Consider the following 72,089-nt stretch of genomic DNA (forward strand, 5'->3'; position numbering starts at 1 on the left):
CGATTCTTCAGTAGAATTTGTAAGGATTCCTAACTGCTCGTTTCTTGCGTTGTTTTCATTCTCAATGTTATTACATTCAATTTATATTCTTGTAGAGAGACTTTTCCCACACCTGGTTTCATTTGGCTACACTATACCATTTGAGCAAAATACAATTTATTGGATTATAAATATAATAGCAATGCAGAGCATGCATGTGAAAAAAGGCTGAATTGTTATAGTTTTGTTCACACAGCACAGATACATATGCTAGTGCTACATATTGCACTGTAGTTTAATATGATTGTTGTGATGCAATGCATTTGTAAGTGACTTTGTTATGGTCCAAAGGTACAGTATGACAGGAGATAATGTCGGCCCTAAGCTATATTCATATTTTCAAATGTGATCCTTTGAAAAAAGTTTGGACACCCCTGGCTTGGAAGATATGCATGTGTACAAACATGAACACACACACACGCACGCACGCACGCACGCACGCACGCACGCACGCACGCACGCACGCACACACACACACACACACACACACACACACACACACACACACACACACACACACACACACACACACACACACACACACACACACACACACACACACACACACACAAAAGCTGTTCAAGAACCCCAGGTTTCACAAGGCATTTAGTCAGCTCTCTGTGATGACAGTACTGTCAAGCCTGAGGCGCTGAGTCAGTTGGAGCAATAGGCTATATGCATATATATAATGAAATTGGGCCTCTCTGTGCTCAACATTGTAACAGGCCTTTTACCACTATAGACTACTATAACGAAAAAACATCACATGGATGCACCTGGGACGTATCATCAGTGTTGTAGCATCATACCCCATTAACAAGACAGTTAATAATGGAAAATTATATTACTGAGCATTGGAACACACATTGTATTTAATACATTAATGTCCATAATGATTTCACGTACTATATTAAGAATCTCAGTTTATCAGTTTCTAGAGCATCATAGAGTTAAAATATATTATAACTACAAAAAGTGCTCCTCGGAGCACAGGTCTTCGCCAGGTCAGGTACGTTATTCTGGCCTCCTGGTGGCGCTATAATAGGCCAATGTGAAAAGGGTGGCAACCGTGCCATTTATTCTTGCATTGACACTGCATTCATGATTTGAGGCATTTTGTTCCAAAAATGTGTTTTGCTAAATTAGACCTGCTGGTGGCGCTATAACAGGCCAATGTGAGAAGGGTGGCATTTCTTCCTCGGCCTAGTGGGAATGTGCGTGTGAAATTTCACGGAAATCCCAAGCTGTGTGTATACTTTGAGGCTTTTTGTTCAAAACGGACCAATCCTGCAAACTTTGGAAGCCAACCTTAGGCAATGAGGATGGAATATGGGAAATCGGACAGATCCGTGTTGATCACATGACTATAGTGATACTGTGTACCGGTTTTCATGACGTTTGGATAAAATTTGTAGGAGTAATATTTAAAAATGGGTTTTGCACAAATCGGCCTCCTGGTGGCGCTATAACAGGCCCATGTGAAAGATTTGGGGCAGAGGTTCTGAATTGGCATCCAGGGAGTGTGTGTGCACAGTTTCGGAGCGACCGGGCCAACGGTGCCGGAGATTAGCTGGTGACAGACGGACACACACACACACACACACACACACGGACGGACGGACAAGGGGTAAAACATACTCTCTCGCCAGGCCTTTGGCCTGGCGGAGACAATAATAAACATATAATATAAGGGACAGAGCCCTCTATGTCTCGTGCGTCAGACTGCAGATGGACTCTTCAGATATCTTCCCAAATCTCGCGAGAGTGTGTTGCTGGGATAGAGAAAAGTCTATAACAAAGTAGATTTTCTCCTCATTTGTGTCTCTAAAAAAAGCAATTTTAGCATGAAAATCTTGTATATATTGTGTGTCTTGTGACGATCGGGTCCAATATTTAGTTAAGTGACCATGGAGCTAAAGAATGGTTCAGAAGCTGTGTTCACGTTCACTCGTCCATTGGAAATCAATAGACTCCAACCTGCTTCCTGTCTCCTAAAAAGGCGTCCACCTACGTCACGCAGATACGGGAAGTAAACCGGAGATGGTGACTCTAGCTATTTTCCTCTTGTGACGTAGGCTCTATGCACAGCAACCATATTGGATGGAAATTGGGCCTCTTCCTTACTTCCTTCACAGGTGTTACCAATGATACTAATGAAGGCTCTGTTCCATTCTGGTCAAACAGAGTCAGGGTGCTGATATTGTGCATGTTGGCTCACTGGAAACACTCTGCTACACCAGTGGGTCTCAAAGTGTGGTCCAGGGACCCTCATGGTTCCTTGAGAGGGTTCCAAATGGCCCCTTAAAATGTGTGTAGAGTGTACACACTCATTTGTACACTCTCAGAGTAATGGGGGTCCTTGAAATTAAAAGGTTATAGAACCACTGTGCTACATGAAATGGAACAAAGCCTTCATTAGTATCATTGGTAAAACCTGTGAAGGAAGTAAGGAAGTATTTCCAATATGGCTGCTGTGCATAGAGCCTATTGTATTAAACTCATTAATCACTGGTTCTCATTGTTAAATCAATGAGTGCTGTATGTGACTGTGTCTGCAGATTTGTCCACTAGAGTGCGCTGTAGGCATTGCTCATGTACTGTGGCGTCTCATGCAAACTATAATATTCACACAGTATCCTAACCATAGAGTTAGGATCCTAACCCTAAACCAGATACATTGAGTCAAACTGTTTTACTTGTTATATTTCATAAGGCTGCAATAGGCAACAAATCCCTCTGCCTTCATACTCTGTATTTTTCCAATGTGTAAATACAATTGAGTAATATTGTATTGCATCATCTTTTACCGAATTAATCATTGTTATAACTATATAAATGATAATAAAATGTCTCTGTTTCTGTACTTTATGTAAAACATTGTGCTGTACACATAGGGATAGAACTAGCTCCATTAAGAACCAGGCGCGTATGGTGGGTTCTAACGTGGACCGGGCCAGATTCTTAATTATTCTTCACAAAATAACTGTTTAAATCGCTTATTTAGTCAGCCTGTGGTCATGTTTCCCGTTCAACCCGGAAAACCCCCCTACGTCCGCTGCCAGTACTGCTCCCGGTTTGGCTACAATGGGAAACATGGCCACAGGCTGACTAAATAAGCGATTTAAACGGTTATTTCGTGCCCCAACCTAAAATATTTTCCACCCAACCAAACCTTAAACATATGTAATCTAATGGAATCTACCATTAGTTTTTGGTTACGATGTATACAAAGGGGTCTTCATCCGGTTACATGTTTTTAAGACATTGCGCAAGAGTTGCGCCCGTAGAGATAACATTACTGATTCCCCTACTGGTCAAATGTTGAATTGCATCTTCTAATGCAAAATATTATGGAACCGGATGAAGACCGAGGCAAATTAAATACTTTCTTCAACTCGTTGGATAGCTTTTATGGTGCGCTAGAACTTAAAGGTTTCATGACGTTCAGTTTTACCACACATTAAAAGTCTTTGTCATGGTCCTTCAAACGTGTATAAAAAGTTTTAACAAAAGATTCCACTCCATTGATCCATGGCAGGTGTTTTTCTCTCACATTTCTAAAGCCTTTTCAACTGCAATGAAAAAATAAATCTTTGTCTGCGGGTGTCGCTGGTGAGGGATTTTGCCTGTCAATCATCGCCTCTGCTCCGCCCCCCCCCCCAAAGGAAAGGATAGGGGAGGGGAGGGGCGAGGAGGAGAGTGGGCGGGATTAATCGACTGTGACCTCACTGCCGAAGGGCCAAGCTCAGATTACTTTTCAGCCTAATTATTCAGAAAACCCCAGACCACAGAAAATCCACTGAATGTTCAAAGTTCAGATTTTTTGGGTGTAATTGAGGTCATAAAACCCCAAAACAAACATAAAAAATAAAAAAAGTGAAAATGAATGTCATAGAACCTTTAAAACATCTGAGAGAGTGGCGGAAATGCTTTACTTTTTGGATACGATGTGCAGAAAGGGGTAAGAAACATGTAAAGTGGAAAATGTGCGACAATGTCTACCGCAGACGGCAGAAACAAACGAGGAACCTCATCTCGGAGCTATACAGCGGAGGGAGAGGTTCCGTAGGGGCTAGGTGACATCCACATAGAACCTCATCTCGGAGCTGTATAGCGGAGTGAGAGGTTCTTAATGGAGCTAAGATAGAACAAGCTATCATGTTCATTTCAGTTTCTGAATTGATTACACAGGACCATATGGAAACAAACCCATAGGGCTAACCCTTAGTAAAATCGTACCACTGTACTATTTGCGAACCTTTAATAATGTATTCAATGAATCAGTCAATCAATCAATCAGTCAATCAATCAATCAATCAATCAATCAATCAATCAATCAATCAATCAATCAATGCGTGCATGAACGTGCATTCAGTGTGTGAGTGACTCCACCATAGAGCTATATAATATGGATTCCACGGACACTCTGGAGTGTCATATGTCATAATAAAGTGTGACTCATGACTTCTGATGTTTTTCGCATTATTGTATATTGTTTGTCCTTAAATGTTTCGATGAATTGAATACACATACATGAACAAGTGCTTTCTTGGGTTTTAATCCTTTTAGCATCCTTTTGTATGAAACTGTACCTCTGTGCTTTTTTTTTTTTTTTTTAGCAAATTGTTAATAAAGTATTCAATCAATCAATCAATCAATCCGCCAGACGGATATTATTTTATTTGCTCAAGTGCGTTGCCTAGAGATATGGTCAATGGCATTTTCTATTAAATAGATCTGTAGGTGGCGCACTTGAGTAAATCAAAGATTTTCCGTCTCGCGGACATATTTTATTTTCTGGCCAAAAGGTGTATTTTACACAAAAGTTGAGGTTCTGAAACGTTTCCCATCGTGGAGAGTAGTCTTTAAGCATAGTAAAACTGCCTTTTTTTTCAGAGAGTAGCGAGATATTTTTCTTCCTTTTTACTAACGTTTAGACCTCCTTAGCCTGGTAAACCCTCCCTCCGGAAATCTAATTTCTATTTGATTCTCCTGGAATCAAATAGAAATTAGATTTCCGGAGGGAGGGTTTACCAGGCTAAGACCTCCTACCTTAGTCGACGATTCCGTCTAAGGGAACAACACTGCTGCTGGCAGAGAACTAGTGTTACCAGATTGTGTACGAGAAATAAGCAAGTAGGTCTATGAAAACAAGCCCAAAAGATGCGACTGATTGATTGATTGATTGAATACTATATAGAGTATTCAATCAATCAATCAATGTGTGACTTAAGTGAATAAAGGCCACATAAGCACTTTTAAATGTATTATGCATCGGCTATTCGAAAATAGCAGACCTACAAGCTCACAACGCGTCGCAGCGTTGTGAGCTTGTAGATCTGCTTTTTTTATTTTTTAACTTGAAAAAAAGTGGGACATTTTGAATATTTTTATATATGCATATATGTTACGTGTGTGTGTGTGTGTGGGGGGGGGGGTCGTTTTCAGATGGGGTAGTAGACTGTACACTGATTTTGGGGTCCGTGATATGAAACTATTTGAGAACCACTGGTTTAAACAATAATACATTTTTGGAAGCAAGCCAAAATAAGCATATACATTTAGAAACAAGCCCAAAAAAAACGCAACGACCAATATTTTTTTACAAGCAACTTTACAGAAAAACAAGCCCTAAGTCGCTTTAATATAATAAGCTGACCTGGCAACCCTGCTGAGAACTCCCTAAAGCTCTGGACCAGCGCTAGTGGCGGTAGTGAGCAGTGAGTTCAAGTAAAACAACCGGAGAAGAAGAGGGCACTGAAGCGCCCCCGTTGCATGGGACTCCCTCTTTCTTTGGTGTTTCGCCCAGGTGGGCGCCGTGGGCTGGTTATATGCCGATCCGATCCCTAAACCCTAATCCTAACCTTAACCTCACTAAAACTATGCCTAAAACCTAACCATAATAACCCTAACCTTAAAGGAGTAGTTCACCCAAACAATGACTTATTTTCTATCAATTACACCCCCCATGAATTCATGGGGTTGAATTCATGAAGATGTTTTAGTTTTTGTTGGATTCCTAAACCAATAATTTGATGACCAGCGTAGGAAACTAAATGGAGACAAAATTTGAGTCTCCTACGGTCCTACTGGATACATTAGCATCTTTCCGCTGGTCATCAAATTGTTGGTTCAGGAATGCGACAAAAACAAAAAAATGTTTCCCTTCATGGGGTGTGTAATTGAGATAAAATAAGTAGTTTTTTGGGTGACCTACTCCTTTAATCTCACTAAAACTATGCCTAAACCCAGTGGTGTGTTCTACCATGTTGCGCTATGTACGTAGTATGCCATCCAAGAATACATTTTTTAAAAGCTTGTGGGGTATCTACGCGCACGAGCATGTGCGTGTGGGATGGAATCGTATACCCTCCAAAAAAACCTATAACACACCATTTGCCTAAACCTAACCCTAACCCAGCTGCGTAGCGTGGAATCTAATGTTGACGAGCCAGGCTCTGTATCCCCCCCCCCCCCGATTTTCTTTTATTAATTAATGAATTAACGACCATACAGCAACATATACAACACACTCTACCATCCTAGTGGTGGAAAACGTAATTTAATTCATGAATCCCAGGATCCATTCCGTTCTCTTTTGGACTCCTCTTGGGATATGATCTGGCAGTAGCTCTCCCCTGTGAAAACAGAAGAGGTGTTTAAAAAATTGAGTGCTCTTCATCAACACAGAGCCACAGGCCTCGGCAATATCCCCGCCAAATTTCTAAAAGACTCAGCCGCCTCCATTGCTCCAATCATTACCCACATAATAAACCTCTCCATCATACAGGGACGGGTCCCTAACGATTTCAAAAAAGCAAGGGTGACCCCTCTGTACAAAAAAGGAAACAAATTAGACCCTGGCAACTACCGCCCTATTTCTATTCTTAGCTCCATCTCGAAAGTCATGGAAAAAATATGAACAGGTCGATAAGTATCTTGCCGAGAAAAATCTAATCTACAAATTCCAATCTGGTTTCAGAACAAACCACTCCACTGACACATGCCTTCTCTATTTGAACGACTCTATCAAACAAGATGTCGACAAGGGCAAATATTGCGGCATGGTCATGCTGGACCTCCAGAAGGCCTTTGACACCGTTAATCACCCAATTTTGATCAATAAACTCAAAGCAATAGGTTTTGATGATACGTCAGTGAACTGGATGAGATCCTACCTGGAAGGGAGGGAGCAAGTGGTGGAAGTAAACGGCACCCAGTCCCCCCCCTCCCTGTGACTTGTGGTGTTCCTCAAGGAAGTATACTAGGACCTTTACTGTTCCTGATATATGTGAATGATATGTCATCAGCTTGCGACTGCAAACTGTTCCTGTTCGCAGATGACTCGGCCCTGCTAGTCTCGGACAGGGACAGGCTGCAGGTTGAGAAAACTCTCAGCTCTGACTCAACAAGATCTGCATCTGGCTCTCTGACAACAAACTTTCATTACACCTGGGTAAAACTGAATCCATCCTCTTTGGGTCCAGTCCTAACCTTAGCAAGGCAGAGAGTTTCACGATCAAAGTGGGTGATGATGTCATCAAAAGAAAGGATGAAATTACCTACCTGGGCTCCATCTTGGAGGCAAACCTCTCAGGTAACAAACACGCCGAAAAAGTGATAAAAAATGTCAACCAAACAACACGCTATTTGTGGAGGATTGATCGTCTAGTCAGTAAGAATACTCTGAAGATTCTTGCAGGGGCCCTCATTCAAGGTCATTATGATTATGCATGCACTTCATGGTATCACAACACCTCCAAGGCCTTAAAAACAAGGCTCCAAACATCCCAAAACAAACTTGTAAGGCTACTTCTTGGCCTCAATCACAAAACCCATCTAACCCCTGCTCATTTTGCTAGGATTGGATGGCTTAGGGTTGAGGACAGAGTACAGCAACTTGCTATGGGCCTGGTCTTCAAGATACACCACAACATTGGGATCCCCCTGTATTTGTCAAAATACTTCCAAAATGTTAATGAAGTCCATGATCATAACACCAGGGGCAGCTCCACAAATCATGTTCAACCCAGATTTGGCTCAACTAAGGGAATGAATTCGTTCTCATGCTATTCATCAAAAATGTGGAATGCCCTACCAAAAGGAGTAAAGGAGTGTAAAACCCTACTCACTTTCAAAACTGCCCTAAAGATACACCTTCAGGAGGCTGCAATTCGAAAATGGCCCCTGTCTAATTAGTCTCAATCTGGGAACCCAAATCCAACTGAAAATGAAAAACAGCGACCTCTGCTGTTTGTTCTATGTCTGTTGGCTCTGGGCGGAAGAAAACGTGACACCAGAGCGCAAGGAAACCGGGGTTTAGAGGTCTGCCTTCAGATTTCACTTCCGGTGGGTGCCACTATGTTTTCATTCCCACTAACAATATTTCTACACGGAACACTAACACCACTTCTCCCAGAGAACATGGATCGTTTTGGTTATAAGCCCACTTGTTTCTATGATGAAAGCAGCCTGATCTCCAGAGAATACCGTAACATTGCACGGAACGAGTGCACTTCATTCCGTGGATAGTCGCCTCGGAACTCCCAAATTGCGTGCATATGTACGGCGAGTCCCACGGTGTGCGTAACCAGTCGCAACACGGAAAAACCCGGAAGCAGAGCAGTCCGCACAATAAAATTTACGATTCTGTGCCTATCGGTACATAACTCAAACGGCGCTGAGTAGGCACAGGCGAATGTCCCACCGTTCAGGACGGCAACTCGTCGCCTTAGCTCCCTCTGTGGTCCTTCACGGGGTGACAATTCGCCTGTGACTGCGCGCCTCCGAAATGGTTTTGTCACAAAGGCAGCGCCGTACCATATGCACGCAATTCGGGAGTTCCGAGGCGGCTATCCACGGAATGAAGTGCACTCGTTCCGTGCAATGTTACGGTAATCTCTGGAGATCGGGTTGGATGAAAGAGTAAGTTAAAATGTGAAATGTGGTTTTGTCTGCTCCGCGGACGCTATTGTTAAATTAGTTTGGGTTTGTTTCGAGGGGGAAAGATCGACGGACATGTGAATCCCGCCCACTACATTTGATTGGGTAAAGCGCGGCCTGCTTCCTGATCTGAATGCGCACACGTTATGACGAACCTCCCCGACAGATTCCAACGCAGTGCAGAATCTGTTCTTGAGAGATTAAATTAGTCTTAACCTACCCCCCCTACCCCCCCCTCTTTCATTTTCCTCTTTTGTATATATATTTTTTCTCTCTTCATACCAGTAACCTGAAAGCTGATTGTATGACATTCTGTATAGTAGTGTGTATATCTGTCTGTCTCTTATATGTCATCATGATTTGTGTGCATGGGGTTCTCATCTTAAACAAGCTGCGTGCTTAATGAGTCTTCCAGTTTAGTAGACCTTGTATTGTGAATTTGTACTTCCATGTACTGTGATTCTCATGTCTTACTAAATAAAAGTACATCAATCAATCAATAGCCTATATGCCTCCTACAGACTACGGTACTTTAAGTCACACTTGGACCATTGATATGCAGGAGTACGCAGCTTTTAGCTTTGTAAAAGGTGCGAATGGGGCAGCCAATGTATCACTGCAGTAACGTGAGCGTCGCGGACGGCGGCTGTGTCTATGGTTGTCGTAGCAGAATATTTTTTTCTGCCGAATCTTGCCCAGGAGTTTGAGCAGCTAGACGGGGCAGGCAGGGTCTGACGCTTCGCCTATGCCCTAACCCTAAACCTCACCCTAACCCTAAACTTAACCTCACACAGGAACTATGCCTATCCCTAACCCTCCTTTGACTCTCACCCCCCCCCCCCCTTTTAGTTGTTTTCCCCGACTCTGTACATAATAGTGTTTTTTGTCTGTATTTTGCGATAATATTGAACTGTTGGTGCTAGTTTATATGTCTATGAATTGAATACCAAGGACCTCAATGGAAACAAGACCGCAAGGACTTTTTTGGACGGACCTTTTAGACAAAGTGTTTTAACAGTACTTGTGCTGTTATTTACATTTCTAATACAATATCCAATTCAATTCAACTCTCACCCTAAACATAACCTCACAGGAACTATGGCTAAATAATACAAGGCTCTGGCTAAACCTAACCTCAAAACCACGCCCACCCGGTCGAAACGCCTGGAAGCAAGAGAGTCCGCCCGTTGCATGCCGGGGAGGATCCAACATGGCGCGCGCCGGGGCTCAGCAGGTCCAGCAGTGACACATTTTAATCAACGCGTGTGAACGAGCTATGAGGTAAAAGAACACAACTAACTAACCCCACTGAACACGTTCATCACCTCATCATCACACTGTGCTGTTTACCTGTCCCTGACCTGCTGTGTGTGTGGGGAAACAGTTTGGAACACACACACATTTGTCTTTTATACACCCTGGGGTTACTGTGACAGCTCTGTTATCATCTCCTGTCACGTTGATCGCACGATCGATCGTTTATCTATCGATCGATCGATCGGTTACCGCTCGATTCGTCGCGAGCGGGTCGGTTGATCAGCGGCGACGGAGTGGACCGAGCTGTCAGTGTGTGTGAAGGTTAGCCTGGTTAGCCGCTATGTGCTAAAGGTTGTGAGCTGATCTGAGGCGACGCCTACAGCTGCTCGCAGAGAGACAGACAGACAGACAGGCAGGCAGACAGACAGACAGACAGGTGTGTTTACACAGTGGCAACCCACTGATGGGTTTATATTTGATGCAACGCGAACACACTTCTAGATCCTAAATCTAACCCAGAGTCAGCTGGTAGTATGCTGCTAGCACAGCTATAGCTGTCTGTCTGTCTGGCACTAACTGAACCCAGTGCACTCACTGCTTCAACATTCTTTGTGTGTGTGTGTGTGTGTGTGTGTGTGTGACCATCAACCTGGGGACCACTCTTGTGTCAGGTGGGGGGGATAGTAGGGGTTAATATCAGATCAGAGGTTCTCAACCTTTATCATGCAGAGGAGGACCCCCAAATGGATATGTATTTGTCCGTGGACCCCCGTCTGAAAATACTTCTCGTAAGAGAGGATTTGTCCAAACAGCCGATCTGCAAGCTCACTACTCATACACACATTCATTGTGATCTTGGCACTTTTCCATATTTTGCTGAGGGCCCACTGGAACCCCTTCCAAGGACCCCCCTTGGGGTCCCTGGACAGGGCCCCACTTTGAGAACCATTATGTTATATGCGTTGTTTTCAAATATACATGAATGGTAGAGTGTTGAGACAGACTGACTCACTCAGTAGCCCTGTGTGTGTGTGTGTGTGTGTGTGTGTGTGTTCACCACCGATATGTTAACTGTTGTGTCTAGGCTGTTGTGAGTTACATTCATACCAGTAACAACCTGCCTGTCATTTACATCACTGTTTCTCAAACTTTTTCATGTCAACGACCCCCAAATTGACACTTATTAGCCTGCGGACCCCCATTTGAAAAGATATGCCAGGAACTTACCAGGAGAATTTTCCATGGCTCTAGCAGTGATTCTCAACCATTTTAATTTCAATGACCCCCAGTTTGACATGCATTAGAGGCCACGGACCCCCATTCAATGGCATTTATATCTCTGGGACCCTGATTTATATAGTAAAATCAATGTTAATGTAACTCTGAGAGTGTACAAATGGAACCAAATGGACCCATAAGGGTCCATTTAGTTCCTAACTATCCATCATTTAGCTGGGGACTCCCTGGAACTCCCTCAAGGACCCCTGGGGGTCCCCGGACCCCACTTTGAGACCTAATGATTTACATGTTACACTGGACTATATAGATACTATATGATGTGATGTAAGACCAGACATGGTGTGGCATAATATGGATATTGTATGGCTATGGTAGGGTTGGGATCATTTAGGATTTTGACCATTCCGGTTCCTTAACGACTCCCTCTTGACGGTCTGAACCCCTTCAAGGACCCCTATGGAGTCCCTGGACCTCACTTTGAGAACCATTGTATTAACGTTATAGACATTGATTTCAAATACACATGAATGGTAGAGTGTTCAGACACTGTGTGTGTGTGTGTGTGTGTGTTGGAGCCTTGCTCAATCTGTTGAGCTACGCAGGGGGAATGGAATGGAACCATTAACTCAGTATGATGAGTTATATTATAGTGACTGTATCTGTAGGCTGTTGTGAGTTACATATATATATACCAGTTACAACCAGTCTGTCTGATATTTACCTTTGTACATGTCGTGCTGGGTAATATATTATTTGGATGATATGATATAAGACCAGACATGGTGTGGGATATACATACATGTTGCTGTTGTTTCCTTATTAGATAGACAGAACTTTATTCATTCCATGAGGGAAATGCAGTCACCAGTGCCATGCCAGTTCCAGCTGTCATATATAGGCCTGTCACGATCATGACATGACAAAAAATGTCCTACCACAACCACATCAAGAATTGGAAGTCCCTTGTAGTAACCCAGAGGACCCCCTACTAGCCCCTAGGGGTCCCAGAACCCCCTGTTGACGACCCATGCTGTAGTAGAGAGCCTCAGACATCTCTGCCCACCATATAATCTTAATTCAGTGTAAGGGATGAAACTGAATGGATTAAAGCGTAGCACATGCACATCCAATCCCCAGAATTGGGCAGGTGCTGGGTTGTAACAGTATTGTAGAGGAGAACAAACTAAACTAAACGCTCCGTTGCAGACAGGTTTTATTGCAAATGTGCACCCACTGAATTCCTAGTTATGTTTCCAGCTTGCGCTCCTCATCAGACAAAAAAAAAAACTGGATGGGAGCAGTTGAGAAATGTAAAGAAAATAACTGCATTGCAGAACCAATGCAAAGACTTTAGGATGCTCCTTCGTATTGGGACGGTGATAATGATTGGTTGTCAAAGCAGTAGGCGTAGGTTAGTTACTGGCGATTGTTGGTGCTGTTTTGGTCCATGAATCTAATAAAGATTCAGGAGTTGACACTAACTGTTGTTGCCCGACTGCCCGTGGCAAGTAAATCAAACGTTGGGGCAAGAGGAGTCTGCTTTCAGGTTGCCCGACGGGGCAAGTGCATTCCGTCTTCATTAGATGTTATTACCTATTATTCATGAAGAACAATGCTACCTTTTTAACAACTAGCTGTTGCACTCATTTTGTTTTTTCAACGTGATTGTCGCGCGACCCCAGCAGTTATTGATTGGATTTAACATTAATTTACATTAACTACAAGCGCAAATTTTACTCGATATCATTTTATAATGGAAAAGTTACTTTTCGTGGAAGTGGGCATGACCTTTTGGCAAGGAGAACATGACCGACGGGCAAGTGCCTCTGAGACCTTAGTGTCAACCCCTGAAGATTTCAGCAGACATATCTCTGAGACTATACTGTAGCTGTCATGCAGCTAGTACAGTGGATTCTGTGGTTTTGTCTGAAACGCCCCTTTAAGGCCGGGAACGCATCTCTTGTCATTTTCAGATTTCTTTGGCTATTAAAAAAGTAGCAGATATACTATATTTTCACGATTTTTCAAAAATAGCAGATCACGAGCTTGTAGATCTGCTATTTTTGAATAGCCCAAAGACAGCTTAAAATGACACAGATGCCTTCCCGGTCTTAATGGGTTAACCCTTAACTTTACAGTCTCACTTAATTCTCTCTCTCCTGTCTGTCTCCCTCTCTTCTGTCTCTCTCCTGCCTGTCTGTCTCTTCTCCTGTCTTCCTCTCTCTCTCTAGGTGTTCCGCATTACTTCCTGGTTGCAGACCAGGCGTTGTACTATGCAGTTTGTCTCGTCTGGCCGTCGCCTCCTGAGCCTGCGGTCCAGCCGGCCCCCTCCTCCTCCTCCTCTCCTCTCCCTCCTTCACCTCCTCCTCCCCCCCTCCTCCCGCTCCTCCCCCCCTCCTCTCCCCCTCTCCTCCCGCTCCTCCCCTCCTCCTCCTCCCCTCCTCCTCTCCCTCCGGCCTCCCTCCGTCGCTGCTCCTCGCTGCCCCCTCTTGGCCAGCGGCAGCATGTACACCACCCGCCTCTACGGCACCACAGTAGGAGGAGTTGGAGGAGGAGGAGGGGGAGGAGACAGAGGAGGAGGGGCCAAGACGGGGGGGCGGAGGCTGGGCATGGCGGGCGTAGGAGGGGGAGGGCTGTCGGTTCTGGAGAACCACCCCCCGCATCATCACCTGCCGCCCCATCACCCCCCCCAGCCCACGTCCTTCCCTGTCTACCAGGGCAGGCCTGAAGCCCACCACCATACAAGGTATGTATTGCACTTTTAGTCATGTTTAACCCATTAAGAAAGATTTGCACACATTTGCACACATTTTCACGATTTATTTTCAAAAATAGCAGATCTACAAGCTCATAGCGCGGCACGGTGCGTGGCACTTGTGGATACACTTGTGGATACATTCAAAGATTTGCACACATTTGCACACATTTTCACGATTTATTTTCAAAAATAGCAGATCTACAAGCTCGTAGCACGGCACCGAGTGCCGCGCTATGAGCTTGTAGATCTGCTGTTTTTTGAATAGCCAAAGAAATCTTAAAATGACACAGATCTTAATGGGTTAAGTGCAGGGACGCCGACTTTGTGCGCGACCATGGGGGCTGAACTTGACCTAGACCAGCCCCGCCCCCCCCCCCCCCCCCCCGCGGTCGCGACCGGGGAAAAAAAGTCTCTCTTTTTTTCATTGAGTACTTTATTTACAGTTTGCCAATAGTACAGTGGTGCGATTTTACAAGGGCTTTTTATGACACACTACTCACTTTCAGCATGTTTCAACATTTCCCTACATTGCTGCTTACTATACTTAAAGGCTATACTTAAAATAATCACACAACTTGTTTTTACTTGAATTACTTTATTTATAGCATGAAAATTAAAACCACCTTAAACAGTTTAATTATTTTAGAGATTTGAGCTAAAGGTAAAGGGGGTAAAATAAACTTTACAGTAATTGCAATCAAACTAAAAAAAAAAACACCTTAAACAGTTTAATTATTTTATAGATTTGAGCTGCACTCATGTTATGAAAGGTGCTATTTTCGTTTCATTTTAGTTATACTGTACAGTAAAATCAATCAAACTAAAAGAATTCAAAGAAACAAGAAGAATCAGGTTTAATTGTCACATTAGAACGGTTTACACATCAAACTACAGAGCAGGTTTACAAGGGCTGGGTGAGGTTGTTACATTCCTACATTCCTGCGCTATTGTTCTATAGGTGTTAACGGCCGGCTCGTTGAATGCGTCTCTCTCGCGGCCGGCTGTCGCGGGCAACATTTGAATTTGAATGAAATTAAATTGGACACACTGAAATGCTGAGGGGGCTCATCAGTTGACTGTGGGGGCTCTAGCCCCGGCGCCCCCACGTCATCGGCGCCCCTGGTTAAGTGTAGAGGTGCTACGATCAAGGTTTTTGTGATCCGATCCGATTCCGATCAGGCAGCATCAAAACAGATCCGATTCCGATTAATTCCGATCTGATACGGGCATACGGCACATAATATCTCTGTCTCTATACTGTCTATCTCATGTTGACTTCCTATTGTTTGATCGGCTGGTGATATAACTTAACAGTCACAAGGTATTTATAAACATACTTGTGTGGATGACGGTGATGGAGAATTTTAATGAAGTCTTGGGGGACACGCTGCGCACTTCTGTGTTGCTTTCACGGATGTGTCAGCCCGTACAACATGTGGCGTGCGGCCACGACCGCGGTCCACGCTCCGCGATTTTTATCTTTACTTTTTACTGATGTTATGTTAAAACTAAATGTTAAAAAAGGATTGATCAAGTGATATTACTCAAACAGAGAACATAACCCCTCCACAATCATAGTCAACAAAGTTTCACAACGTGCTGGTTAGACGTTCTGGATAGAACTGCTGGAATGGAGTGCTTTGATCGGAGCGTTTGATCTGTCATTTTCGCTGCGATTCCATCCGATCTCCATTCTTTAGCTGATATTGGGCCGATATCCGATCTTGTAATCGGATCGCGGTTCCCTAGTTAAGTGACTACTATTGTGCCTCCTTGCTAATTAGTGCATATCGTTGCTGTCTGGCTAGAAACCTTGTATCTCCATGTTTTAACGGTTTATGTTTTTTCGTAAACGATCTATGTCGTCATACTACATACAGTGTCACACAAAAGTAGCAAAAATAGCAGATCTACAAAACGTGATGCGACGCGTTTTGAGCTTTTAGATTTTTGAATGTGAATCCTGAAAAGTAATAGTTTTGGACATATGACAGCACCCGACAGCAATGATATACAGTATTAGGTACTGTTACTATGACTACTATATATAGTGTTTTCTGCTATAGCATATACACATGTGTTTTTCTACAGCTACATGGCTAGGCCTATATTGCACATTTATATGTATACTTTTTTTTGTCTCCCTGCCCTTAACACATTGAGTAATATGCATCCAAATCATCCTCAGAGTGCCAGCGTTTTTTTACCGCGTTTTGACCTTCTTTGGAGAGCCGCAGAAGCCACAACGTGCACACGGATGTAAAAGAAAAGTGTCCGGGGGGTGGGGGAGGGTCCCGTCTATCCACTGGAACAATAACATTTCTACCGCGATCGGCCATTTTTGGAGCGATCGCCCCGATGAAAATGGCTGTTTTTCACCATTAAAAAAAAATCTGAGCTAGGAGTGAGTCTGACCTATAAACGTTCTTTGCACCTTCTTCTTGATTCGTAGGCCCGCCCACTTCCACGGCCACGCCCACCAGCATCACCACCACTACACCCCCCAACCCCCCCACCTCTCCTCTCTGCCGCCCCCGCCGCCACACCACCCCCACCACGCCCCGCACTACCACCCGCCCCACCCCCACCAGCACCACCACCACCACTACAGCACAAACACCGCTGCCCCCGCTGGCGGCCCACTGAACAGCGGCCAGCAGCAGCATCATCAGAAGAAGAAGACGTGGAACTTCATCCACGAGAAGATGAGTTACGACACATTCTTCACCATGAAGCGGCTGATCGAACGCTCGCGACAGCCAGACGAGGTATGTCGTAATATTTTGATGTTCCAACAGGCTCTATGCACAGCAGCCATTTTGGAGAGAAATTGGGCCTCCTCTTACTTCCTTCACAGGTGTTACCAATGATACTAATGAAGTCTCTGTTCCATTCTGGTCAAACAGAGTCAGGGTGCTGATATTGTGCATGTTGGCTCACTGGAAACACTCTGCTACACCAGTGGGTCTAAAAGTGTGGTCCAGGGACCCTCATGGTTCCTTGAGGGGGTTCCAAATGGCCCCTTAAAAGGTGTGTAACTCTGAGAGTGTACAAATGTACACTCTCAGAGTTGTGGGGGTCCTTGAAATGAAAAGCTTAGAGAACCACTGTGCTACATGAAATGGAACAAAGCCTTCATTAGTATCATTGGTAAAACCTGTGAAGGAAGTAAGGAAGAGGCCCAATTTATTTCCAATATGGCTGCTGTGCATAGAGCCTTTATTGCCTTTATTGACCAACTCCTAATTTCCGATTCCAACCGATACTGATATGTGCAGGCTTTTTTCACCAAAAGTAATGTCAGATAACAACATCACGTTATCTCCTGTCGTGAAATAGACACACAATGCCTAATTGTATCGTGATGCCCCACTGGGCTTTCCAAATGTCAACATTCTCTGTGCAAAATAAGATAATTAATTTAACTTAAGTTATGAAAAACAATATGGCAGTTTAACTAATAAATAAAAACCGATACCAATATTTTCAGATATTCAATTTTTATGTTAATATCGGCCGACTATATCGGGGGCCGAAAATATATTGAAACAATTTTGAAGCAATAACCGACTTATAACAGAATAACCGAGAAGCAAGTTTCTTTGCGGATAATGATTTTTTGTTATATATCAACACATCGACCCAAACGATTATTATAGATAATGTTATTGTTGAGTCTGATTAGCCACTTAACCCTGTATTATACTTCATTGTACAATGGTGGTGTACAGAAATAGTGAAGATTTTCGCAATGCAAGCTTGTAGATCGGCTGTTCTCACTATGTTTACTTAGTTTGAATTATCGTTCATTCATCGTAATCAAGGCAGAAGTTTGAAATAAGTGTGATAATGATTTGAAGTCATTTGCCTGGCCCTACTTTATGTTTTGTTTGTCCACGACCAAGGACTGCAATGGAAATGAGTCTTTTCATTCTTGTTAAACGCATGTTTGCTGCAGTATGTTTTTCTTTTAAACATAACGTTTAAATAAATGGAATCAAATCAGGTGCTGCGCTGGCTCACCCAGAACCCCGGCAAGATCTCCCACAACCACTACCCCATCGCCCTGCAGAAGATAGGCCAGCTGCTGCAGAGCACACCATCGCCACCGGGGGCGCCGCCGGGACCTGGTCCAAGGTTAGTATAGAGTTCATTGGTGTTTATGAAGCTGTGCCCAGCCACTTCTATAAGCAGCTTTGTTTGTTTGTTTGTTTGGTTGTATGTCTGTATGTAACACGAACACCTGCAACATATTTGCAACTGATAACACAGGACCGCAGCGCAACTTAAAAAAAGTTAAAAAACACACACACACACTGGCCGGCACCACGCATGCGCACAAAGCCGCACATGCACGCACGCCCCCCACTTCTAAATGCACGAAGGCAAATGGCGAATGCACACGCAGACACACACGCACGAATGGACACGTACTCAAGATGCACCCATACACACATACTGTACACAACTAGCTATGACAGCAGCGTGCCGTTTCCATTTTTATTTAGCAGTATGGGGTAGCAGTATGCAACGCCTGGGTCTGATTTACTTCAAGTGGTGCTGGTGAGAAGCCTATTGAAATGAATGGAAAGGCATTTAACATTGTTAACTTCCTCTAGGTCAGTGGTTCTCAAAGTTTTTCATGTGAAGGACGCCCAAATTGACACTTAATAGCCCGCGGACCCCCATTTGAAAAGATATGCCAGGGACCCCATAAGAGAAGATTTTTACGGCTCTAGCAGTGATTTTCAACCATTTTAATTTCAAGGACCCCCCAGTTTGACATGCATTAGGCTACGGACCCCCATTTAATTACATTTCTATCTCTGGGACCCCCAATTTGCTAAATCAATGTTAATTTAACGGGTCCATTTGGTTCCATTTGTACACTCTCTGAGTTACAGACCCATAAGGGTCCATTTGGTTCCTAACTATCCATCATTTAGCTGGGGACCCCCTGGAACTCCCTCAAGGACCCCTGGGGGTCCCCGGACTCCACTTTGAGAACCATTGCTCTAGGTCATAATACTGTTATAGCTCAATGACATAAACTCATCAAGGTCACGTTAGCTATAAACGTGTTATAAGTGTAAACACTGGCCTTGTTCCCAGTGCTGTGGGGGCTGGCAGCAGTGGGACCAGTCCGGACGCGGCGCTGGGCGGCAGTGGGAACGCAGCGGCGGCTGCATTGGGCGAAGGCAGCAGCGGCGGCAGCATGGAGGACGCTGAAGGAAGACAGATCCTGGACCAGCCAGACTTCCACACACTGTGCGACTCCATCGTCAACGACTGCTCCAAGTTCGACAACTTCAGCATCGTCAACTGTCTGTACGCCGTGGCTGCCCTGGGTGAGTAGTACTGTCTGTCTGTCTGAATGCAGTGGCTGCCCTGGGTCTGTGTGTCTGTCTGTATGCCGTCCGTTGTTAGAACGTTGAGTTTTTCTTATGATCTTTTATAGAATCCTAGAATCCCAAAGTCAAAATGACCATAACAGGTTAACTTCATTCTCCTATAAAACAAGATTTATTGTCTTCCATGTTGTTGTCAGGTCTTCCCAGTGAGTCTCACAGGTTCTGTTATGTTATATTAGGCTTGTCACGTATCAAGTATTACATAAATCCTAATTGCAATTATTTGAGATTATCTCAATTATTTTCCATTTATTTATTTTTGTAATTTCTTTGGATATTTTAGTTATTTGTCATAATCTTCCCTGTGCAATTTTTGTTCTCGAAGCCTAAAAGACAAACAGAAATGTAATGTAATACATGTACAGTTACAATGTACAATGCGACGCATTGTAAGGTTGTACATCTGCTATTTTCCAAAGACTTTTATACATTTGAAAACTTGTGAAATGGGACATGCTGCATAATGAGTTTTATTTAAGCACTTTTTGATACAAATACTTTTGCACTTTTACTCAAGTCCATTTTGAATTCCGGACTTTTACTTGTAACAGAGTATTTCTACAGTACATTGCAGTATTGATACTTTTACTTAAAGGAGAATTACGGCCAACATTATTCTTACCGGACGAGTGGTACAGAAATTCCATAACGGGATCCGCCACAGTTGAAACCCAGCGCCTTTTCTTGCTTGAAATCGTGTATTTTAACACATTGAATGCCAGTCGCGTAGATCTACGCGAACCTATTTAAAGCCGCAGCGTGCCAGTCGCGTAGATCTACGCGAACCGCCGATTCCCATTGTAATCGCCCCAGGTGCACTTTCCGAATTTTTTTGATCCATTTCCGTTTCTGGTTTCCGGTCGGAAACAGAATTATTCGGGTTCCGTTTTTTTCGATCGTATCCGCTTCCTGTCTGGGATCCTGTTTAAAACTCGATTTTCTCGGTTGTTGTTTTTCTCCTCGCTGATCACTGTTTACCGTTGATCGGCTGTATCTTCAAGATGGCGGCTCGCATTTGGAAACTGTTTTCGCTGGCCGTTTCTCACGGATCCGCTGTGTGTTTAGAACCAAATGAACGCGCACTTTTAACTTATTTAGCGAGGTCTGTGGCGACATGAAAAAAACAAAAAAACAACAATAAAACGCTGGCACTGGTGAGTACATTATGAGATTAAACTCTGGCATGGAATGTGTTAATAGCTTTTTTAAACGTTTTTTCGCGAGAGATCTGATGTTTACAGTGAGAACACTATGCAACGTGTTGCCCTTGAATGTCCCTCACCGTGAGCCGCGCTTTGACAACACTTCCGGTTACGCACCGGAAGTGTCGTCAAAGCGCGGCTTGCGCTCGAGCGCATTCAAGAACAACAGGTTGCATAGTGTTCTCTCACTGTAAACATCAGATCTCTCCAGAAAAAAACTTTAAAATACGCGATTTCAAGCAAGAACGAAAAAAAAGCTATTAAAATACGCGATTTCAAGCAAGAAACATAGGCGCAGATTTTCTCTGACTCGGATCCGTTATGGAATTTCTGTACTGTACCACTCGTCCTAGGATATCATAACGTCATAATAAAGGTAAGAATAACGTTTTTTTTTTACTTTTTCCACCACTGGCTTAATGTTTATTCTCCCTCCATGCGTGTTCCTCAGGTCTGCCCAGTGAGTCTCAGGTGGTGGAGGTGTTGGAGTCCGAGTCCCAGTCCAGGCTGGGCCAGTTCAACCAGAAGGACATGAGCATGGTGTTCAGTTCCAGCATGAAGCTGCACCCGGGCAGCCAGCACCCGCTGACCGAGGCCTGCCTGGCGGGCCTGGAGAAGAACCTGGAGCGAGAGCGCCACCCGCAGACGCTCTTCCTCCTGCTCTCGTACTACCGCCTCAAGTGGCGCTCGCTGCAGACGCAGGAGGCGGCGAGCGGTGGCGCCAACGGGCCCCCTCCCCCAAATCCGGAACAGCTGCTAGCTAACAGGTAAGGGGAACCACACACTCTGGTTCTAGTTTAGTACATTGTTACGAAAACCCTTTAGGGTCTAGGTTTGGGTTTGTAACACAGGATGGAAAAACAGGTTGTTGAGCAAAGGTGTGCAAATAATGGAGGCGAAACAATGGTTTGAGCAAAAGGTGCTGGGTGCTTTTACTCTTCAAGCTGTATTATTTACAATATTTACATTTCAGTATGCACAGGGCATAAGGTTTAACCAAAACAAAAGTAAGCCACTACCAGGGTACTCGGGTGTTGCCAAAATAACAAACAAAACAGCTAGGGAACAACTACCTGACTAAATCGTAACTAGTACAAAACAAAAGACTGCCTACCTAACTACACTAACAATGACCAGGGTCAAAATACATAGGTGGCAAACACCCCTTACCTAGTGTGCTTAACAATGTTCTTCCTACGTGATGGCTATGTACAGAGGCCTCTGTCTTTCCTGTCCCAAGGCAGCAGCATACACATAGCAGGTTAACTGTAGAACACTTTCAGTAGCTTCTAAGGTTAGCTCTGGGCATATAGATGTATTCAGGTGGAATGTTGGTGAGAGAGTGAGCTGAGGTGGAACCCAGCCTTTTATAGGCAGCAGATGGTGGTGATTGGATGAAGGTGGGGCCAGGTAACAGTTTGATTGACAGCTGATGGGTTGGTGACTTCAGACCTGTAGTGAGTGACAGAGGGGAGAGATAGACAGGACAAAACCACAGTAGCAACCATAGTGGAACGTAACAACATCCATCTTTAACTGCTGGTTTTCTCTAGTACAGCTTAGCCTGGGATCAATACCTTTTTCGGGTTTATGATCCGGTCGGGAGCGGAAGTAACCCTACGTCATCAGGCGGCCAGAACCCGCAAGCCTCACCCCAAAATAACTCCGGCCGCGATCAAGGGCATCGTAATAGGGCCTACCTAATAAAATCCTTGACGCGGCGTAGTTTAGCTTATTTTTTTAAATGCTAAATAAATATAAATGTGAGTGTACTTTCCGGAGACTATTTGGCGTCTGACTACCTTTGTTATTCCACGGGGAAATTCTATTCCATTTAAATCGGGAAACAAACAGGGGGAACCGAAACAAAGCGGCTCCGCAAAACCGGAACCCGGAAGCTTTTTAATTTATTTATTTTTTTAGCCGTGGCCTAGACCGGATCACGATGTATTGGATTAACATACTCTACCGTACAGATTGGACAAAATTACAATGTATTCATCAACATTTTATTTATTTAAAAGTTATAGTGCCGCTTTAAAATAAACTGAGGATTGTGTCAATAATAGTATAAGTAGTATAAATAGTACAGTGATATAAGATGTGCTGGTTATAGTGGGACTGTGAATAATTAGGTGAATAAATCATTGATTATGATATGCAGATAGTTTTCTAGTAAATGGTTTATTTTAACACAGAGGTTAACTAACTAATTTTCCAGTAAATGGTTTACTAGTTTTTAGTTAACCCATTAACTGATTCACTGCCAATCACGTAGATCTACTCGAACCTATTTAAAGCCGCCACGTGCCAGTCGCGTAGATCTACGTGAACTTAATTTTATTTTTATTTTTTATTTTTCCAATTTCACCCAAAGACCAAGGAGATATGATTTTTCGAAGATCTAGACTCCTATCCACTTCCTTGTTAACTTAAAACTTAAAAATTCTGTATCTCGGCTCCTGAGTACTTTTTTTTTTCAATGAAAAATCTCTGGCACTGGCTAAAAAAATATGAAAATACCTCTGGCAGTTAATGGGTTAAGACCGGGAACGCATCTTTGTCATTTTAGATTTTAGCTATAATCTTTATTTTATACTTTATTCAAAAATAGCAGATATACAAGCTCTGTGCCGCTCTATGAGCTTGTAGATCTGCTATCTTTTTTGTTATCGGGGAAATTTGTGCAAAACATTTTTTAAAGCATTTTAACTCAAATCTTTGCTTCTGGGGATTCTACAAATGTCTTCTAAATCCTAACCGTTTTTTGAAAAAACTTACTTTTTTCATGTCAAGGACCACCCAAAATAATATGTATTTGGCTGTGGACCCCCGTCTCAAAATATTTTGTTCCAGGGACCCCTCAGAAGCAAAGATTTGAGTTACAAATGTTCTGTGATAGCAGAATCTGTTTGGAGCACTCATTATACAATAATGATGAGACAGACAAGAATTCAGAATTCCAAGTATGAGAGATTTTACTCGAGTAAAAGGAGCAAAAAACAGCATCATGCAATGGAAATCCAGTTTTGCTCACTGAGGTCATATTCTACCTCTGGTTAAATAGGCCTGTTTCAGACACACCCCCTCAACACCTACACACAGACAGTTTTCACATAGAGATGTTAATTTAGTCAACAAGCCTGATGACAAAACAAAAGAATGCAAATGTCTCTGTTTGGAGACAGGATGTCTAGCAGGCAAAGAGTCCTGAAGCAAGGTGGAGCCAAGCAGGAGAACATCTTATCACATTAGTTAATTTTAAATGTTTATCTTCAAATATCCTTGACATTTCCCCCATTTTAACATTTAAAAAACCTTTACACAACAATACTCATAGCATATCGCAGGAATAGGCGAAAAACCCATATTCAATTTCACAGGAAAATTCCTATCCAGCCCAGCTCAATTAGCCACGACCACCCTTCCGGCCAACGACATGTAGAAGTTCAACAAAACAAAAATGCACAGGGAGAAAGTCCATTAATGTACAGAAACATACAGTTACAAAATACAGGTACAGATCATAAAAGAAATAAAGCTCCAAAAAGGTCCTTCTTCATGGCCTCAAAGTACCATAGTCCATTGTTCCACCAAATCTTGTTTCACCAAAGTGATAGCAATGTTATTCTCTTGCCGTTAATGGAATGGGCATCCACAAAAAGAGTGATGCCGTCAACTGTAGCAAAACTAATCATTTACAACGCCAGGATCCGGATGGCGAATGTCCTGCGGTGTCCTCTCAGAATCCTGCGTAGCTCCTCGTTCTTTCATCCTCCCGTGGCGTTTGCCCCGTCCTGCAATGTGAAGCGTGGTTCCAGGTCGTTCTTAGTCCAGAAGCCGGTCCTCCTAAACTTTTGGGATCCAGAGGTCAGAGTGCTCTTTCCTCATCCACTCAGCCAGTCCATCCCCCGTTGTGAACACCAGGGCTGAAGACTCCATAGGATCCTTAGCAACACCATCATACGCCATTCTTCAAAATTTCGCCAACATCTATCATATACAGGAATACATAGGATTAGATGAAATCTTTTCAAATAGTGTAGCTATACACATAATGTACCTATATATATATATCATATGATATTTGACTCTGCATATGGAAAAACAAATATCAATGTTTTATAGCAAACCACGATACTTAATACCACACAAGCCGTAGAGATATTTAGCACGTTGTCATCATTTCTTTCCTCCTCTCCCAGAACAGTTCCACTGCAGTTCATAAGTGGACCTGAGAATAAACACTCACAACAACATTATTTAACACACCCTAACTAAACCACATGTATGGCATTTAGTCATGTATGGCCTTTAGAGGCACACCACTGGCTATAGTAAACTAATCTTACTTCATGTTTAGAAATCCATTCTCAAACCAATTATACTAGTTACCAATTACCATAAAATTCACTAGATTAATATTGCTATTTAGTGATGTGGTCCTGCAGTCCTGTGTCTGTGTCACTAAGAGAGAAGCAATCATTTACTACAAAAACATCTTAAAAATAGACAAATAAAACATGACATGAATTAGCATCATTCAATACAAATCTAAGCACACACAGAAACCATGTCATATGTTTACACAGCCCTTATGCTCAATTATTCAGTAGGAAAAGCACTAGGATACTTCAGATCAAAATCAACAATTGAAACAATCAAAATCAGAATAAACACCATACATTACCCCCCGTGTTTCGGATTATCGGACAATCCAGTGTTCCCGGCTACCAGAAAAATTGAAAGTAATACATTCGACGACGCACGTCTCAATAGGTCAGTTATCAATTAGTTTGTTAGTCGTGCTGTTAGTCACAAAATACACGTGGGATAAAACACACTCATTATACAACATGAAATCACATCAAAACATTATGTTAGCCTCCCATAGAACGACACCGATCCTAAAAGAAATTGGGAAGGAAACAACATTATCGAGAATAACTTTCCCACAAGCCCAAAACTCAGAAAAGAAAACCCATACTGGTATTTGTCGGATTCCTGCTGCCATGGCGTCCCAATGGAGCAGAAATCCTCAACCCAGACCCTAAAATCACATTTTCAATCACTCATCCCTAAAAATAATGGCACTTCCATTGTAGTGTCAACAGGAATGGTTAATCAAATCACCATAGTAGCCAAGGTACAGGGCTTAATCCCTAATTCCAAGTGTCGACCACCTGCTGTGAGGGAAAGAAACTGAAACACTCCCACTAAGATCAGAGCAAAGAAAAACTACAGGTGACAGTTGATCTAAGATAGGTGGCAGTATGTGCTTCACAGAGCACATATTTTCCTATTTATAAACCTAAAACCAAGATCACTTACCTATGTAAACATAAAACTATATGTGACGCTTTTTGTTTCAATATATTCTCTCCACACAACCAGAGATAATGCCTCCTAATTTTGTGAACACAAATTCACTCTTATCATCTAAAAATTCCTATCTATTATTAGTTATATTAGTTAATACTCACTTTGAATTTTAAGCTACTCAGTACCCCTCCTTTTCAAGACAGCAGAATGACGGTTTTCTCGAGGCCTCGGTCCGTCCCGACAGGCCTTTAAAAAAATCCATGTACTTACAGATGCGGATCCTTAACCTTGATCAAAAGATAATTGTGTTGTCTTGTACACACAACATTACAATAAACAACACTCGCACACACACACACATTCATTCAGTGCTAGCTTTGTTGTAACTCTGTACAACAGGACCCTCAGACCGGACTAAAGTCCCCCTGAACAGACAGCCGGCGACCGTTTGATTGATTGATTGAATAACTTCTATACAAATACATGCAAAAACTAAGAGTCACTGAACGCATTTACACAACCTTACTAAACATGACCTAACGGTTTGAGTGTGTCGGCTTATGACCACTGCGTTTCCTCGACTGACGTTAATCGGCAACACTAAAAAACATTCCACCAAGAATACAAATTTAAAAGATTAAAACACGTCCACAGCCTCCATTTTTCCATATATTGTATCCTATGTATTCAAAAAATCAAGCAAAGTCCCTCTAATCTGTGTCATGCGCATGAAAGGCGAGACATTTCAGTCTCCCTACATATAGGCCATCAAAATGCCTATGGTGATCACAATACATCACTAATACTTCAAAACTGAAACAATGTCTCCCACTAGTACACCCAAACAGATTCCCCACTAACAAGACACTTACTGCGGTGATTGGCTGAACAGCGAAAGACTGGTTGGGCCTCCAAAGCAAAGGATCCCCCTCCACTGTACTGCCAAACACCGTCAGCAGCAAACCCAGTCCAAAAATCGTCGGCGTAGGACTTCCAAATGTGATAGCAGAATCTGTTTGGAGCACTCATTATACAATAATGATGAGACAGACAAGAATTCAGAATTCCAAGTATGAGAGATTTTACTCGAGTAAAAGGAGCAAACCTTACACAACAGCATCATGCAATGGAAATCCAGTTTTGCTCACTGAGGTCATATTCTACCTCTGGTTAAATAGGCCTGTTTCAGACACACCCCCTCAACACCTACACACAGACAGTTTTCACATAGAGATGTTAATTTAGTCAACAAGCCTGATGACAAAACAAAAGAATGCAAATGTCTCTGTTTGGAGACAGGATGTCTAGCAGGCAAAGAGTCCTGAAGCAAGGTGGAGCCAAGCAGGAGAACATCTTATCACATTAGTTAATTTTAAATGTTTATCTTCAAATATCCTTGACAGTTCGCTTTAAAAAATAATAATATATATTCAAAGATTTGCACACATTTTTAAAGAGCTGGTGCCATGTTTTTGCACTTTTTCTGTTTTTCATGTGTCTATGAGGTTGATAGAACTTCATTAAGGCCCCCGCTGGTGGTTTTATGGTGTTTCATGTCTTCTCTGACTATTTGGAGTTTTTTCCTGGAGGCTGAAACCTTGAGAGTCAAACGTACCAATCCAAAAACAGCGACATACTGACGTAACAATGGCCATACCCACCCACCGCACCTCCCCTCATTATCATTGTCATTTATACTACAACCTTTTGTGGGCGGAGCTGCCTCAAACACACGTGTGTGACCATGGCAGGTTGTTCTGTGCCTAACTGCTGTGTGACAGCTATCAATCAGTCGTTTCACACTTTGCCCATTGACACGGACAAACGTGATCAATGGCTTAATTTCATTTATAAAGACAGGATTATTCCCTCAGCCCCCTCTACCAGGCTTCGGGTGTTTAGTTCCCATTTTGTTGATGACTGCTTCACCAACTTAGTGCAAGTCAATATGGGATTTGCAAACAGGACAGTACTGAAGCCAGGTTCTATTCCGACGATTTATCCTGGAGACACAGAAAGCAGCACCTCAGGAGCGTTACCGGTAAATTAAAACATCCGCCAGCCCCAATAAAATGATTTAGGAGCATGAATCGGTTTGACATAGCCTTGTGTCTGTGACCTCCCCCACCGTTTAGTTGTGGGATTTAGTTCAGCGTCAATAAGATCGCTTCTGAACATCGTATGGAAAATGTAACGGTAGTCGCGGTAACCTACAGTCGTCTGTTGTTACGACGGTGTGAAGAAATTAATGGATGGGTTGAAACAACCTTTTAAACCGGGGTTTTGTGCCGGTCTGCGTTGAATTCAACGTGCAGAGACAGTGTTGGTCGTGAACGCGCATCGCCGTTTAACATGGCGTAGAGTTAGATCAGGGACGAGCCTCCATGTTAATTCAACGCAGGCTGCCAACAAACTAAGGTTTTAAACGGTTGTTTGAGCCCATCGATGCGTTGTTTCACGCCGTCGGAACAACAGACATATGTAGGTTACGGCGCCTAGCTTTAGATTTTTCATACGATGTTCAGAAGGTAAAACATTGACATTAAATTGGCAGAACATACCGACGCGGGCGGGACCAACTCGAGTCATACAGTCTCAGCCAACGTTAGGGTCGCTAGAGCTAGTTCAGTTGGAATAGATACAGCGTGATTGTTTGTCATATATAATAAAAAAGAGACGAATTATCTGTGCCTCTGCAAACAGAAGTGTATTATCAAGGTGGAAATGGCTCTGAATACTCTAATACTACTGTAATATACTGTAGCTTATATTTCCATTTTCTAGTAAGGGGATGTATGGAAAGAATACATAGCCCATTTAAATGGGAATGTCAGGTTGAAGGAATACAAATGCATTGTAATGATAGTAAAATGTGTGCAGTGATGCTATAAATAATGTCACTGATGTAATGGATACCATAGTCATTGTAAGATAAAGTTCTACTTGGATCACAGGATATTGAACATCACCATGGCACATCTGTAAGAATGTATGACAACTGATGGTTCTGTTTAAAGGACAACTTTAGTTTTTTACAACCAAGGTTTATGTTTTAGATTGTAATTAAAGTAAATAAAAGATGAGTGTTAAAATGTTTTAATTTACTGCTTTCTATAGTTTTAGCAATTTTTGCGATATTTTTTACAGTGGGCGGAGGCATTCTGTCCGGTGGCTAAATATGTATTTTTTTTACACAATAACCCGGCGTTTTCTTTATTATTATTTACAGTAGCTCTTCTAGCCCCCAATAACTCACATCTGGCCATCAAAGACCACCGTACCTTTTTTTATTGTGTAAAAAAGGCATATTTAGCTAGCCTGGTAAACCCTCCCTCCGGAAATCTCATTTCTATTTGATTCCAGGAGTGAGTCTGGCCTGATAGCCCATTGTGGGGGTTTCTAGTGGAATTACCAACTAACCGAGCCTATCAGCGTCGTCGCACATCGTTCTGTGATTGACAGCGGCAGTTGGCCAATCAGGTGGCGAGTTCGAGTGAGCCCAAAACACGAACGGCAGCCATCTTTTTCTTGTCCGCTATATTCTCCGCTATTTTTTTACTTCAAAAAGCTCTCTAACTTCTATTTTGAGGCACGGAATTTACTTATAAGAAATCGTTTGGATAGAATTTAGTTGTTTAACTTCATATATGTGGTCAATTAATCATGACAAAGCCTATTTAAAAATAAAAATTTAGAGAACCGGTAGGGGCGGGCAGTGACACCCATGTATCCGAATAAGGCAACCCATTTTGGGCATGGCAAGTCTCAAAAGTCCCGTTGCGTCACATTAGACTGGTGAACTGCTGATTGGCTGAAGGGGAAAAATTATCATTGGCTGAAGGGGTTGTCAGTCAACGTTATTACTCCCGCCCAACTTCAGCCCACAGCCAATATTGCAGAATGGGCTATCAGGCCAGACTCACTCCTGGAATCAAATAGAAATGAGATTTTCGGAGGGAGGGTTTACCAGGCTAATATTTAGCCACCGGACAGAATGCTGTAAAAAAGATCGCGAAAATTGCTAAAACTATAGAAAGCAGTAAATGAAAAAGAAATAACACTCGTCTTTTATTTACTTTAATTACAAGCTAAAATATAAACCTTGGTTGTAAAAAAAACAAAGTTGTCCTTTTTTAAGCCTTTTATTTATCCGTTGCACACATGAGCATTTGGGATTTGAGCAAAGGGTTGATGAGGCTTTCCGGTTGTGGAGTAGTTCTTCTTCTTCCTCCTCATCTTCATCTGAACCAGATTCAGGTTCAAACATATATGGCTGTATTTGTCCAATTTGTCCTCCCTCTGCCATTTTGTAAACAAATGGGCAGAACCATGGGCAGTCCTTTAGTGATAAGGGGGAAGGACTAGGACAGGTGGGTGGTCTTATAGGAGGAGGCGGAGGGACTGGATTAGATGGGTGGTGCTAAGTGAAACCAGGTATACTTAATGAACTGGTGGGTGTGTCTACATAAAAACAACATTTTAACACTTACTGTACACTTTCTTTTTTTTTTGAAAAACATCCTTACATAATAATAATACCTTATGATCAGGTTTTAGGGTTGAAAAATATCATGGCACTCCATCTTTAATTTTTTTTCAAAAATAGCAGATCTACAAGCTCATAGCGCTGCACTCTGTGCCACACTGTGAGCTTGTAGATCTGCAATTTTTTGAATAGCCAAAGAAATCTTAAAATGACACGGATGCGTTCCCGGTCTTTAATGGATTAATGTGACCAGTGGACACAGAGAGGTTAAACTAACTAGTCTGTGTCCACTGGTCACATTAACTAAAGAGAGGTTAACTTAACTAGTTTTTAGTAAATGTGACACAGTAGTGGACATAGAGAGGTTAACTTAACTAGTTTTTAGTAGTGACACAGTGGACACAGAGAGGTTAACTTAACTAGTTTTTAGTAAATGTGACACAGTGGACATAGAGAGGTTAACTTAACTAGTTTTTAGTAAATGTGACACAGTGGACATAGAGAGGTTAACTTAACTAGTTTTTAGTAGTGACACAGTGGACACAGAGAGGTTAACTTAACTAGTTTTTAGTAAATGTGACACAGTGGACATAGAGAGGTTAACTTAACTAGTTTTTAGTAAATGTGACACAGTGGACATAGAGAGGTTAACTTAACTAGTTTTAGTACATGTGACACAGTGGACATAGAGAGGTCAACTTAACTAGTTTTAGTACATGTGACACAGTGGACATAGAGAGGTTAACTTAACTAGTTTTAGTACATGTGACACAGTGGACATAGAGAGGTTAACTTAACTAGTTTTAGTACATGTGACACAGTGGACACAGAGAGCTTAACTCTCTGCTCTGTGTTCTCCCCTCAGAAAGATCCTCCGTCTGGTCAAACACACGCTGGCCAGCGTCAGCGGCGTGCGCGACCAGGAGATGGCGCTGCTGGACGAGATGCTGGCGGCCTGCGCCAGAGAGGCCAGCAACAAGAGCCTGGAGCTCATCTTCAGCTCCCACCTGTTCTACCAGAACAGACAGGAGAGATTTATCAACAGCCTGGCGGGTAAAATATACATTATCATATCATATCATCTCTGTCAGGTGGAAACCTCCGTCATGTCCAAAACTGTTGCTTTTTTCAGGATTCAAATGCAAAAAGTAGCAGATCTACAAGTTTTCTTTAGGTCTAATCTTTTATCATCCCTGGGCATGTAACGATTCACTCAACTCACGATACGATTCGAATCACGATGCTAGGTTCACGATACGATTTCATTTTTTTTTAAATCCCATTAAGACCTGGAACGCATCTGTGTCATTTTTAGATTTGGGCTAAAAAGCATTATTTTACACTTTGGCTATTAAAAAATAGCAGATATACAAGCTCATAGTGCGGCACTGAGTGCCGCGCTATGAGCTTGTGAGCTCTATGAGCTGCTATTTTAGAAAAATCTAGAAAATGTGTGCAAATCTTTGAATACGGTATATATATTTTTTAAAGCAAACATTTTTAACTCAAATCAAATTTGCTTCTGGGGGTCCCTGGAACAAAATATTTTAAGATGGGGGTCAAATACATGTCATTTTGGGGGTCCTTGACATGAAAAAGTTTGAGAACCACTGACATTGTAACATATGTCAGGATTTAGAAGACATTTTGTAGAATCGTCCTCAGGTCTTAAAGGGATATTTCACTTTCAAAAAAACGTTTGGTCATTTTATCGTCTACTCAGGCTTTTGTGAAACCCCCAGACCGTTTTTAAGTTGCTTGATTCAGTATTTAGATATTTGATATTCATTTTATTAGACACGCCCCTATCCTATACAAACCCATTATAACTTCAAACTCCATTTTTAACATGTCAGATTCATCAAAAACACCCGTCCTTGGTTCTGGTGACTCACCCTGCCCTCCTAATACGCAAGGGGGCCGTGTTTTTTCGATAACATTTTTCATTTATTTTTTATATTTTTGGGGGAAAATGAAAAAAATTTAATGCAATAAAAAAAAGTAATAAAATAAATGAAAAAAGTAATCGAAAAAACACGGCCCCCTCACGTATTAGGAGGGCAGGGTGAGTCAGCAGAACCAAGGACGGGTGTTTTTGATGAATCTAACAGGTTAAAAATGGAGTTTGACGTTATAATGGGCTTGTATAGGAAGGGGGCGTGTCTGATAAAATGATTATCAAATATCTAAATACTAAATCAAGCAACTTAAAAACGGTCTGGGGGGCTCACAAAAGCCTGAGTAGACGATAAAATGACCCAAAGTTTTTTTGAAAGTGAAATATCCCTTTAATGGGTTAAACCCAAAAAATATTTTTCAGAAAAATTACCTTTTTTTTTTCTCTTACACAAATCCAGTATTTTCTTCTCTTTTTTTTGTAATACTGTGTTTTCTCTTAACCTCTTTTCAATACAGTAGCAAATGACTGAAAACTTTTTTAATCAATTCTCTTACAAAGATCCTGTATTTTCTTCTCTTTTTTTACGCGCCCTCTGCTTTTTGCATCGCAATAAATGTTTTATTAAATCGATTTAAATTGTCACCAGTTTGAATCGATTTTAATAAATGGTTCCATGCCTAATCATTACCATGTTGTGTGTTCAGAGGAGCTCCCTAAGAAGGCGGACAGCATCACTCCGTACACCATGGCCCTCATAGCCAAGTACATCGCCAGACACCGACTGAGAGAGACGCGTCTGCTGGACACCATCGCCGAGTTCCTGGTCAAGAAGGCTGAGTACCTGGACAGCAAGGTAAATCAAATCAAACTTTATTTATACAGCGCATTCAGAAAAACAACCACCGTTGACCAAAGTTCTGCACAAGATGAACAAAACATCAACAAATACAAATGTACGTGTACGCACTTGACATACATAAACACATACGATGTGATGTGATTTAAAAGCACCTGGACAGCAAGGTGAGATTACTGCTACAGCTTGTTAACCACTTTCCCTTTCTCTTAAAGGTAGGGTAAGTGATTTACTTTGGTTAAAATAAGTGTTAAATAGCTCTATATTCTGATAGTACTCATTGCTATTGTATAGAGTGTTTGTTCAGGCCACATCCACACGGAGATGTTTTTAGGTGAATCCGCATACGTTTTTAATCGTTTTGACGTTTCGGCCACACGGAGCCGGCGTTTTAGGTCTGCAATACGCATATTTTTGAAAACGGGTCCCGGAGTGAATTAATCTGAATACGCTACCCTTGCGTCTCCGTGTGTACACTTAAAGACGCATCTTTCCTGAAACCGATGACGCCATAGACCCCCCCCCTCCCCCTCCCCCCATCCCCCCCGCATGCACCGACACCCCCCCCCAACAGCAACAACAAACATGGCGGCCCCCGTCGGCGCCTTATTGATCAAACTACAGCTTCACACAAAAGTATCAAAAGTAGCAGATCCAAAAGCTTGTAGATCTGCTAGCGCGTTGCACAAAAGTATCAAAAGTAGCAGATCTACAAGCTTGTAGATCTGCTAGCGCGTTGCACAAAAGTATCAAAAGTAGCAGATCTACAAGCTTGTAGATCTGCTAGCGCGTTGCACAAAAGTATCAAAAGTAGCAGATCTGCAGAAGCTACTTAACGCGATGGGCCTTTTACAGCACTGCTCCTACACTACCACCGTCAGCAACAAGTGGACATGGAGTAAATGTACTTAGTTACTTTCCGCTTAGTTTCTTTTTAATGTATATTCACTTGCATTACAAATGAGTCATGCGGTCTTATAAGAATGAAAACAAACACCTTGGTGCTAGCCATGGATCACATGACGGTCGTCTGTTACGACGGTCATGGATGAACTTCAACCTGGTGTTTGCATTTTCTCCATTTACAATCCGTACATCTACATAAACTTTCATATTTCTACTATAAAGTGCTGACCCATGGCCACGGATGTTACAATTATGTACGGGCCTGCATAAGTACCTGTATATTCCGTATTGTTCAATAAAAAGTATTTTAATCCGATTGGTGGCCATTGTCTCCGAATTTTCTCCATGTGCTCTAATTTACGCGACCCTATCGGTTGGGAGGTGTATTACACTCTGATACATTATAACTCTATGAGAAAATGGCCGCCGATCGGATTAAAATGCTTTTTTATTGAACAATACGGAAGATACAGGTACTTATACCCACCCGAAGTGAATTGTAACATCCATGGCCATGAGGTAAGCACTTTATATTTGAAATCTGAACGTTTATGTAGATGTACGGGTTATAAATGAAGAAAGTGCAAACACCAGGTTGAGTTAAGCCAGGACGCTCGTGACGACGTTCGCAATATGCGTGCCCCAGCGCATCTTTATTATTATGGGTCAAATTCAGTGGTGGAAGAAGTACTCGGATATTTTACTTAAGTAAAAGTAGCAATACCACAATATAAAAATACTCTATTACAAGTAAAAGGCCTGTGCTCAAAATGTTACTTCAATCAAAGTAAAGGTACAAAAGTATTGTCATCAAAAGTACCAAAAGTAAAAGTACTAACATTTTTGAAAATAACTGATCGACAAGCTCACATTGCGTTGCGATGCGCGTTGTGAGCTTGTAGATCGGCTATTTTCAAATAGTCTATGTATAAAATAGGGCTAATGTATGGTTAATGTGGTTGATGGGGCTGGTTAATGTATGTTTTGTAATGTAATAATTTATATCTGCAAAGTAACTAGTAGTGGAGTCAAAATACAATATTTTCCTCTAAGATGTAGTGGAGTAAAAGTATTGAAAATTGGAAATACTCCAGTAAAGTAAAAATACCTCAAAAGTGTACTTAATTACAGTACTTGAGTAAATGTACTTAGTTACTTTACAGTTACACCACAGCACCACCCACAGGCCGGGCATATAAACTACAGCGTTTTCGTTTTGTGTTGTTTTCAGTGGTTTCGTGTGGACACACATATTTCTTGAGACGATTCCGTGTGTACAGTAAACTTTTTGAAAACGTCTCTGACATTTTTTAAAACGTCTCCGTGTGGATGTGGCCTCAGTAAAAGGAGTCTCCTTGTCTCTCCAGCTCTTTATAAAACAGAAAATGCATTTTCGTTTCAGTTTCACTTTCATTTCCAATTTTATCCAATCAGGATAGAGAACTCAATCAGGATATAGATTAAACAAGTGAAATTGGAAGTGATGACACTAAGAAATGAGCAGGCAAAATTGGAACTGGAACACTATAAAAATGAAGCTTAAAAATTGGTACTTTCTCCTGATTGGCTGAGATTTTGACACCTACCGGAAAATGTGTTTTCTGTTTATTAAAGAGCTGGAGAGACGGGGAGACTCCTGTTACTGAACAAACACTCTATAGCAATGATTACTATCAGAATATAGTGCTTTAACCTTTTAACAAAATACTTTTTGTTTTAACCCAAAAATATCACTTACCCTACCTTTAAATATACATTTTAAAATAGCTGATCTACATGTGACGCGTTGTGAGCTTGTAGCTTGTATGACGGAAGTAGGGCATTCTTTTACTACAAAAAGAAAGAAAATTTTCAGGAAATGACAAAAACAAAACAAAAAGTGGATTTAGGAGGTTTTGTTCATCATTGATAAGAACAGCTGAATGGATCTCCAAGCTCACAATGAGGTTGGAGGTCAAAAGGGGGTGGAGCCTGGAGTCAGCAAAACCAGCTAACTCCACCCCCCTTTGGTGGAGTTAGCTGGTTTAGCAGAAATTTTGGGGATCCAATGGAGTTAGCTGCTTTTGTCAGAAGCGACTTTTTAATACTTTTCATTGGTTAAAAAAAAAATTAACCAACACACAGACGTAAAGGGTGTTTATAATGGCACTGATTTATGAAAAAATAAATAAAAAGCTCAAAAATGGAGTTAGCTGGTTTCTGCCAGACAGCGACGATATGTAAAACGTCTTGAGACAACACTACACTAACATTTTACTGAAATCAAATTTACTAACTTAATTTTGGCAAGAAGTATTCTGCAACGTTCAGGGTTGAAATGTGACCTTTAACCTCTGACCTCTCTGACCCCCGCAGGTGATCCAGAAGCTGGTGTTTCCGTTCAGCAGGATGTCGTACCGTCCGTCCAACCAGGTCCAGTTCTTCAGCAAGCTGGAGGTGGTTCTGGAGCTGAAGGCTCTGAGCTCCCCGCTGGCCACGGTCAACATCCTGATGTCCCTGTTCCAACTGGGTCACTTCCCTGGTCTGGTGCTGCACAGAGTCTTCAGCACCGCCTTCATAAGCAACGTTACCAGTAAATACACTTATCACCACTGCTACTTAGGTCCATTGGTTTTCAAAGTGGGGTCCGGGGACCCCCAGGGGTCCTTGAGGGAGATCCAGGGGGTCCCCAGCTAAATGATGGATAGTTAGGAACCAAATGGACCCTTATGGGTCTGTAACTCTGAGAGTGTACATATCCATTTGGTTCCATTTGTACATTGATTGATTGATTTTACAATATAAATTGTGTTCCCAGAGATAGAAATGCCATTACATGGGGGTCCATAGCCTAATGCATGTCAAACTGGGGGTCCCTGACTGGCATATCTTTTCAAATGGAGGTCCGCGGGCTAATAAGTGGCAAGTGGCAAGTGACTTAGGCCTGTCGCAATTATTTGAGATAATCGCAATTATTTAGCATAATAGTCGATCGTTTCCATGTTGAAAAATGTTCATACATATGCAAACATTTTCCCTAAATAGCGGATTTCCCCCCCACTTTTTTTTATATTTTGAAAGTATAGTGGACATGGCTGTTCTACAAACTGTCTGTAATAGTGTCTGGGATTTGTCAGAGTACCCGTTGTACCCGTCTGTGTCTCTTTCATGCCCATATATGGAGATATCTGTATCTGTCAGTCCTTGTCCCTTTTATACCCATTATATGGAGATCCATGATGTCATCAGTGTATGCCCATACTGTATATGGGCATGCTGATATGCCCATATAAGGAGATCTCTGAGCAATTAATTGACATAACTAAATTGGCTACTGTAAATTAAGAAAGGAAATATATATAGATATTGTACATTGTGAAATCAGAAAAAGGAACAATATTCAACACAAATATTGAAAGTAGGATAGTAGATGAGTAGTGGTCAGTAACTGGCAGTGGTGTAAAGTAACTAAGTACGTGTACTCAAGTACTGTACTTAAGTACAATTTTCAGGTATTTTCTACTCTACTGGAGTATTTCCAATTTTCAGTACTTTTACTTCTACTCCACTACATCTCAGAGGCAAATATTGTACTTTTACTCCTCTATAATTATTTGACTTAAGTTACTAGTTACTTTGTAGATTTTGATTATTATTACAAAACCACTTCAGCCCTATGTACATTTCGGCCTTTTGATCTGCTATTTTTTTAAATATTTGTATGCATTTTATACATTTGAAAACTTTGAAATGGGACATTCTGCCTAATGAGTACTTTCTACGTTTGGTACTTGAAGTACATTTTGATACCAATACTTTGGTACTTTTTGAATTCCGGACTTTCACTTGTAACGGAGCATTTCTACATTGCAGCATTGATACTTTTACAAAAGTACTTTTTCCACCACTGGTAACAGGTATGGTTGTGTCTCCTGCAGACAGTCCGTACGCTCTGATCGTGCGGCGCTACCTGTCCCTGCTGGACGCGGCCGTAGAGCTGGAGTACCAGGAGTACAGCGGACCCCGACTGCAAGACCAGCACAAAGTACTGATGTTTGACCACGCCCTCACTGCTGACGAGGTCAACAGGAAGTACAGGTATGTCAACCAGTGTGCGGTTTTCTTCCCAAACTAACGGATCGGTAAAGAATCAGCGCTCTGTGCAGGCTGTAGTGAATGTGAACACACTGTGCACACTAGAAGCAGTGGTCATCTTTAACTGCAGGGAGCCTATAGAGTGTGGAGCAGTGGTTTAACTGCAGGGAGCCTATAGAGCATACATGGACAACTGGTGGCCCAGGGGCCACATGCAACCCCCACCTTCACATAATGCGGCCCGCAGGTTAATTTCGGAATACTGATGTATTATTGATTTCAGCTGTTACATTTCCAATTTCCATTTTGGACCAAAAAATGTATACAAAATCTGTCTGGAGCCGCAAACATATTTGAGCCTTATAAAGTTCAAGGTTCAAGGTTGTGCTTTATTGTTAGTGACCTACATCCTAGATTAACTACATAACTTAACTGTAACATAACAACATAACAATGCAGCAGCATAGGTAACAACAACAATATAATAATAAAACAGTAAAAAATAAAGAGAATAAAGAGCAATATAATGAAGGCAACAGGGGGTATTAAGATTATATTAACTTCTCGCAGATCAAACATACAGGTTATCCAGCAGCATTGGCAGTGAAAGCAAACGACTCCGTCCACAAACTAAATTATAATATTCTCACATTTTATTTTGAAGGGCCAAGTCTACACCCGCAACCACACGTGACTTCCACTAAACTAACACTAGTAAACACAAAATGAAGAGTACGAGGAGTGGAACGTGAACTCAGCCGTCTTATTGACACAGAGCATGCCTGACAGACACACAGCAAACAACCTGGCAGCTAAACTAAATGATGCGGTGGAGGCTTGGGGACTTACTGGGAAAGTGTCTGCATGTGTTCACGACAACGCAGCCAGCGTTGTGGCTGCTAATCGCCCCAAACGGGTGAACTGCGACTCAGTTCCGTGTTTTGCACATACACTGCAATTGGCAATCAACGATGGATTTAGCCTGTTTTTGCATCGGGTTATCGCTGCAGCAGGTCGGCTAGTCAGGCACTAGCCTGCACTAACCACAGCACCCGTGCATGCAAGGCACATCACTTTTAATGTGTAAATAGTGCATTATATTATGGGGGGGGGGGGGGACGGTGTATTTTTCTTTTTTTTATTGGTAAATAGCGCTTTTTTTTGGGGAACATATTTCCTTAACGGTTAATGATTAATTAATCGGTAAGGCCTAACGGCAACCGGTTAATAAAATGTCTCCATTTGGCCAACCCTAGTTCCCACACATTTTAGCTCAAGACCCAAAAGAGACATTTTATGTCTCCCCAGAACCCAATCTAGTGAAAATAGCCGATCTACAAGCTCACAACACGTTGCGAGCTTGTAGATAGACTATCTTCACTACATCTTAAAAGTTGTTTCAATTGATGGAATGTCCTTGATAGTTCTTTTCAAAAATGGGTCCGCGACCCAAAAATGTGTGGACTGATGACTGTAGCAGACGTCTCTGTCATCTGCCTTTCATCCAACTGAGATGGGCTCATGAAACACTGTGTTGTAAATGTTAATTAACAAGACAATTTCACACAAATTATTGACCAAACACCTGCACCACAGCTACACTTTCAATCAAGTTAGGTGTTTATTTGTATTTATTTGTATTTTAGGCAAGATTTTAAGTGGCTCGAGCGGGCAAGTGGAAGGTGCATTCTGCTGGAATAAACACTTTGTGTATAATGATAATCCCTGTATGTATATATTTGTCAGTTATAAGGGTCTAGTGGCGGAGGCCCTCAGGCAACTGGTTGGAGAGCAGAGCTACAAACAAGATGAAGTGTTGGCCCCTGGTTATTATACAGGTAATAATGTGTTATAATCTGGTTATTATACATAGTTCTGTACATAAATACAGGTGGTACCTTTGAAAAATCATGTAATATTCTCTGTGACCTCCATCCTCACGGTGATCGGCTGGTTACACGCACAGGGTTACCGTAGTATTGGGGGGGGGGGAATGATCCGCTTGCGGTAATCCATTGCACAGCTGTGGCCATTTCAATGAGGCTTTTGCCATAAAGCAAGAGGAACGGAGATATGGTCGTTTCCCCGCAGGAAATAAACAGGAAGCAAACACTGCTTCTCTCATTCACTCGCTGTGAAGGGGCCATCCATAGGCTAGGTAAGAGCGCCTTCTGGTGGAATTTCACAAAAAAAGGACGCGTTTTCTCGTCCACGGCAGGCTGCGCCTTGGCAGAATTCGACGCCGAAATGTGTCCACGGCAGTCAAAGAGTTAAAGAGCTGGAGAGACAGGGAGACCCCTGTTACTGAACAAACACTATAGAAATGATTACTCACAATATAGAGCTATTTAACACTTAATTTAACAAAAAATATAACTTAAAGCACCTTTTAATAATGTGGTTATAAACATGTTATGAAGTAGTTTAATCTTTGTGTAGATTTTGTTCTATGGATGGACGGGTGTGGTCGTGTTCTGCCCATCCGAACAGGAAGTGGAGGTTTTCCTCTGGGGGGTTTGGCTCCTGCCCCTCCCCTCCCTGCCTCCAAACCAGTCGACGGGGCGGGGCCTGTTGCCGTAGCGACCCTCACCTCTGACTTCCAGAAGTTCTCGCCGTTCTCCTCGTCAGCGCTGGAGGAGGAGTCACCAGGAGGCCCCTCCCACCACCACAAACTCAGGTACGCTCCAGTCACAACTCTAGTGTTTGCTGAATACAGTCGGTGGGAATGCTTAGCCAAAGTGTCTTAGGAAGGTGGAGGATGCGTTGTTGTTGCAAAAGGTGAATATGTATTTACTGTGCCATACTTAACACGCTAACTTAACTCGTTCACTGCCAGACGTATGTCTGGCATGTGTTTGCTCACTGCCGGCAATTTTCGGTTTGTTTTTTACTTTCACCTGATCACAGAAAATGTATATTCATTGCCCGACCGTTTTAAAACACACACGGAATCCGTGTGCGTCGCCCAGAGAAAAAATATTCCAACCGTGACGGCCCCCTTGCGTTCTAATAGCATGTAAATATACCATTTCTCGCCAAAGATGCACGCTTTTCTTACCTTTTCAACTGGTCACAGAAAATTTAGATCCATTATTATCGCTCATCCGGTCGTTTCTAAACACACCCGGTATCAGTGTGCGTCGCCCAGAGAAAAATCATTCCAACAGCAAAGGCCCCTTTTTTTTGCAGCAGCACGTTGAAAATGCAGCGGGAAAAAGTCAACTCAAGATACTGCTGTTTCCATGAAAAAGCTAAACAGGAAGTGGACGGAGGCGGAAATCTTCGGATGACTTCATTTCCGGATCCTTGTGAGAAGAAACTGAAAGTGATCACTCGGGTGATAGAGAACAGCGCGATCTTTTATAAAAACCACTAAAAGAAAATAAGTCGTCATAAGGCGTCCTTGTCAGTCAATGGGTTAAGAATAAACACGAAACGTGAAAACCAACTTAACATCAGCTGCAAAGCTGCAAAACTACAAGCTAACGCTCAAGGCCCATCAGTGGCACACATGCACACACTGATGTCAAGTCTAAAGGGCCGTTCACACCAAGCACGATAACTAGAACTATAATTAAGCGTCCACACTGAAGAACCTACCCTGTCTGAAAAAGGTTCAGAATTCAGACGGAAGCGCGTACTGTAGCCCCCTTTAGGGTCGGCTATATTGTTAATTATGTCAGAAAGAAAGATATCTGGGCACTTCAGAAGAGACTACCCAAATATAATGCTAGAGCACTCGACTGTTGTGCCCGTATTTATTATTTTACAGGGGTGACTGACGTTTCGACTTGCTCAAAGTCTTCTTTTTTTTTTACGCTGAGGAAGACGCAAGTCGAAACATCAGTCACCCCTGCAAAATAATACATAATGTGCAGACCAGTCCAGGGCTCCAGTATCTTATTTGTGTAGTCTCTTCTGAAGTGCCTAGGTATCTTTCTTTCTGATTCAGTTGTCCCTGTTGAGCACCGAGCCCTTCTACCTCACAGGCTGAAGCACGTTGGACTTCTCTTTGTACCGTATTGTCAACTATGTGTTTGTTCCAGTGGTTCTAAAGGAGGTGCAGGGTGTTCTGGACTACAGCTCGTACTACGTGTCTCCTCATGTTAACTATGTGTGTGGTTATGGTTCTCAACCTGTGGGTCAGGACACCCAGGGGGGTCCCCCAAATGATTTTGGGGGGGTCCCCAGATGACTTGCTTAATGTGCAACATTGTTTTCTCACTCAACAGTAAACAAACCAACATACAGTATAAGTGTATACATGTTGGTAATTCATGTTATCTGCACATGAATTACTTTTGACCATTACTGCATCAAAAGTAATAAACAAACATTGGGCAAATTGTCAAATATTACCTAAGAAAGAGGCAACATTTTTGAAAATAGCCTATCTACATGCGAGGCGTTGTGAGCATGTAGATAGGCTATTTTCACAATATTTATGTGTGGGACCAAGTCAAAAATGTAATGCCTCCACTCCTACAATTCGAAGTGCTTGTCAGGGTGTCTTGAGTAACACTGACGAAGGACTGATTGCCTGTTTGCGTGTATGTTCGTTTGGTCGATTATTAAAAAAGACTATAAGACTTGTTTCTTCCATTTATGTATTATCAGAATCTGCACCCAGTTTATTCAAGACCTTCTCAAGACTGTCCTCGGGTTGAGCGTCCTTTCCATTGAAACAGGGTGGAGGATTCCCCCCAGTTCAAATATGGTTATTTTGGTGGATTGCGGCCTGAAAACTTGAGAACCACTGGGTTAGGGGTCATCTTATTAACCCATTAAAACTGGGAACGCATCTGTGTAACTAACCACTACCACTAACCGTTCATTTATACTTTGGCTATTCAAAAATAGTAGATCTACTATTTCAGTGAAATAGTGAAAATATTTGCAAATCTTTGAATATATGTTTTAAAGCAAACATTTTTTACTCAAATCTTTGCTTCTGGGGGGGTCCCTGGAGCAACATATTTTGAGATTGGGGTCCGCGGCCAAATACATAAAACATTTTTGACATGAAAAAGTTTGAGAACCACTGATTATAGCAACATACGTTTTTTCAACAAAATTGGCACTGAATGATTAACTGTGTGTATGTGTGTTTCAGTGGCCCCAACGGTGCTGGAGGGGGGGTCCTGGACTACAGCTCCTACTACGTGTCCCCTCACGGCTCAGACTACTACTCTGGTCTGAACAAAGACCCGTCGGTGGAGAGTCAGGACAGTTCCACCCTGAGCAGCCCTCCCTCTGACGGCCTGATGCAGGGAGGAGCGGCTGGAGGCGCAGGTAAGGGCCTGTCGACCATTATGACATGTTTTTTACTTGACGATTAATTGTCGCTCAAATAATTGCGAAACGATTTAACCCATTAAGACCTGAGGCCGATTCGACAATGTCTTCTAAATCCTAACAGTTTTCTGAAAAACTATACTTAGTTACTATATCAGTGGTTCTCAAACTTTGTCATGACAAGGACCCCCAAAATGATATGTGATTTTCTTTGGTTAAAATAAGTGATAAATAGCTCTATATTGTGATAGTACTCATTGCTATAGAGTGTTTGTTCAGTAACAGGAGTCTCCATGTCTCTCCAGCTCTTTGATAAACAGAAAATGCGTTTTCAGGTCAGGATACCAATTTTATCCTCAGTCAGGATACAGATTAAACAAAAATTGGAAGTGATGACACAAAGAAATGAGCTGAACATATTGGAACTGGAACGCTATAAAAATAAAGCTGATAAATGGGTACTGATACCCTGATTGGCTGAACTTTTGTCACCTACCTAAACATTTATTTTCTGTTTGTTAAAGAGCTTGAGAGACATGGAGACCCCTGTTACTGAACAAACACTCTATAGCAATGTTACTATCAGAATATAGAGCTTTAACCTTTTAATACAAAACATTTTGTTTTAACCAAAAAATATCACTTACCCTACCTTTAAAAATAGCGTAAATAGCTGATCTACAAGCTTGTAGATCTGCTATTTTTGGAAAATGTTTGAAAATACATGAACATTTTTTGGACACACAACATGGAAACGATAATGGTGATCGTCAAATAATTGCTATTGGGCAATGACGTAATAATTGTGACAGGCCTTGGGGGCACAGGAGCAGCGGGAGGCCCGGGACATCCTCCCAGCGACTCCCTGTTCCAGTTCTCCATCGGCAAGATCCTGGAGGACGACGGGGTGGTGGGGTCGGGGATCAGGGCTCAGGACCTGCCGGGGTTCTACGACCAGGGCGTGGTCTACCCCGAGGGGGCCGACGTGGGCCCCTCCCCCTCCTCGCCGTCGGGACCCCACCCTGCCGAGCGGGGGGAGTCCGACGGTACCGCGGCCGACCCCAGGCAGGTCAAAAGGTCAGTGAGCCGATATTGCGGCTTGTTATGTTTTTGATTTTCTATCCCACCAGGACTGTAATTTGCTTTATTTAACTAGTGGCTCAAAAACATTTTCATGTCAAGGACCCCCACATTAATATGTATTTGGCCACAGACCCCCATGTGAAAATATTTTGTGCCAGGGACCCCCCCCCCCATACTAGATTTGTTCATGTTTAAAAATATTCCAAATGTGTGTTAACTCTTTCAGTGCCATTCTTATTTATGGAAGTTTGGTTCTGAGTGCCACAGCCAAAATTCATTGTAAAAAAAAAGGTGCTTAGGAGCCGAGATACAGCCTTTTTCAGTAAGAAGTTAAACAAGAAGTGAATGGAGCAGCAAATCTTCAAATCATCATATCTTGGGTTCTGAACATAAAAAAAAATATATATATGAAAAAAAACAAAAACGTCTTAGACGTCATGTGGCGCTCAGGGCGCTACAGGCCATGACGTCTTAGACGTCATGTGGCACTGAATGAGTTAATAGCTGATCTACAAGATTGGCTAATGTCAAATAGCAGATATAGGGTTAAAATGATGCTATATTAACATATTTTGCTCAAGGGCCCCTGGCGGTCCCCGGACTGCACTTTGAGAATCACACAAATCACAATGTACAGTAGCTAGTATTTCCCTATCATTCAAATCTCTGTGTGTTTTTCAGGGTGATAATGTCTGTTAATGACAAGTGGCATTACTGTCACAACTCTGATGTGTTGGTGGGATCCAGAGCCATGAGAGACCGACACCTCACACTGCTAGGATACAGCATAGTGCAGGTAACACACAACAGTACACTACACAACACACCTCACACTGCTAGGATACAGCATAGTGCAGGTAACACACAACAGTACACTACACAACACACCTCACACTGCTAGGATACAGCATAGTGCAGGTAATACACAACAGTACACTACACAACACACCTCACACTGCTAGGATACAGCATAGTGCAGGTAATACACAACTTCACAACACACTTCACACTGCTAGGATACATCGTAGAGCAGTTAATACACAATAATACCACAACACAGCAACACGACTACACAACACTCCCAGGGGCCCTGATTCAGCCACTTTTTGACTATGCTAGCACCTCTTGGTACTCCAACACCTCAGTGTCACTGAAGACTAAGCTTCAAACCTCCCAAAACAAACTGATTCGGCTACTCCTCGGACTGGGGCCCATGACCCACCTTTCTCCCACCCATTTTGCCAGCCTAGGCTGTGGAAGACAGGGTTAAACAACTAAAAATGGGACTGGTCTTCAAAATTGTAAATGCAAATTTGCCCGATATGCCCCCTATTCCCGCATATCTGAGTAAATACCTCCAAAAGGTTAGCGACACCCACAGTCACAATACCAGAGGGAGCGTTAACAACAATTTGGTACCACCCACCCATAAAACAAACATGGGCAAATTCCCCTTCTGCAGCACTGCCACCCAGGATTGGAATAGTCTAACCCCATCCCTCAAAAAATGCGGTTCGCTGGGCTCATTTAACACATTGGGTGCCAGCATTTTTTCATAACAACTTACGTTGGGTGCCAGCATTCTCCCCATTGACTGCGTTTTGCTGTTTAAGGCTCTAGACTCCACGAGGAGCAAATCCATGTAAAAAAAAACATCCATTCATGTTGCGCGATGACCCTGGCTACAGCCTGGAACGATAACATTTCACTCGCAAGTTACAATGGGGGGGATCGCGCATCGCGTATGACCGGTTTTCCCCACCGGAAACAGATTCGGAGATATAGGTGTTTTAAAGAAGGAAATAGACAGGAAGTGGATGGGAGCCATGTTTTTGTTTCCGGTGATCTATCTGGCCTATCCTTCTCAAGATCACAATGGGTACTCCCAGAGCTGCTCTAGCCCCGCCCGTGTGGAGAAAAACGAAAAAAACAAAAAGACATATTTCACGGTCTGGACCGTGTTCGGCACCGGACCGCTACTCTGCGCAAACACGGTTCAGACCGTGTTTGGCACCCGATGTGTTAAAAGAGCCTTAAAAACTCACCTTTCAGGAGGCCAAAAGAGGAGGTAGTACCATTTTCCTGTTAGACAGCCGAGACCCCCCCCCCTGTTCTTGTACATATTTTTTTCCCCCTTTTTTATTTATTTTTTGTTGAACATAGTCTTATTTTTTGCTGTTTTTTCTGTATTGATATTTGAACTGTGGTGCCACTATATATGTCTATGAATTGAATACCAAGGCCCTCATTGGAAACAAGTCCGCAAGGACTTTCATGAACGGACCTGTTAGACAAAGTATTTTAAATGTAACTGTGCTGTTTTACATTTTTTGCCTTATAAAATATTCAATCAATCAATCAACACAATACAACACACCTCACGCTGCTAGGATGCAGCATTGTGCAGGTACACAACACAACACAATACAGTACGACACAATACACAAAACCCGTCTACCAGTGACATCATCTATGAGGATTCCAAGCTACTGTAATAGAAACTGCAGTCTTTCTCTTCCTGGATAGTTAGCATGCTATAATAGCAGCCATTGTTCTCGCATTTATACAAAAAATGTAATTGAAATGACCAAACCTGCCTACCGATGATGTCATTGGTAGGAGGGTTTCTGAACTGTCCACAGCCCACCAATTGTATTGATAATAACAGAATTGTTTTTGTGTCTCTACAGTTGCCGTACCACGAGCTGGAAAAGCTGAACGGGATCGAGGAAGTCAAACAATATCTTCACAAAAAACTCCTGGACGTTCCGTTATGACAACAGAACACTGTGTGTGTGCGTGTGTGTGTGTGTAGTGTAGGAGGGCAGTGATTGGATGTCTGGAGTCCATATTTTGGGGCGAGATTTTCGGGGAAAAAACGTGCGTTGAGTTGTGAGCTTGTAGATCGGCTGTTTTTGAAACGTTTTTGAATAGGTCCTAAAGCTGCAATCCCTGTCTTTCATGTCCTACCCACGTACCCGGGATTTGAACCCAAAACCTTTACCATTGAGCTGTAAGAGAAAGCCTGTTTAAGGCTGAGGACCTTCGTGCAATACCTCTTTTAAACAGATCTACTAATGTTTTAATAGAAGACCAAATCCAACCACCACAGGTGTACTAGTTATATTGAATTAACATACTCTCCCATACACTTTGGTTAAAGGTGGTGTAAGTGATATTATTCTGTTAAAATAAGTGTTAAGTAACTATATTGTGATAGCATTCATTGTTATAGTCTCTCCAGCTCTTGAGTAAACAGAAAATACATTTTCAGGAGAAAATATCTAATCAGGAGAGATATATGCAGGATAAACAAGTGAAATAGAAAGGTATGACATAATGAGCAGACAAAATTGGAACTGGAACACAAGCTGTCTTTGTGGAGTTCTGTCTCCTGATTGGCTGAAATTGGCTGAAAATGCATTTTCTGTTTACTAAAGATCTGTGGAAACGGAGACACCTGAGACCTCTGTTACTGACTGAACAAACATTCTATATCAATGATTACTATCACAAGATAGAGCTTTAAACTTTTTGTTTTAACAAAAAGAAAAAAACAACACTCTGTTCACTTAAAAAGGTACAGTTTGCATCTTTAAATAATCCAATAGGAGAGTAGAGGAGCATCAACCCAGGTTAAACAGCACTAGCGCTAATGCTAGCTTCACACAATGGTTCATTTTTGTACCCGTGATGTTGGTTTCTGTGGTAACACCACCTCCAGTAAGTGAAGAGATTGTATTAGGAATAGAATAGAAGTTTTAATTTTATTTAATTTATTTAATTATTTTTGTATGTTTTAAGTTGCAAGACCTCCAACCCACTGCAGATGTACTAGTTATATTAACATTCTCTAATGTACACATTGGCTAAAATAACCCTTTATTCATTAAAATAATGAAATCATAATCATTTAAAGGAGCACTTTTCAACCTTTTCTTCGAATAATTGGTCCTCACTAATGCTCATTAGAAGATAAGGTTGAAAATGGGTGAAGTGCTCCTTTAAGCTGTAGTCTTTGTAACCTGGGTTGAATATAAAGCATTATTTGTACCTGGTTGAACGAGTTAAACTCATCTGAACCACTTTACACCTGGTGGTATCCCTGTATCCCATGTCTTTATAAGCCAAGATGTTCAAAGATTTTCTACATATTTTTTTATTTTATTTTTAAGCGAAAATAGCAGTGATACCTGAGCTTCTAGATCTGCTATTTTCACTATTCATCATGTGAAAGAGTGTAATAGGGCTTCAAGGGCGATGAAAACCAAGGTTGAGTTTGTAGTTTGTTTTCCAGTTCAGGTTAAACAACCACAGCAGGGTAAAAACATCGCTGGCTGCATAAGGCTCACCTTATAGTACACAGTGATGGAAGCAACACAGCTGCAGCCAATCACATTAATAATGGCTGTGATAGATTAGTTATTAGATAGGGTGACTGCTGTCAATGCTTGCACATTGGCACACCCATTATTAATTTGATTAGCTGCAGCTGTGTTGACTACTAGCCTGCCATGTTTTTAATCTGCTGTAGTTTTAAACCTCAACCTTAAACGACAAAATCAGCCTAGGGTTTAATTACCCTTAAGTGGTAAAAAATAATCGGGGTGGACTGTGGTCTGCAACTTTAGGGCACGGTCTGTAGTTTTCGGGCGTGGTCTGCAGCTTTAGGGAGTGGTCTGCATTATTAGGGTGTGGTCACACATACGCCTCATGTTTGTCAGCGTTGCGTTCACTTTCACCTAAGGGGCGGAGCTTACAGTTGCGGCACTTTGATGCAACACTATAAACGCGTCTGAAACTTGGAGTTAACCAATAGGAAAAAAAGCATTGTGCGTTGACCCCACTTGCCAGCCATTTGGCTTCTAGTTTTCTTTCATTGAGCCAACATTCAAACGCAAGTCAAACAAACTGCACAACCCCGCAAGGCAACATGGGAAATGGACACGTCTGATGCCTTGACATGCATCTGAGGCATATTTGTGAGCACGCCCTTAACCGTTGCAGTAAGCTAGTTGAATGCTAATGCTAATCAGACCATGTGATCATGTATGGGTGGAGATATGCGTATGCCGCTGGACACGAGATAGAAACTAAGCAAAACACTTAATCTAATCCCTTTTTTCTATGGTTTATGTATCAGAGGTTTAATGCATGTGTTTATGGAGGGACAGAGGGAACCAGTCGCTTAAATCATTTGTACCCGGAGGACTTACCTCCATGTCACACTGTGTGTGTGTGTCTGTCTGTGTGTGTGTGTGCGTGCGTGCGTGCGTTCGTGTGTGTGTGTGTTTTATAAAACAGGTTGAGGATGATGAAGATATTATAAAATAAATCTGCTTCTCTACCAACAAAACTTTTAATGTCACTGTAGGACAGACAGACAAACAGACATTTTATCTAAAAAATCAAATCAACAGGATAAGAAGTGCAACAAATAATTCAGAGAGAAATAGACAGGTTGGGTGGATGCTATAGGAATTGTAGTTTTGTCGGGTGGATCCTGGGTATTTTAGTTCTGTTTGAAATAAACAGGTTGGGTGGATGCTGGGTGTTGGAGTACGGTGTGAATTGGAGTCCAGTCAGACGTTGATTGTTGCCACGGTAACCTGTTTGCCAAAGGAATTGTGGGCGTGTCAAACAGCTGTTATGAATTATTAATTAAACAGGTTTATTACGAATTAAACAGGTTTATTTATTGTTACTGGGAGTTGGAGGCTGTCAGGATGGGTGGGAAAGCTTGTTTATATTATATAATTAAAAAAAAGATATATGAAAGGAAATGTCTATATAATAAAACAGTTAAAAAGCAAAGCCTACATAATGTGTGTGTTGTTTTGTTTGTGGTTGAATGTTGTACAGTAGTAATAGAATTTCCTGTGGTGTTATTGTGATGGCCATAGTCTAGTAGTGGGAAGTCGCGATGCGTTGTGAGCTTGTAGATTGCTATTTCCAAGCATTTTAGTACTTTTACTTTTGGTACTTTAAGTACATTTTGATACCAATACTTTTGTTACTCAAGTACATTTTGAATTCCGGACTTTTACTTGTAACAGAGTATTTCTACATAGCAGTTTTGATACTTTTACCTAAGTAAAACGTTTGAGTACTTTTTCCACTGTCAAAATGTCCCATGTACCATTTTAATGCAAATTAGTGCCGCCATTATCGAATATTATATTTTCACTACTGTATCTCAGCCAATATTGCTATTGACTGAACAAACAAGGTGTCTTCTAGACCTAAGTTTTGAGGAACACAAGATGAAAATATTCTTAAAGAGCTCAGGCGCCTGTTGAGTGTGGCATCATCTGGCATGCTGGTGTGCAAATCAGTGCCACCTTTACAATATCACATTACCAATTAAGAGATACCAATATATAGATAACTGAGAAAAAATAAGGTGTCCAGACAGATGGTGATGAGTTCTTAATCAAGCTTTATTTTCTAATACAAGAGTCAAACATAATAGAACTCTGCTTGGTGTGATCTTTCCCATTCCAGATAAACAGTCAAGTGAATGGTTCTCTATCATCAGATTAATCACTCAAAGAACTTGTCAGAGTCAAACTCTGACAAACCTCCCCTTCCTCTATCTATCATTAGATCTATCACCTCCCTTAATGTGTTTAGATAATCTATTTTCATTCACCTTCTAACACCCTGTTCATGCTTCTAATCATGCTTCTAATTGTTCTTGGCAATTGTTATTACAAACCTGTACCGCATGTATCGATATTCATTTTCTAAGGCGCATGTGCATGTATATACTGTTGTATCCCAATGTTAATGTTTGTACCCTGCTTGAGCATGTTGCTGCATGTTACTGCATGTGCATGTCTGTACCGGTTTGTACTTTATCAAGGTTTTCTTGTATTCATGAGTATGTCTCCGTATGAATTTTGCTACTTTGGGGTTGAACTGGTGGGGTGGGAGCGGCTAGCTTTGGAAGAGCTCTTGTCTTGTCTGTCTCCATGGATGTATTTTGTTGTATTGTTTGTGTATTGTATGCCTTGTTCATTTGCGCTAAGGACCCCCTCGAAAATGAGATGATGCCTCTAAAGGGGTTTATCCTTCTAATAAAATAGATACTAGGTAATAAAAAAGGTTCTATATATCTCAGGGGTGTAAATCTTTTTCAAAGGGGGGCATATTTGAAAATATGTAAATACCTTAGGGCCGACTGCATGTCCTGTCGTATTGTAGAGTACCTGTGGACCATAAAAAGTCACATACAAATACATCACATTTAAAAAACATATATTCAACTACAGTGCCATATCAATGGCCTTTTGTTGGCAGTGTAGTCGCATGTAAACCACTAATCAGTGCTGTGAACAAAACGATGAAAAGAATCTGCCTTTCACATGCATACACTTCATTTCTGTTATATTTACAGTGCAATATATGGTCTAACTGGCAGTGTAGCCAAATGCAACCGCAGGTATGAAAAGGTCTGTAGATAAATAATGTATTTTCCCAGGTTAATTCCAAAACACTTTGACTGTACTGGCGGGCTTCATTTACTCTCTCCAGTGTAGAGGAGATCAGCCAGCGAGGCTGGACTCGACCACAGGACCACGCTGGTTTCAATACGCCATCAGTCTTCAACCATCCCTGTCCCTCATCGGCTTCAGGTTTTTCCACAACGGGTTCATCATATTTAATTGAATACACAGGACCACAATGGAAACAAGATTTGTGGTATCCTTTTAATAGTCATTGTATAATCTTACCTATTTGCAAACTATTAATAAAGTATTCAGTCAATCAATCAATCAATCAGTCAATCAGCTCTCTTGTACAAGGCAACACAGTGGTATGTTGGATGTGGGACTTCAGAGCAGAGCATGGAGGAAGCCGAGCCAGGTCCACCTCAGACTTGGAAGTGAGATTCTCGTCCTTCCTCGCCATTTTGCTCAGCAAATTGGCAAGGACGACATACACTGAAGACTTGTGACTCTGTCCATACAAACAGGTGAATTGCTCCAACTGCCTCAGCACCTCAGGCTTGACACTGTCACTGAGAGCTGACTGAATGCCTTGTGAAACCTAGGGTTATATAAGAGCTTTTTCAAGGGCCCCAGGTTCCCTTTCACTTTTGTGGCACAGTATAGTCTTTGAATTCACAAGCTCAGAAAGGTTGAGAAGTTGTCGATCCGGATAATAACTTAAGGTGTGTGTGTGTGTGTGTGTGTGTGTGTGTGTGTGTGTGTTCATGTGTGTACGCGTGCATATTTTTCCAAGCCATGCAGGGGTGTCCAATTTTTTTTCAAAGTATCATATTTGAAAATATGAAAATAGCTTAGGACCGACAGTATCTCCTGTCATACTGTACCTTTGGACCATAACAAAGTCACATACAAATGCATCGCATCACAACAATCTTATTAAACTACAGTGCAATATGTAGCACTAGCATATGTATCTGCTGTGTAAACAAAACTATAACAATTCAGGCTTTTTTCACATGCATGCTCTGCATTGCTATTGTCTGTCGTCTGTCTGTCTGTCTGTCTGTCTGTCTGTCTGTCCCTTGAATGCCCTGACGTCATTAATATGATGTCTGCATCTCTGTCTGTGTCCCTTTTGTGCCCATATGGAGATCCCAGATGTCATCAATATGATGTCATAGTGCTGACGTGACGTTACATCAGATGTAATTGTCCTTTTAACACCAGTCCAGCAACAGCAACTTCTGGAAACAAATTGCCTGCCTTCTAACAACCTCTTCTGTAAATTAGTTGCACTGATTCACAAAGTGGTGCTGGTGTGTGAAATGTTTTACTGCACAGTACATCTGAAAGGAGGACATAGGCATTCCTACCCAAATGCTGTGGTAGTCGGACACAAGCTCCCACCGTATCCTTCAAACTCATTTGAAGGATACGGTAACGAGAACAACAGTGATCAGATTGAAGTCCACATTTTCAACACAGTGTCTCTACGATGGAGGAAGTTGCCCCCATGGACAGATGGAAGAGGGGAACGTCACCTTGAGGTTCCCTGCGCGCGCTGGGGCCACAAAGCTGTTCTGGTAGAAGATGTTGTCTACATCTGGGGGGGATGTCTTGACTGCAATATGCTTTATTCATTTGATGTTGACAACCACAGATGGTCCAAACCCAATATGTCTGGTACTGTCCCAGAGGGGAGGTTCCACCACTCAGCTTGTGTCTTGAGGAAGGTCATGTATATCTATGGAGTATGGAACCGGCTGACTGGACGCACTAATGACATCTACAAGTTGGACATCACCACAATGGTCTGGTCTTTAATTAACACCACAGGAACTCCACCATCTGTTTCATCACATCACTCTGCCACCATCATTGGGACAAAGATGTTTGTATTTGGGGGCTATCCGGACTACGACAACAACATCAGAGTGTTTGACACAGAGACCAACTGCTGGCTGAACACGCCTTCTGCACAGCTTCTTCCAGAAGGACGCTTGGGTCATTCAGCCTTTACCTACAATGGAGAGCTGTACATATTGGGTGGATACAACAACTCAAACCAGCCCTTCAATGATGTGTGGACATTCAATCCACAGACCTGCTCATGGAGGAAGATCGAGCCCAAAGGGAAAGCACTGTGTAGGATATCTTGCATGGATTGTTGCATGGTGGGAGATCGTATCATCCTCTTTGGAGGATACCAAACACCTGATTACCTGTATATCTTAGATTTAAGTCCAACGCTGAAGACACTCTGCAAGCTAGCAGTTATTCAGTACGGTGTGGAGCAGTCTGAACTCCCGCATGACATCAGGTGGGAACTAGCTGTCATGACTGCCAACAAAAAAGATACAAACGGTGATCCCACTATAAATAAATAGACAAATAAACAAATGCATGAATAAATAAATAAACAAAGGGGTCCAAGCATAATATAAGAAGATTATGACATGATGATTAAGAGAAAGATGATGGCTCAGGAGAAAATGCAGATGAAAAAGACACATAAAAGCATAATGTGGGCTGGCAGAGGGAAAGTAGCGCCCAGGATTACAGCTTAGGCAATTGGCACTGGGTGAAGAAATGGGTTACAAAAATCGTGGGATAAATTTTTCAAAACATAATGTGGTTCACAGTGTCATGTGTAGACCAAGGACCAGTGGAGATTATACCCAGAGCTAAGTGGCTGATGTGGGAAGACTGTTACCTCCATGACCCTCTGGATAAGTGGATCAAGATAAATGGATGGATGGGTGCATGGATGGATGGATGGATGGATGGATGGATGGATTCACCACATTAAGACTAGAGAGTCACACAGACAGAATACTCTTACTTTTTTCAAAGTATCATATGAAATAAGTATTTCGACAGTATGACAGGACAGTATCTCCTGTCATACTGTACCTTTGGACCATAACAAAGTCACATACAAATGCATTGCATCACAACAATCTTATTAAACTACAGTGCAATATGTAGCACTAGCATATTTATCTGTGATGTGTGAACAAAACTATAACAATTCAGCCTTTTTTCACATGCATGCTCTGCATTGCTATTATATTTACAATCCAATAAATTGTATTGTGTTCAAATGGTAGGCATATAGTGTAGCCAAATGCAACCAGGTGTGGAAAAGGTCCCTCTACAATAATCTAAATTAAATGTGATAAAATTGAGAATGAAAAAAACACAAGGAACAATAATTGCCTATCTTCCCAGGTTAATTGACCTGTCTGACCGATCAACTTGGTGTGTGTAGGCTATCGTAGAGGGAATGATGTGTCAAATGGGACGTCTGTCTGTCTGTCTGTCTGTCTGTCTGTCTGTCTGTCTGTCTGTCTGTACAACGACAACTGGTACAACGGGTGTAACAGCTATACTCAACTCGAGGGTGCTGTATCGGTTCTCCAAAAATATCTTTAAATCCACAAACTCCGCATTGAGATCCCCTAACGTCATTAATGTGATGTCTGCATGTCTGTCTGTGTCCCTTTTGTGCCCATATATGGAGATCCCAGATGTCATCAATATGATGTCATAGTGCTGTTACATCAGATGTAATTGTCCTTTTAAATGTTGTTATTGTATTTTCCAACACAACAACAATGGAGAGCTGTACATATTTGGTGGCTACAACTCAAACCAGACCTTCAATGATCCGTGGAAAATCAATCCACAGACCTGCTCATGGAGGAAGGTTGAGACCAAAGGGAAAGCCCCGTCTGGTCATGTATCTTGGAGGGCTTGTTGCATGGTGGGAGATCGTATCATCCTCTTTGGAGGATCCAACACACCTGATGACCTGTAGGGGAGACCAAGAACGAAAGTAACACTATTTGTATTTGCCTTCATAATTCACAGACTACTTGAAATATCCTAGTCATCTTTTGCTATAAGAAACATATATATGTGCCCTAATTAATAATACAATTTTTAAGCTTTCACTAATAAGGACAAGACTAAAATATAAATTTGAATGCAATGAGTCACAGTGTTACGATTGCCCCTGTGACGGGGGCAGTTGTAACAGTGGTTGGGGGCAATTGTAACACTGTAAAAATAAGTCATATTAACACACTTTATCTCAAATAAAAGTTATAATTTAGCATTTATACTTACACATGTTTTATATACATAATTACAATCATTTTGTATTTTTATTAAAATTATTTTCTTTTCTTTTTTACATGTATGTCATTTTTTTTATTTAAATGTATTCTTACTTTGAAATGTAGTGACATTTAGTGAAATATGTTCATTTACTAACATAAAAGTATGTAATCCCTGACACAAAATCTGCTTGCATTGAAAACACATGGTTACAATTGACCCCGGTCACTTTGTTACAATTGCCCCATGGGTCAACCATGATAAAATCCCATATTCTAGCTAGAAACACCTAGCCTGGCTCCACCCCCTGAATCCTTTGCCTAGCATTCAGGGTCTGGTGACGCTGTCGAAGGCGGGTGTTTCTCGGTTGAAAATCTGTACGAGGAATCGGGATCGGGATAATCCAGTATGAACCAATCGCGTTGGTTCATAGTGGAGTCTCACTTTGGCCACGCCCCCATCTCAGAACTCGGCTGCATTGAGAGGGCTTTCAGACTGAATAATGGAGTGAAACGAAATGAAAATTCAGGCTGAGTGTCAGGCTAAGAAACACCTGTACTAGCATAGGCTGCTGATGTTAATTTGTGACCAATAACATAGAGATACAATTATTCTAAGTTTAAATCAGCTGACATCTTATCTTTAGACAGCAGAAGGAAAATACTGTACGCTCAAAAATTTACGTTTACACCTCAAAATCAGTTTTTTGTTGAAAACTTCTGCTGAGATGAAATTATCATTCTATCCTTCCATAGGCAGAGAGAGGACCCTGCTGAGCATGTGCACAAGAAGTCTCACCCTCAGCTTGTTCCTAGAATTATTGAGTGTGTTACTTTTACCCCCTGTTACTTTTGTCCCTGTCTCCCTACATCTTAGATTTAAAGTCCAACACTGAAGACACTATGCAAGCCAGCAGTTATTCAGTACGGTGTGGAGCAGTCGGAACTCACACATGACATCAGGTGGGAACTAGCTGTCATGACTGCCAACAGAAAGGGGCACGCTGACACAGTCGGTAGCGCTGTCACCACACAACTAGAAGGTCCAGGGTTCGATTCCCACCGGGGATGCTGTGGGCGCTGGGGGCTTGTCCTCTTCTCCGCGTCATCAGCGCCCATACCCTAGGTGGGGTCGGCGAAAGGCCCTTTCTGTGTGGAGTTTGCATGTTCTCCCTGTGTCTCCTAGGGTAGTTAATACCCTCACAAAAACATATAGTAATCCTGGTCGCTATACCGCCTCCCCCATGACAGCCGGGGCGCCTGATGGAGAGGAAGGGAACTGGTTGGAATAACGTGTTCCTTGTTGGATTAAAACCCAAGAAAGCACTATGACTTGTTTCCATTGGGTTCCTGTGTATTCAATTCATCGAAACATTTAAAGACAAACAATAATGCGAAAAACATCCAAAGTCATGGGTCAGACCTTTTTATGACGTATGACACTCGGTAGTGTCTGTGGAATGCATATTATAGCTCTATGGTGGAGTCACTCACACACTGAATGCACGCATTGATTGATTGATTGATTGATTGATTGATTGAATACTTTATTAAAGGTTTGCAAATAGTACAGTGGTACGATTTTACAATGATGGTAAAAGGATAACACAAAAACAAAACTATGGGCTGTAATCAAGTCAGAAACTGAAATGAACATGATAGCTTGTTCTATCCCTACATGTACAGCACGATGTTTTACATAAAGTACAGAAACAGAGACTTTTTACTGTTTTATTATAAATGGTTATCATATAATTTATAGTTATAACAACGATTAATCCGGTAAAAGCTGATGCAATACAATATTAACTCAATTGTATTTACACATTGGAAAAATACAGAGTATGAAGGCAGAGGGATTTTTTGCCTATTGCAGCCTTTTGAAAATATAACAAGTAAAACAGTTTAACTCAATGTATCTGGGTTAGGGTTAGGATACTGTGTGAATATTGAATGAGAAGCCACAGTGCATGAGCAATGCCTTGCCTACAGCACACTCTAGTGGACAAATCTGCAGACACAGTCACATACAGCACTACATTTAACAGTGGTTCTCAAACATTTTCATGTCCAGGACCCCCAAAATTGACACGAATTTGACCCCCATCTGACAAGAGTTGGTGCCAGCGACCCCCATAAGAGAAGATGTGTCAACATCTAAGATTTGTCAGTATTTCTCTAAATAGACAAACAATAGAATAGAGCTTAAGTGTTTAAAACTGTTCGTCGTTTTGCTGGGGACCCCTGGAACCCAGTCAGGGGTCCCCGGACCCCACTTTGAGAACCAGTGATTAATGAGTTTAATACAATTCAGCCTACAGTGGAGATGTGCTGTTTCTGTATTTTGATTGATTGAATACTTTATTAGTCAGAAATGTATACAGCACGGAGGTAGCCTACAGTAAAACAGGCTAAAAGGATAACACAAAAAAGTCCTGCAGAATTGTTTCCATTGTGGTCCTATGTATCCAATTGATCGATCTGGACGTGTATGTGGTTCAGGAATTTATTAGACTAGTTTTTAATTCCACATAAAATAAGTATCAACCTGATGACATTAGTGTCAACAAGAGATTGCCCAAGACAGACACTGTAAATTGTTTAGCGTTGTATTTTTTATTTTTTTTGGTTTCAATATTTACTTTATGTATGTATTCGTTCTCTGTTTTTAAAATAATTATATTGAAGTCTATAAGTCTATTATTAGCAGGTAAACCTTTAGATGTGCAACTTAGTCTTAACGGACTTGAGTTGCAACTGTAGTTGGACTCCTTTTATCTGTCTATACCGTGTAGACCAGGGGTGATGCAACTTTGATGATGGAGAGGGCCACTATATTTCCAAACTCACTCCAGAGGGCCACATTGCATATTGTTGCTGTCGGGCAGATACCTCTTATCTACATGTTTTAACTTTTTTCATAAATTAATGATTCATTCTAGTATGTCACACAAAAGTAGCAAAAATAGCCGATCTACAAGCTCAAAACGCGTCGCATTGCGACGCGTTTTGAGCTTGTAGATCGGCTATTTTTGCTATTTTGGAATTGGAATCCTGAATTCTTTTTTGCTATTTTTGAATTGGAATCCTGAAAAGTAACATTTTTGTTTTATTTCAAATGCATTTAGTTATACTTATGTTAACTTTATGAACTAAATACAAATACATTGGACATAAAATAAAGTAATTAAACTACTAATATAGACTGAAGTAATTAAAGCGGGTCATGTTTGCAATTGTAACAGCTGAAATCAATAATATATCAGTATTCCGATATTAACCTGCGGGCCGCATTAAGTGAAGGTGGGGGCCGCATGTGGCCCCCGGGCTGCCAGTTACCCATGTATGGTGTAGACGAAGAAAATGAGTCCAACTACAGTTACAACTCAAGTCCGTTTTGCTAAGTTTACTAAGTGGTTAAATCAAATTAAATCAGAAACAGCCCAGACATCCTGGTTGTACGGCTTCTCCATCAGTCCTGGCCAGCTGGGAGCCGTCCCCATGCAGTCTGGTGGGCCTACAGTGTTCCTCATACATGTTATGAAGCTGAAACAAAACAACACATTAATGTAAATAGCTTGGAGGATATAATAATCATCATAAATAGCAGTAATAATGGGGGCCAACTGGGTCATGGAGGCTGACATTTGTTTATGTGCAAACCTTTCGTTGGCTGCATGGATTGTGTGTACCACGTTCTGGACCCCACTTTGAGAACTAATGCTATAGAATTAGATACCGTAGATTGGCAAGTAACAAGACAGAAAGACAGACAGACCTGTGACCTCTGTGGACATTTTTTAAATACTTTTATTCAAACAGGCCTCTTTACATAGCCCTTTATGATTACAGCTTTTGTGTTGTAACATATCCTGTATTGGTTTCCTGAATTTCACCGGCTGATTGGTTAAATGCTGATTGTTTTATTTTTGTCTTCTTCTTATCTTTATTATTGACATGTTCTACTTTTATTCTTGTGAAGCACTTTGTGACTCTGACACTGAATGGCTGTGAGAGCATGCTCTACAAATACATTTTACTTACTTACAGACAGACAGACAGACAGACAGACAGACAGACAGACAGACAGACAGATTTAGAAATGTGATGATATATGTTTACCATCCGTGCATCTTTCCTGCGAACGCAACCGATGAAAGGATCGTTGGTGTTTGGGTCCGGGCTACAAACTAAACACCAAACCTGGAGCTGAAGACAGGAACAAAACAGACAGAATTGTTGCTTATTGATGTCAAAATGCTCAAACATAATATAACTTATAACAACGCTGGTTGAATCTGCACATCATTGTACACACAATCCCCCAAACTATAAACTGTCTTTAGCAAGTTGATAGAAGATAATAGTTTGAATTAGTCCTTCCGGAGAAGAAGTCATCGATCAGGAGGATATATCCATCCATTCATCTTCAAATCTGACTGAGGAACATACTATTGTTTATACTGAAATGGTTTATACTGTAATGTAGATACATACTGTAATGTATGAATTTGTTTAGTAGTAGCCTATATAGAACCATTTATATATATATATATATATATATATATATATATATATATATATATATATATATATATATATATATATATATATATACATACACGCACGCACGCACGCACGCACGCACGCACGCACGCACGCACGCACGCGCACACACACACACACACACACACACACACACACTCCCTATGATTCTAAAAACTAAATTGCAGACCTGAATGGTTCACAGAATTGTAACGAATAAGGCACCCAAGTATTTGAGCAAATACTTTTCAAGGATTTGTGATGTGCATAGATACTCCACTAGGGGTAGTGCCACAAATTTTGTTCCATGCAAAGTCAGAAGCAGTACTGGAATGGCCTCTTTTTTGTATTCTGCAGCTATCACATGGAATGGGTTGCCTACAGTCACAAAATTGATTAGGTCTACCTCTAGTTTTAAGTCCTCCCTTTTTTTAAATACCACATGGTCCTGATTTTACTTATGTATTTTATGTTTTAACTGTACTTATGGGACCGCAATGGAAATAAGCCTCTGGGCTTTCTTGTGTAATCCCTTTGACTATAAATGTGCATGTTTTTGTTTGTACATGTGCTTGTTTTCAACACACACACGCACGCACGCACGCACGTACGCACGCACGCACGCAAGCACGCACGCACGCACGCGCACACACACACACACACACACACACACACACACACACACACACACACACACACACACACACACACACACACACACACTATGGACTGTGGTGTAGATCTCTGTTGAGAATGTATTATTTATTTATGAATCAGAACAATGTGACAACATATAGTTCAGATGTAACAACAGGGAAATAAATATACACATCACACATCACATGATGAAAAACGAACAGGCTTTCATAATAAATTATTATGGATGAAAATTGATAAATATAGCAGTTGATCTCTTGTGTACGGTTTAGTTGTATAAATGATAAGTCATTTAAACCTGGAACACCAGATGAATGTAATTAATGACAGCTGGCTGGTGATACTATGTGTGAAATAATAAATAAATGCATAACATGGAATTGTGTTTTGGAACAGCATGATCTCCATAGTGAATTTAGTGAATGTAGTGTATTTGACGCACACCTGTTTGAATGGACACTCGGGGCGATGTCTGTGTCCACTTGCATCGTTAACCTTTCTGCAGTTTGTGTTCATTAAACGTACATCCATTTTCACCCGGGGTGACACCTACAAGACAAGACATGACCCGACGTAAACTTTGGTCATTTTCTTACAATTTGCAGTTCAGGAATGTATCAGACACTCTTATCCAGAGTGACTCACAAGTGTGAGTTCAGAATAAGCAGTCTGTCTAAACCAGTTGTGGAAAAAGTACTCCAATTCTTTACTTAAGTAAAAGTATCAATACTGCAATATAGAAATACTCTGTTACAAGTAAAAGTCCAGAATTCTAAATTTACTTGATTAAAAGTACAAAAGCATTGGTACCAAAAGTAAAAGTACTACTAGTAACTACAATGTTCTAATAATTGTAGTGGAGTAAAAGTACAATATTTGACTCTGAGATGTAGTGCAGTAGAAGTAAAAGTATTGGAAATTGGAAATACTCAAGCAAAGTACGAATACCTCAACATTTTTACTTAAGTACAAAATTGTACTTAAGTACAGCACTTAAGTAAATGTACTTAGTTACTTTCCACCACTGGTCTAAACAAACAACATCTAAGTAACATTATGTACATTTGAAACTAGGTAAACCAGGTAAACTATTAACCTAGCATCTGTCTAAATAACATGCTATATCTAAATAACATTCTTAACAACTTATATTGTACACATTAGCTTGAAGTCCACTATAAACCATACCACAAAAAAATATTAGTTTCTTGAAATATTTTAACATTTCTCATCTATTACAGCTGAACTATTCTGCAGCATTAAGTTACCAGCAGCTACGTTGTAACAGCTCTGACCTGATCTGTGTTTCACAAGAGAACCCACTCGATGTCGTAACATTAAAATACAGTCATCAAAACAATACGTATCATCGTGCGTAAATAATGATTCAATATAATAATGATAAGACAACGTTACCTCTTTTACTACATGTCCACCAAGATTCTTTCCAAATTCAAAGAAATTCAGATGGCCAAAACTAAATTGTTGATTTGCTTTGATAATGGCGAGATCAACAAACTTCTTGAGGCGAGATTCCAGCTGGTTGTAGCTGTTCTGTTCGTCTGCTGTAGTCAGGCAGACGACAGCAGTCAGGAACAACATGGACACTAGAAGTCTCTTCATCTTCTTCAACGTGTAGTGTAGACGTTCACAGGATATATTGTTGGTTAAATGTTCTTCTCCAACATGCAGACGTTCACAGGAGATTATAGTTGTGTTGTTGTTTAATCGTCTCTCCCGGGGGTCAAAGAGCAGATTTTTTTGTGTGATGTCTCTGTTTGTTTGTTGTGTTTGGCTTTGTGGCTCCAGGCAGAAGGTTCACTGACATTCCGGAGTTCTCTACAAGCATCTGGTTCCACTTCAAACTCGCTAACGACCAGAGCTGAATAAAGCGACCCCTTCCCCTCAAGTGTCTCAAAAGGAAACTCAAAAGGACATTATGGTATATCCAGGACTAAAAGTAGCATCTCAAACATGAGAACATGTATTTCCATGATATTTCATTTAATTGGTAAAACACTTGAAGGTTTGCACTTAGGACTGAGTTTGACCTTTGGTCAAATAATGTAAGCCAGAGAGAGATTTCACCCAACTTAGTGTGGGCTCAGCTGTAATGCAATCAGTTCAGAGTTCCTGTCCATTGAGCTACACTAGAGAGTCCAGGTGAGAGGTGAGAGTCACAACAGTCGTCCTGATAAACCTTTTGTTCCTTGGTTCAGAGGCATTGACACCCTCTGTCTTGTCTTGATTATCAGAAGAAGGCTTTTGTATTCATTTAAACTAATCAGAGTAATCATTGTTCCTTCCTGGGCCGATCAGCTACAGACAGGAACTGTGTAGTGAATGGTTGGAAGCCAGGTCAAGATGACTGGGTAAACAGTTAAAATATATACACTTTGGTTATTCTTCTTTCTTAGGTCTAAAGTGTGTAGTTAAAATGATTAAAGTCTGGATAACTATGACTTGCAAACAAAGAGAAATGTCATTTAAGGAAAATATTCTGTCTTAAAGTAAACTGCAACTTTGTTGACTCATTGTATTTCTAACTGCTGTTTGCAATTGTGAATGTATAATGTGTGTGGACTTAATTTGAAGCTAATAAGATGTTAAACAAAGATTTCATAATATGAGCTTGTGTAAAAGTATAGTTTTATAGATAAGGGTTAAAGTAAATTGTCACATGTCTAAACCAAGTCAAGATGCAAATTTCTTGTGCCGATTGAGAAGGCTGGCCCCAAGAAGCCTTTTGTTTCTAAAAGCTTGTTTGTGAGTGGTCAAGAAGGAGGACTGGGAGGAGGTCCTATGTCAAATGTCTGTCTGTATAAAGTACAATGTTTTGGTGATTCAGGTACACTCTGTGATTGGCAATGCAGATGTCAACGTCTATGGTAATAAATAAATTTCTTTGGACAAACCCTCTTTCAAACTGGATCCTTGTTCTTCTTGCATTCAGGGAATAGTTATGGAATAGTGTTTTTCTTGTCTGATCATGGACCAATATACGACAACATTTTTATGAAATGAAATGTGTATGAAACGGGGAGAGAAAATGAAAGTAGCTTTTTATTATGAGTATCAAAATTAAACTTTGATATACTGATGGGAAATATATTCCTGGAGGACAGCTGACCAGCTGTCAGTGTGGTCAGATGTAGACAGCACTGTCCAGATCCAAGGTCATAAAGTAACTGTGTGTGATTTTGTTTGTTTTATTTTATTTTTGTTTAACTACAGTAACAGAGGAGTTATCACTACAGTTATGTGTGCACTTAAGTCAGTTCTAAGCTAGACAGAGACTGAATTTAGTTAGTCTGGTGACCAAAGACTGGTGACCAAAGGTCTGGTGACCAAGAACTCAGAACTGACCAAGAAAGTGTGAAAGTTGTCTAAGACAGACCATTGTGTTTTTATTAATTATATATATATATTTTTTTAGACATTTTGTCTATTATTTTAGTTAGTTTTGTACAAAACAAAAAGAAAAAGCCTTTAAGCCTAGTTTTTATTTTTATTATTTTTATTTCAGTTAAAGCTGCATTACGTAACTTTCCTCTTCTACCCCGGATTTGAACCCGGTTTCCTGCACAAGTGCTTAAATGTTTTACCATCAAGATAATAGAGGCCGGCCTGCTTTCTCAGGGGATAAATTAAAGCTTGACCATCAGGTCAAAATTCATGTCAGATCCTGTGTATGGGTGAGACATGCCTTTGGACTCAATCTAAGGGCAGGTACACACTGCAGGATATTAGGTCCGATATTGCTGTCGCCGACTTTTTTTGGCGCTCGCCGACAAAACCTCCCGATCTGACGCAGATCGGCCTTTGATCGGCGAGCTAATGCTCGCTGTGTGTGAAAGGCTCCGCGAGACGATCTGGCCACGATCATCCGCTCTGCGATGGCTTTCCGACCGTTTTCAGATAACTACCCTGTTAGATATTCAGCTCTGTCCCAGACAGGACAGCAGACAATATCATACGGTATGAAAGGAGCTGCGAACACCTTGCGAGGAGATGAACGCTACAGCCAATGAGAGCACATTACAGCCACCGCGGCTATGGAAGGTCAGTGGACCTGACCACAACAAACAGATCCCCCGCATAGTTACCGTCCAGTCCTGTATTAAGTTAAACATTATTATAAAACAGAATGAGAGTGAGCGAGCATGCTCGAAGGGGGGCTGTTTATTTGAGACTATTGCACAGAGATAGAGAGAGAGAGAGAGAGAGAGAGAGAGAGAGAGAGAGAGAGAGAGAGAGAGAGAGAGAGAGAGAGAGACACACACAGAGAGCGAGCGATCTGTGTGTGTGTGTGTGTGTGTGTGTGCAGCCTGATCTCCAGAGATTACCGTAACATTGCACGGAACGAGTGCACTTCATTCCGTGGATAGCCGCCTCGGAACTCCCGAATTGCGTGCATATGTACGGCGAGTCCCACGGTGGGCGTAACCAGTCGCAACCCGGAAAAACCCGGAAGCAGAGCAGTCCCCACAAAAAAATTACGATTCTGTGCCTATCGGTACATAACTCAAACAGCGCTGAGTAGGCACAGGCGAACGTCCCACCGTTCAGGACGGCAACTCGGTCGCCTTAGCTCCCTCGGTGGTCCTTCACGGGGTGACAGTTCGCCTGTGACTGCGCACCTCCGAAATGGTTTTGTCACAAAGGGAGCGCCGTACATATGCACGCAATTCGGGAGTTCCGAGGCGGCTATCCACGGAATGAAGTGCACTCGTTCCGTGCAATGTTACGGTAATCTCTGGAGATCGGGTTGGTGTGTGTGTGTGTGGTTGTCTGTGAGTGTTGCTAGATTTTGCGAGAGAAATAAGCAACCAGGTTTGTGAAAACAAGCCCAACAAAAGCGACTATGAGCACTTTAAGCCTACTGTATATACAAATACATTGGATACTTGAAAATAGACGATCTACAAGCTCACGTTGTAGATAGGCTATTTTTAAAGAAGACATTTGGGGGGGGGGGGGGGGATTGTGGAATATTTTCCAAATCCACACAGGTCTTGTATGGGGGTCTATGGCACAACATATTTTCAGAAGGGGGAGGTCTGCGCCTCTAATTTAGGGGTCCTTGCCATGAAAATGTTTGAGAACAACTGGTTCAAACAACATTAGGAAACAAGGCCAAAAAAGCAACTACACTTTCAAGCAACTTTACAGAAAAACAATCCCAAAGTCGCTTATAATAAGCGGACATGGCAACTCTGTCACTGACTGCTTCAGCGCACTTGACGTGCGCAAGAGAGAGAGAGAGAGAGAGAGAGGGAGAGAGAGGGGGAGAGGCATATCACGGGATACGTCGATTAAAATGAATTGGAATAAACACAAATGTATGTATTGGGTCTGACTCTGGAGATAGCATCCTAGTGAACTATCCTACAGTGTGTAATCCCTGGTCGGGGATCAATCTATAGTGTGAAAACCACAACGATATATGACAGCCGATTTCAAGAAATAAACTCCTGCAGTGTGTAATGCTTAACGATCAGATGACCGCCCGACCACTTTAAGGTCCTGCAGTGTGTACCTGCCTTAAATGTCTCAATAAAAGAACGGGGAGACAAAATACAACCACCCCAATTGTATAAGTTATTGCTATGATATGTAGTTGATAACAGTAACACAAAAACACCAAGTTTCCATTTAGTGGAAACTTGTGGAAACAAAATTAGTTCATGGTTCATAGTACACATAGGGCCCTATTATCAATGTTTTTCTATTTTCAAAAACATTTTAAAATAGTTCAAATAGCCAATCTACAAGCTCACAACCCTGTCGATGTAGATCGGCTAGTTGGACTATTTAAAAAAGAAGTTTGAGGATAATGGGTAAGGCACCAGCGAAAATAGGGCTCATAGCGTTTTTTATCTGAAGCACGTAAGACATTTTGGACTTGCTGTACCCAAGTATTACTTTACATAATTAAAGGAATATGGGTCACAGTGTATAGATAGATAGCAGCTAACCACTAACTGGCTGTTGGGACATGGACTTTACCATTTACAATTTAGGCATTTCGCAGATGCTCTTATCCAGAGACTTTTAGCGCTTGTAGTTGGCAAGTGTTGTATGACACACAGCAGTATCCCTTGCTGATCTCTCTGATTACATAATAGTTATGTGTTGACAAAGATTTCAATGGAGACGATTTACTCATTGAAGCAGGGGTCTTCAATGTTGATCAGTCCAAGGACCCCTTAGGTGAGAGAGAGATGAAACAGGGACCCCCACTACATGTTAAATGGGTCTTTTCAGACATTTAACCACTTAAACCCTCAATACTTAGTAAACTTGACCTTTGGCTCTGCACTTGGTCTGCTTTTACCTCTACACCAAACCTCTTCACCCGAAAATAGCCGATCTACAAGCTCACAATGCGTCGCAGACGAATGTTCCCCCCAGAATAATGATGCTTGGGATCAAGTGGTTAATGTAAAAAAAAAACAAAAAAAACAAGTTCCTATCAAACAAAGATTTGGTGGCCCCCCTGCAGTATCTCTGAGGACCGCCTAGGGGTCCCGGAACCCCTGATGAAGACCCCTGCATTAAAGAATTAAAAAGCATTTTCTATTGGAACACAATTGAATACTGACAAAAACCTGGCTCCTCTTGCTTAACCATTTGAGGCCTATATCCTTGTACGCCCTAGCCCTGTATCACTGATTACTGATTATTGTCTCCGCCAGGCCGAAAGGCATGGCGAGAGAGTATGTTTTGCACCCTGTCCGTGTGTCCGTCCGTCCGTGTGTCCTTCTGTCTGTGACCAGCTGATCTCCGGCACCGTTGGTCCGGTCACTGCGAAACTGTGCGCACACACTCCCTGGATGCCAATTCAGAACCTCTGGCCCGAATTTTTCAGATTCGCCTGTTATGTACCAGGAGGACGATTTGTGAAAAACACATTTTTTGATACTACTCCTACAAATTTTGTCCAAACATCACACAAATCGGTACACAGTATCTCTATAGTCATGTGATCAACATGGATCTGTCCGATTTCCCATATGCCTCAAATCATGAACGCAGCATGCAATTTCAGTGACATTTTGCACGCATAATACCACTAAGCCGAGGAAGAAATGCCACCCTTTTCACATTGGCCTGTTATAGCGCCACCAGGAGGCCACAATAACGTACCTGACCTGGAGGAGACCTGTGCTCCGAGGAGCACTTTTTCTAGTTATAGTTTCCTAGTTGTTATTATTGTGTGACCTTGTGTTTTTATTTTGCATAGTGCAGGCTATTTGTATAGGTGTATACTATTGTATGCTGTTGTTTATTACTTCTGCAATGTTATTTTTTCCCTTCCTACAGTACTTTCCTACTCTGTATCGGTAACTTTGTAACTCTAACTGCTGTGCCTCTTGGCGACTGATTTTCCCCCGAGGGATCAATAAAAGTCTATCTATATATATACTTAGTTGTACGATGAACAGCGACATCATTTATGTTTATTGACTTCTCAATTTGACAAACATATTTGTCACCCCGTACACGTAAATGGCAGTATACTGTATATGTTACAGGACGATTGAATAACCAGGACGATTGAAGAAGGAGCGCTTGTTTTCAGGCAATTCTGTAAAACCAACGCTAGAGGGCAATGCAAGCCAGACTAGAGGGAGGGTGTGTGTGTGTGTGTGTGTGTGTGTGTGTGTGTGTGCGTGCGCGTTTGTGCGCACGCGCACACGCATGCACACACATGCGCACGCATGCACACATGCGCGCGCGCATGCACGCGCCCGCGCACACACGCGCCCGCGCACACACGCATTGTTTTAGTTTCTCCCTGAGACACACACACACACACACACACACACACACACACACACACACACACACACACACACACACACACACACACACACAGTGATCCATGAAAAGAACTATTCTGTCCCTATCGGTTTACAACTCGGACGGCGCTGTGTCGACTATCAGAGCATCGGCCGGTCAGCGCGGGCACTCGCGCCTGGAGGCACGAGGGCGCGCCTCCTCGGCCTCAAGCTCTGCTGAGTCGGCGCGCCTCCGTCATGGACAATAACTATTATCATGTGCGTGTGAACGCGTGTTCAGCGTTCCCCTAGCGTAGCTTCCTGGTTGCTACGTGGGGGGAACAACAACAGACAGGTCCGCGTCGCATCAAAGCCCCGCCTCGCCCGATGCCCCGTGCCTAAAAACGAGCGCTCTGTCTTCAATCGTCCTGGTTATTCAATCGTCCTGTGACATATATATTAAACATCTTTAAAGAAAAACAAAACACAAGGGTTGCAATAATTTCCAATATTATATTTCCAGTAAATATAAAATAAAGAAAAACAAGACAAAAAAAATATTACATCCTATATTGAAATAGCTAATGGGAGGACGTTCCGGCTGGCCGGCCGGAGTACCACGGCCACGTCACTCTGACTCTAGCCTCGATCTCCAAGCTTTTATTGTTTAGTTTAGCTAAAAAATAAAAGCCTGGAGGAGCGCGTACCCGGTATAGGATGTGTTTCATTTCCCCAACCAACCAGAGTGCAGTGGGCGTCGCTCGTAATGTTGTGTTAACGGGGTGGGGGTTGACGGACAGATCGGTGAACCAATGGGATCAGGCGCAATCTCTCCGCGCCTCTATACACCCGCCCCTCTATACACGAAAACAGGAGCATTAGTGCAGCCTACTCTGACTCAAACATAACCATAAACAAACCCGATACGCCCATATATAGGCAGGATATCTCTATAAGTAGGCATAAAAGGTCAGTTAGGACAGATACAGATATCTCCATATATGGGTACAAAAGGGACACAGACAGACGGGTACAACGTGAAATATTTTCAAACACTTTTGTAGCAGGATGGGCGTTGTCTCCCACTCTGCCCACTGCCTTGGGCTCTTGTTCTTTCAGTTTCGCTATTACCTGGTCCCCGCCGCTGCGGCCTGCAGGCATTGCGAACCGTGTGCTTTGCCCTTGAAAATGTGGTAGGTTTACTCTGTCTGTGTGTCTCTCTGTTCTTGACTCATTGGTTTCAGTATTATTAAATAGTACTGCTTGTACTTTAAGGAATTTTAAGAAAACGCCACGCCTGCAAACGGTTCCTGGAATTTCTCATCTGTCTTCATTTGGCTCAGCTGTGTGCATTGTGAGCTACTGTGGTGACGTCACGCCACCTACAAGTGTGTGAGTGGGGTGGGTACGCCCACTGATCTAGGATCAGAATGACAGCACGGAAGAAAAATTTCACTTCACCTGCGCGTTTCACTGTTTTAGCGCTCCTTCAGCAGCCGCTGCTTCTAAATTTCTATAGTTCTGTCTTCTTTCACTTTCTCCACGCCGTTTGATGCTAAGAGGAACAAAAAATATATAAAAAATCATCGCCAGCAGGGGGACCCCCTTGCTGTGAAATCCCGCGTATGGGTTCTCATAACCCAGCAACCCTATGTAAGCTACGGCACTGTGTAAGCTCAACTGCGGCTCTAAATCAATCGCTCATCATAATGTAACGTTAAGTGTCACGTTATACTTTTCAATAGAAAGTAGCAAAGGACAAGACCATTAGCAGTCAGCATGTCACTCCTTTCATTCTGGCAGCAGCTGGGAGGATGATGACGAAAGAGTTGTCATCGTGCCGTTACAAGGTTTATGAACGTCGAGGGCCTGACACGGTCCAAGCGTGATCTCATCCAGCACATTGCCAACCAACGGTATCAAAATGAAGCTTTGATGTACTGATGGGAAATATATTCCTGGAGGACAGCTGACCAGCTGTCAGTGAGGTCAGATGTCGACAGCACCGTCTACTTCCAATTATAGTTTCACGTCTTTCATTCGTTTTTATTTTTATTTCATTTGGACTTTGTTTTCAGTTGATCTTACATTTTTGCTACTTTTGAACATTTTCGACCACGACTAAAACTAAGGACATTTTCTCTATGATTTGTGACATTTTTGTACAAAAATACTACACTAAAAACTGAAACTGGAATATACCATCTAAGAGAGAATTAAATAACACAAAGCAACCACAAGGTGTAGAAATAACAATCAAAGAGGTCAGGGGCCAACATAAATAAACTAGTTTTCATTATTATTTCAGTTAAAACTTTCCTCTTCTACCCCGGATTTTAACCCGGAATCTTGTTAGTCATGTCAGGTGAGACATGACCTTTGACACGATCTAAATGTCTCAATAGGAGGGAGACAAAATACAACCGCCCCAATTGTATAAGTTAGTACTTATGATATGTAGTTGATAACATAGTTACACAAAAACACCAAGTTTCTGTTTAGTGGAAACTTGTGGACATAGACTTTACACTTTTGGCATTTAGCAGATGCTCTATCCAGAGTGACTTACAATGTGGATTTTAGCACTTATACACGGCAGTATCCCTTGCTGATCTCTCTGATTACATAGTTATGTGTTGACACATTTCAATGGAGACAATTTACTCATTAGAGTATTAGAAAGCCTTTTCTATTCAAACAAAATTGAATTAAAAAAAGCCCTCTATCACTGATTACTGATTATTACAGACTGATTTA

General features: G+C 41.8%; 2 protein-coding genes across 3 annotated transcripts; one reads left to right on the top strand and one right to left on the bottom strand.

Annotated features, from left to right (window-relative positions):
- The first annotated feature begins 10,174 nt into the window (after window positions 1-10,174).
- Window positions 10,175-50,580, top strand: fastk (Fas-activated serine/threonine kinase). The gene is made up of 16 exons (XM_080440967.1): window positions 10,175-10,263; window positions 13,710-14,224; window positions 16,689-17,004; window positions 18,243-18,373; window positions 19,349-19,584; window positions 21,301-21,616; window positions 31,523-31,710; window positions 33,262-33,410; window positions 36,675-36,891; window positions 38,237-38,396; window positions 40,140-40,231; window positions 40,833-41,070; window positions 43,507-43,685; window positions 44,501-44,765; window positions 45,453-45,567; window positions 47,462-50,580. The coding sequence occupies exons 2-16, from the start codon at window positions 13,752-13,754 to the stop codon at window positions 47,546-47,548; spliced, it is 3,162 nt and encodes a 1,053-aa protein (XP_080297093.1). The 5' UTR covers window positions 10,175-10,263; window positions 13,710-13,751; the 3' UTR covers window positions 47,549-50,580.
- A 7,298-nt stretch (window positions 50,581-57,878) lies between these two features.
- Window positions 57,879-63,363, bottom strand: LOC308093770 (uncharacterized protein). Of its 2 annotated transcripts, XR_013933893.1 has the most exons (5): window positions 62,965-63,363; window positions 61,993-62,097; window positions 60,469-60,555; window positions 58,119-59,892; window positions 57,907-57,965 (listed from the first exon to the last, which is right to left on the bottom strand). XR_013933893.1 is itself a non-coding variant. In XM_080440103.1 (4 exons), exons 1-4 carry the CDS (start codon window positions 63,169-63,171, stop codon window positions 59,779-59,781), a joined length of 513 nt encoding a protein of 170 aa, XP_080296229.1. In that variant the 5' UTR covers window positions 63,172-63,363; the 3' UTR covers window positions 57,879-59,778. The 2 variants fall into 2 exon arrangements, 1 of the variants encoding a protein (XP_080296229.1); XM_080440103.1 differs by having other exon boundaries at window positions 57,879-59,892.
- Window positions 63,364-72,089: the final 8,726 nt, after the last annotated feature.

The sequence above is a fragment of the Gymnoscopelus braueri genome (assembly GCF_963280865.1).
Source record: "Gymnoscopelus braueri genome assembly, chromosome: 10".
Taxonomy (NCBI): domain Eukaryota; kingdom Metazoa; phylum Chordata; class Actinopteri; order Myctophiformes; family Myctophidae; genus Gymnoscopelus; species Gymnoscopelus braueri.

Bases quoted from the DNA above. Each gene is read 5' to 3' on its own strand.
- fastk (XM_080440967.1), top strand. From the start codon at position 13,752: ATGCAGTTTGTCTCGTCTGGCCGTCGCCTCCTGAGCCTGCGGTCCAGC. The intron at 41,071-43,506 runs GTACGCTCCAGT...TGTGTGTTTCAG, and splicing joins TCCCACCACCACAAACTCAG to TGGCCCCAACGGTGCTGGAG. The intron at 45,568-47,461 runs GTAACACACAAC...GTGTCTCTACAG, and splicing joins TAGGATACAGCATAGTGCAG to TTGCCGTACCACGAGCTGGA.
- LOC308093770 (XM_080440103.1), bottom strand. From the start codon at position 63,171: ATGAAGAGACTTCTAGTGTCCATGTTGTTCCTGACTGCTGTCGTCTGC. The intron at 62,098-62,964 runs GTAACGTTGTCT...CTTGTCTTGTAG, and splicing joins GTGGACATGTAGTAAAAGAG to GTGTCACCCCGGGTGAAAAT. The intron at 60,556-61,992 runs GTGTGCGTCAAA...TCCTGTCTTCAG, and splicing joins CCGAGTGTCCATTCAAACAG to CTCCAGGTTTGGTGTTTAGT.